This window comes from Hakea prostrata, chromosome 2 (assembly GCF_041222555.1).
Source record: "Hakea prostrata isolate BN-2017 chromosome 2, UWA_Hpros_2, whole genome shotgun sequence".
Classification (NCBI taxonomy): Eukaryota; Viridiplantae; Streptophyta; class Magnoliopsida; order Proteales; family Proteaceae; genus Hakea; species Hakea prostrata.
In genome coordinates this window covers 18,780,305-18,834,729 of record NC_142601.1, presented here as the reverse complement: position 1 = coordinate 18,834,729, position 54,425 = coordinate 18,780,305, and the positions used below count along the sequence as shown (strand labels likewise).

Below are 54,425 nucleotides of genomic sequence, written 5' to 3'. Positions count from 1 at the left end.
TGTCACCATGGGTCTCCATATCCTCACCTGTAGAGATGTCATATGGCTCAGTAGGTGTCGTATGCTCCAGAATGATGGAATCCTCATAACCTACAACTGAATCTAAGAAACTATATCTTCAAGGAATGAGTTCCACATAACTCAGTGAGGTCAACGAGATCACATATCACACATTCAATACATGTACCATACATGAAAATATAAATGTAAATGAAATGGAGTAATGAATATGTGCAAGTATGCCCCTATACTCAAACAAGTGCTAGTCTTTATGGCGAACACACATTAAGTCGTAACACCAGGCTTGTCATATCCACCTAGCCGATATCCATTCACCTGGATACCCCGGGAAGTGATTCACAACCCAACAGATCAGGTCTCAGACAATCATCAACCATTCCACACAATAGTTCAATCATGAGCGATAATAAATCAATGTCATAATTATTAACCGAGTAATATATCAAGTAACAAGGATCTCAAAAGGATCTGATAACCAAATCAGAGTGCGGAAGTGATGACAAAACTAAAGTAATCAAACTAAAACGAAGAAGCTAAATCAAAATTCTATATCTTCTAATGTTTCACCTTCTTCTCCAAATGTTTGTACTCTTGCAACTTAGGATCAATATCCAACACATAGTGCCATCGGTGAATGAGGTGTCTCCTATCATTGTTGATCGGAGCCATAATAGTGCTCCATACTAGTATTGGGATTGTGCCACGAGCCACTATCAATTCCCATTGCTTCCTCAGTAGTATAATAAATGGGAAATATCTCCGAACTGGAGCTCAAGATCTCTTGTTCACTTGCATAAACAACATATTCCCTGAAGGGTGAGCTCAAAACAACTTAGCGAGTAGTTCACAAACAAATAACCAATATCACAGTCCAAATCAATACATCATATAGCATAACATGACATGAAGTGGAATGCAACAATGCAACTGTACTTTTAAGGGATGCTAGCCTCTAATAGTGGACACACATTTAGATAGAATACCAGCCTCCACTCGGTAGGTCTCGTCACTCTGATCTCTCACGGGTTGGTTACCGATCTTGAGATCTCAGGTAAAGGGTCGATGCATCCTTCTCGGACTATCACCATGGTTGGAGTTTAGGTCACCACTCTTTCACCACACCATTGGCATGAGTACTAGCATGTGTCAAGGATATACCTAGTCCAATGCAAGTCATCTACTTAGTCACATCATTCTAGGTCTAGATACATCTCCTCATGCTTCTCACCTTCTTGATTCAGTATCCTTTCCTATCTAGAGTCAATGTTTCCTTCTCGGACTACGCCTTTCCCTAACCCATTTGGTCATCCACATATAATGGGTGGGAAGTTCTCGTGTCCCCTCATGCTTGTCACCTTCTTGGGCGCCCACAAGCCCAAGCCTATTATATGTAACCCTACCAATGAATGACCCCCAAGGCAATGTTGTGTCCCCTTATGCTTCTCTCAGTCTTGGGTGCCCACCAACCAAATATCATTGCCACTGGTCACTTGGCATCAATACTCGGCTGATAGGCTGATGATATGATGGGGTACCTAACCATACTCTTCTAGACTTCCTAGTAATGGCAACCAATAATTGTGAAAAGTGCTAGGGCATCAGTGGATTGTGTCTCATACCACCTTTGCTGATGTCCCAAACTAGAAACACCCAAATAGGTATTCCCCAATCCACAATCACAACATACATTCACTTTCCACAAAGTAGTAGTAAAAGGTTTAATCGCATTCCCAATTCATAAATCGATTTAAGTCCATAATGTCACATGTTGATCCATACATCAATATCAATAACAAACGACTTATATTTTGTAATTTCAAAACATAAATATCATTCCTAAATCCTAAAATAATAGCATGTGTAATAATAAACAAGTTTCATATCAACTAAGTAAGTAACAATGGTTATGTGCAAGTGAACGTCCTCACTTTGCATATGATTTGTAACTTTAAAAAGTAAGTCAAGGAGTATGTTCACGCTTCCCAAAAAGTCTTATTAACACGTTGGTTCAAAGTTAGAAATTACCCTAGAGGTTTGACATTGAAAAAAGAAAGAAAAGACCAACACAACAATGTATGGTTGGTTGGAATGGTTGCTTGGGGCAACCAAAGCTGGCAACCAGAGCAGGCTTGGTCACCCTCGGACAGTTTGACTTAGATCGTCAGAAGGCTTTCCGATTGGGTTCTAAACTACTCCAAAAATACTTTAAACAATTCTGAAATAATGCAAGAACATAATATATCATAGTTTAGACATCAAACAAAGCAAAAAGTGTCACACCCCACCCACCGATATTGGTCCAGCTCAACAACCCGTGGGTGTGATCCACAGTCACAAAATCCACGGTTTATCCATCAATGATAAATAACACACATAATAATAGTCAAGAGCCAGAATAATCCAAAAAATTAAATAAAAAGGAATTACATGAGTCCAAAACTTGAAAGGAAAGAATCAAAGAAAAAGGATAAAGTAATCATGACTAAAAAATGGAGTTTCAGTGGAAGCAAAAATAATATAAGTTCAATTGTTTCTTTGTTCTTTTTCATAGGCGGCAGTCTTCTCTTCTAGCTTCTCGATAAAGGAGTCATCCAACCCATCATTCATTGACCTCTCAAAATGGTGAGCCACCGGAATCCTCCAGCCATCAATGGGGGCTGTAAGCACACTCCAAGCATCTGCAGGTGGCTTCGTGGTGTACATCACTACTTCCCACTAGCGCCTCCAAAGTTTCTTCACAGGAGTTATCCTAGTCTTGCGAAAGTTCTCCCGATCCAAATTTGCCATCTACTTAGTTTAACAATAATCCACAAAAGGATGAGTCCTAACAAACTCAGTAAGGAGACACATGCATCTCATATACATGTCAACATCATATAATGGTAAACAACATATATAAAGGATGATATGCAAATGTATGGATGCAGCTAGCAACTAACTATGCAAGTCTCTAATATGGCAGACATACTTTAAGATAATACACCAGCCCTCCTCTGGGTAAGTCTAGTCACTCTGATCCCTCATGGATGGTTACCTCTATTGGGATCCTGAGCAAGGGGTTCAATCCTCATCAATCAACCATGGTGGGGTTTAGGTCCACACTCTCTCACCACGACCATTGGTATGACTTGTGAGTACTGGCATATGCTGGGGTTTATAATCCAATGCAAGGTCATACAGGGACATACTACATGTAGTCCAGATACTTCCCCTATGGCACCAACCAACTCGGTTCCGTATCCTTTTCTACCTATGAATGAGAATCCTCACGGACCGACTACTTTTGTTGGACTCCATTCCCTAATCCTATGGTCATCCACATATTGTTGGGGCAGATCTCTCATGTCCCCTCACGACTCCCAGCCGATGCCCATGAGCCCAACCCTAACATATGCAACCCTACTAATGCATTATCAATAATGGGCCACTGTGTCTCTGCAGACTGGTTACCACTGTAGGATGACACAGAGTCATGTCACTACTATCATGGGTCATTTGGCTTCAATACTCCTACCAAAAGGGTAGTGGCATGTGTGGGTGCCTAGCCATGCAATCTAGACCTCCTAAGTATGTCATCCAACAACCATGATAGTGCTTGGGGCATCAAGAAACAGTGTCCCATAATATAACCCTTGATAGCCCAAGCAATGGATACCTAATAGGGATACCCTCAATCATAGTCACAACGCATCATCAGTCCTTATCACAAAAATAGTCATTCAACATCATATAGTAATTGAAGTGCATCTAATCATTATTCACAGTATATAACTTACCATAAATCATTTAAACATATTGTTACAACAAGTTACAAGAATACTAATGCATTCAAAGTTATAGCAACTCATCATAGATCATGTCAATATATGTAGGAATTTAACCTTACCTGACAAAGTTAAAGAAACTATTAAAGTGCACTTAAACCTCACACACAACAAGTCCAGAGAGCTTCAGTGATCACCTATAATAGGGTTATGAAGTTACATTTAAAACAGAGGTCAAAACAGAGCAACAATTAGATTGACAGGGTTTGTGTGACCTAGCCGGTCGCTTATGGCGGTTGGTTGGGCCAATCAGCCGCCCTGAGCAACTGCCCCTCTTTCAGACAAAAAAAACTCAAGTCTAAAATTCTGACTTTTGTTCTCCCAATTTTATTTCGATTTTGGGATGATCTAAATCCGAATTTCATCCTTAACAAGCTTAAAAGTCATACTTAATCCAAAACCATGAAGACGAATGGTTTAGAAGAATCACATCATCTCCTTCGATTCAATCAACCCTTGATTCGGATATAATGATCCATTTTCGGGTATGATCTAATTGTGATCATTGATGGAATGATATTAACTGTCACAATTCACCATCCACAGAATTATGGGAGAAAGACAACACCCTATTACAGAGGTGAAGTAGTAAGAAAGAGTGTGAGATCATCTTACCTCCAACTAATTTGCAAAATGGACCATGGATCGAAGCTTCTCCGTGAATCAATCATTCTTCACCTTTGAACACTCTCCGTGAATCAATCGTTCTTCACCTTTGAACACATGTTCTCTGCCTTCTAATTGTCCATAGTAACCTCCACGAATATAATAATACGAAAATAAGTCGTGGTTGGTTATTTATAAAGGGCCTGAGCAAAGTAGGGTTTAATTCTCGTAAGCAGACCTGGCCGGTCGCTTGGGGCAGTTGGTTGGGTCAATCAACCACCTTATGCAACCGCCCCCTAGTAATTTTCAAAACCTGGGAGCTTTGCTCATCCAGTTGATCCCCAACACTAACCTAACCCAAACCAACATTTGGGGGGTACTCTTACCTTGATCCCAAACATCTTCAAACTCAACTTGACTCCGACTAATGATCCACTTTCCTAGTCCATCAAAGTTTCTATTGGACCTCCTTTGGGTTCCCAGTATGGCAAGTTCTTCGTCGGCGGAATCCAGATCAATGGGCTCAGGATATGGATCATGGACTTCAATCCGGATAGTCCACAGTTTATTTCGGTTAGAACTTAGGTACTCGGACCTATAATACGGATCCCAGGTTAGAATTACAGGGATTGTTACAAAAAGAATGAAAACCTAACGAATCCTATAATAGGTCTTCTTTGAAATCAATCTTGAAGATTCATGGATAAGTCAGAGTGAATGGGGATTCACTCTAGAGTAAAGAGGTAGAAGAATTAGGTTGGTATAGTAACTAGAAGCCTTCAACTAGGTTTAGACAGTAGGAGAAATCAATCCTAAAAGAGAATTAGAACTAAGAAGATGTGTACTAACCTTTAAGAAAGCAAATCGTCGTTCGGAAACTTTATCTGATGCTCTCCACACTGTCTTTCACCTTCGCGGAGTGTTCTCTAATGACTTCAGATCATAATGACACGTTTTAAAATGAAAACACATTAATTAGGGCTTCAAAAATCAAGTTCCCAAAATTGTCCTTTTTACACAGAATCAGGTTGGTCGCCGGGGCAACCAGGGCCAAGCAACCAACCCTTGGAACTTTTTTTCTTGGAGCATAATCAAGGCCCAGAGAGCCTATGCTCTACCCTAGTTCCTATTCTAGATTACAAAAAGGTCTTAGCTGATCTTTGGGACCTTTCACACGTGTCATTAACTAATACTTGATCTGTCACACCCCACCTGCAAGAATCGGTCCCACCCGACAACCCGTGGGTGCGATCCGTCACAGGATCCACGGTTTTATCATCAATAACAATAAATGCAAGTAATTATAATCAAGAGCAAGAGTAAGTTCAATTAATTAAATAGAAAGGTTACAGGAGTCCAAATACTCCAAAGGAAGGAATCCAAGAAAAGAATCCAAGGAACAAAGTTCCAAAATTTATTGAGTTCTGCGGAAGCAATAATTAAACTAAAACAATTTTATTCAAGTAATTTTATCTTGGGCTATAGCCTTTGCTTCAGTTCTAGCAATGACGGGAGCTATCCAGCTTTGCTCCAAAGGCTTCTCAAAATGCTAAGCGATTTGTCTCCTTCTGCCATCAATGGGTGCTATAAGTGCACTCCATGCATCTGCAGGAGGCTTCATGACATACATCTCTGTCTCCCACTGACGGTGCCACATTCTCTTCATAAGAGTTGCTCTAGTCATACGGAACCTCTCCTGATTCAATAAACTCATGTGTATAATATAATGTAACATACAAAGAAAAGGAATGAGTTCTAACGAACTTAGTAAGGAAAACACATCTCACATACATATTGACAGTGTATCAAGGTAAGCACATGTATAAGAATGATATGCAAGTATATGGATGTAGCTAAAATCTAATTATGCAAGTCTCTAGATGGTATGCTTTAAGGTATAACACCAGCCCTCCTCTAGGTAGGTCTAGTCACTCTGATCCCTCACGGACTGGTTACCTCTGTTGGGATCTCGGATGAAGGGGATCAGTCCTCGTCAATCAACCATGGCTGGGGTTTAGGTCCACACTCTCTAACCACAACCATTAGAATGCGTACTGGCGCATGTCGGGGTTTTCTAATCCAATGCAAGGCATACAATAACATACTACGTGTAGTCCAGATACTTCTCCTATGGCACCAACCAACTTGGTTCAATATCCTTCTCTACCTAGGAATGAGAACCCTCACGGACTGGCTATCGCGATTGGACTCCATTCTCTAACCCTATGGTCTCTACATATGTTGGGGCAGATGCTCTCATGACCCCTCATGACTCCCGGCAGCTCCTTGGATGTCCATGAGCCCAAATCCTAACATATGTAACCCTACCATTACATGATCAACAATGGACCACTGAATCTCCGCACGGACTAGTTACCGCTGTAGGATGAAACAGAGTCACGTCACTATTATCACGGGTCATTCAGCTTCAATTCCCCTACTGAAAGGGTAGTCGCATGTATGGATATCTAGCCATGCAATCTAGACTCCTAAGGTATGTCATCCAGCAATCATGATAGTGTTGGCAACATAAGTAAGCATGCGTCTCATACCACAGCCTTCTGATATCCCAAGCAATGGATACCCAAATGGATACCCTTCTATCATAATTACATCACATCACCAACCACTATAACATAATCATTCATTCTATATCACAAAGTAATGCAATTCATATAAACATCATTTACAGCATACATTCGACTACTAATCATTGATTTATACAACTACAACAAGTTATAAGAGCAATGATACATGTAAGAATTAAACAATTCATCATAAAGCATATCATTGCAAGTAGAAAACTTATTAAAATGCAAGTAGACTTCACCCACAATAGTTTTAGAGAACCTCATAGATCACCTGAATATATAGTTGCAAAAATACGTTGAAGACATGAGTCAAATCAGAGCAAAGACCAACTTCAGAGAGCTACTATGACCCAATCAGTCGCTTGGGGTGGTTGGTTGGACAAGCGACCACCATAAGTGACCGCCCTTGTTCCAGATTGCTTCTAAGTTCAAAATTCCGACTTTTGGTCTCCCAATTTTATTCCAATTGCAGGAAGATTTAAATCCAAATTTCATCCTTAAGGAGCCTACAACACAAGCACGAAATAGAACTCAAGAATTCTAATAATTCAATATTCAAATCATCTCCTTCGATTAGATCTATCCTTTATTTGAATGCAAGGATTCGTTTTCGGACATGATCTAACCAAGATCACAGATGGGGAAGAGAATCATCACATAAAAACTCACAACCAATCTAGGAAGGATGAATCTACACTATCCTAAGAGATAAGGAAAGGATATAGAGAGTGTGAGATCACCCTAGCTTCGATTGATGCACTAAACTGTCAAAGGATTGAATCTTCTTTGCAAACCACGCTTCTCTCACCTTTTAGCATGTGTTCTTTGCCTCCTAACCATCCACAACAGCAATCCCGAATAAAATAATGAGTAACACGGTCGGGGTTTGCTATATATATGAGATTGGGGGCAAATTAGGGTAAAAATCCCGCAAGCATACCTGACAGTTGCTTGGGGCAGTTGATTGGCCAATCAACTGTCTTAAGCAACTGCCCCGTAGTACTTTTCAGTACTTGGGTGCTTTGCTCAATGGGTTGATCCCCAACTCAAACCGAACCCTATACAACATGTGGGGGAGTTCTTACCTTGATTCCGGACATCTTCAAACACACCTTGACTCCGATTGGTGATCCACTTTCCTAGTAAGTTAGGTTCTTCATTAGCAGAATCCAGATCCATGGACTCAGGATATGGATTATGGACTTCAATCCGGATACTCCACAACTTATTCAGGCTGGACCTTCGGGTTATCGAACCTACAATACGAATCCTGGGTTAGAATTAGGGGGGTTGTTACATGATCCATCTACCACATCCGTCATCGTCCGAGTTAGATCTCCTTCCAAACTGTGACATAACTCCCAACTCAGCATCATCTCCATCCACTTCCATTGCTTCAAACTACAATCCCATGGTCTCTACCTAGATGGCCCACAGTTGCCTTCTACTCGCACTCCAGGTTTTCAGACCTACTATATGGATTTTTGGGTTAGGATTGTGGGGGATTTCACAAGCCTCCTCTGGGAAGGTCCCATCACTTTGATCCCTCGCAGAATGTTACCTCTGTTAGAATCCTACAGTAAAAGGGGTTCAGTCACATCAAACCATAGTTGGGGATTCATCCACCACTCTCTCACTACACCATTGATAATGAGTATTAGTGCATGTCATGGATAAGCCTAGCTTAATGCAAGGTCATCTAACTCCATGTGGTCTGGATACCTTCCCTCATGCCTAGTGCCCTGTTGGTCCACGTATCGTTCACACCTAGGAATGTTATTTCTGAACAACCAACCCTCTATTGGATTAACATTCATAACCCTATGGTTGTCCACATATGCTTTGGTGGACGCTATATAGTCACACAACTTCAATACCATGCTAAATCGGTGGTAGCATACATATAGGGTAAGCTAGCCAATGCATCTAGACACCAAAAAATAAAGCACATAAATATCTAAATGAATGCAAAGGCGCTAGGGGCAATGGATCGCACCCACAACCTCAGATCAACATTCATGTAATGCATCACCACCCAGTTCCCAACATATCACATTCACAATTATAATTGAAATGAAATGAATATTGAATATCATAAACAAATGAAATCATATTACCTCCCATGCATGCATGTCCTATTATATCAGTCTTAAGAACACACACAACAATCATAATAGCATGAGATGGAATTTGAACCAAATATGTAATCACATAGTGATGTATCCTTCACCTATCAATGACAAAAATGTCTCCAAGAATCTAAGAAGATCCACAAAATCAAAGTGCTAACAAGCTACACAAACCCTAGAAAAATGTAGGTTGAATTAGGTTTAAGTTGGAGACAAAACCAGGCATCAACAAGACCAAAAAGCACACACCTAACTAGAGGCAGTTGGTCGAGGCTCTCCAGGACCAGTTGATTTCCCCTGGTCGACCACACCTTGGGCTATGAATCAAGTTGGCCTCTACAAACTCATTTCAAAACTCCAAGTTTTGGGGGCTTCAATGTGACAATATTTATGCCTTAGAAACACCCTCAAAATGCCAACAAAGTCTCAACACAAAAACCCCAAAATTGGTTAATAGAGTGTTGCTGCGGGCATCTCTTGAGATGATCAATCGATCTCAAATGGGAGAAAAAAATACCAATGACCACTTAATGGGTTGGTAGACATGCTAGAAAACCTCAACAAACATTCAATAGCATATAAGTCTTTCAACTACCAACATTCATCACCATCAATGCCAATAGCCATCTTATATCTCAAAAGAAAGATGAAAGAGGGTTTTCTTACCTCCACATGCGATCATCATTGCTATCTGTGCTTCAGCACACTCAAATCCCCAAGGATTTGATCCAGAACCAAGCTCCCCACTCTACTTGAGCTCTCAGCCTCCAACAATGATAAAAAAATTCATGTAAAAGGCAAAGAAATTATACAATAGAGTTTTAAAACTCAAAATTCTGAAAATGCCCGATTGCATCCAAGATACTGTCCTTATAACTTCTTTGTCTAAATGCGGTTTTTGTCAGGCTTTGGTCGGGTAACCCCCCTGAACATGGTTGACTCAATGACAACATTTAGCTTCGCATTGAGGGTCTTCCAACCACGATTTTTGTGCATGCCAAAATTGCTTTTATCTAGGTTGGCTTTCTCTCTCCTTCCAAAATCATTTTTGGCGACAGGGCCTCTCCTTTATTATCCATGTCCATGGGTTCAACTTTTGGACCCAGAGCCTTGACTCGGATGGCCACAACTATTTTGTACTTTCACTTCAGGTTCTTGGACTTGAAACAAAGGCTTATCGGGTGAGGATTCTAAGGGATTTCACAAATAGGGAATTGAGGTTAGGGCAACTCATGGTCTGGATTTCCATTTCTATTATAATTTATGTTTACGTTATAAGTTTTGTGAGCAAAGGAAGATGGAAGAGTGATGAGTAGTGTGAGTTGTCGAGTGCGATGTTACTTGTGGGGTTCCCAAAGCAAGGTCCGAGTCTGTGAAGGGCCATAAGTAACAAAAAACATACTATTTGTGGCATACCAAGGGACTTTCCAAAGCAAGGCCAAATTTTTTAGGGGCATCCAAAGTTCTAATAATAGAGTTGTTGGGGTGCTAACCCAAAGCAAGGGCATAATCTGTGAGGTTTAGTGTCCTCTAACTTAGAATAGCACGAAGAGTGGATGACCCATGCATGGCTAGGTAATTCACATGTCACGACTCTTCCCAACCGCAACAAAAGTGTTGGGTAACTTGTGATGGTTGCACGATGGGTTTTAGGGAGAGAGCGTTTAATCGAATTGTTGGACGGAACTACACAATTTACCATCATTAAAATTCCCTAAATAAATATAACTCATATGTGTTACTATCTTGGCGTATTGTCTTTGATTATATGCTATGATTTGAATGTAGGGTATGGCAGCACATCGATGATCCAAAGGGAGTCTTGTGTCAAGTAGTGTCAGGTCACACATAAGAACTTAGCTCATCTAGGAGGGGTGTGATAGAGGCAATAGGCCAAGGAGATCTTAGCTTTGAACCTTTGTCCTTTCATACTTTACTCCCCCTTGCACCAAGGAGATCTTAGCTTTGAACCTTTGTCCTTTCATACTTTACTCCCCCCTTGCACCAAGGAGATCTTAGCTTTGAACCTTTGTCCTTTCATACTTTACTCCCTCCCCCGCACCTATGAGCCTCTAGTCAAAAGATAAATTTATTGGATTGTCCATCAATCCGGCAAAAAAATTTGATATATCTCAGTCGAGCAATTTGAGTTGAAACTTGCATTTGTTAGATCATTATTCTACAAAATTTAACACCCGACCTACATAATCGTAGAAGAATATAACTACTGTTCAGTGATACATACCATTTTACTAGAAACAAGAATGATACATACTAATTGGGTTCAATACTTCAATCTCACTGTTTATTTGTAAACCAATCAATCCTACTGTTTTTTTTTTTTGGGTTAAAGGACCAACCAATTCCAATGTCATCTAGTTTTAAAAGTGGAGGGTGTGTTTTGTGTCTTTGCTATAGTTTCCCATGGAAATGGAGGGTGTTCGTTAGCCATGTAAAAAAATTTAATATTTTTTTATTATCGTCAAATCAATTATAACGACTAGGAACCCCAAGGAGAAGGGAGAAAGTGTAGAATGATGGAGTCTCAAATTAATGACCTCATTAGACTTACTGCCTCTACATAAGAGATTACCAAATTGATTTCTCATTCCATGCATGGTTTCAAATACCACTTGAACAGGGGCGGACCCAGAATGCAATATTCGGGGGGAGGGGGGCAAAAAATGAAAGCCAAATAACCTTCCCCCTTTTTTTTTTTGGTAATGACAAATAACCTTCCCGTTGGGGAAGCATTAATGTTTTTTTAGCACACATATTGTGTAAGTCCTTATAAGATTTATTTGTAGTCTCACCTCTAAATTATTTTATTATATTAAAGAATAGACTCACATATTTTGTGAAGCCCACACATACTTGAAAAAAAATGGTAAATTATTGATAATGATATTTTTTTCAACAAAATATAAGTAAAATTAAAACAACAATATAAAAAATATATATTCACAAGATTTCAATCCTAAAATGTTAGATGTAAGCCAAAATTTTCTTTGGTAGGAGATGTAAACCACAATTTTTTTTTATGAAAGGAATGCATACCAATGGTAGTTAGTTACCTACTAACTATGGACATTTTATTCACAATACAAAATCAAATAACAAAAATTGCATAAGAAATAAATAAACATAGAATATAAAATCAAAAAAAAAAAAAAAAAAAAGAGAACGATAAATAAATTGAGAAAGAGAAAGAGCACCTAATTGTGGAGGAGATTTTTTTCAAATTTTCTTAACCTACGCTTATAGCTTATAGAAAGGGAAAAGAATAAATACGAAAAAAAAGATGAGAGAGGAGATAGGAGATAGAAATTGGAAGAGATTAAATAGGAATTGAAGAGTTACTCTCTAACTAGGAATGACATTTTGGGTTTTGGCAAAAAAAAAAAAAAAAAAGACATTTTGATTTTTGAATACCTAATAAGATTTTTTTTTCAAAAATTTCTTTTAATCCACGATTATAGAAATAGAATAGAATAAATAGGTAGAAAAAATGAGAGAAAAGAGAGAGGAGAATAAATAAGGATTGAAAAATTAGTTTTTAATTAGAAATGACATTTATATTCATTATTTTTACTTTAAAATTTGTTCTCAATATTGAGGGTTAAATAGTGACATTTCACTAATAAGAAGAGAAAAAAACTGAAAAAATTAACAAACTTAAGGCAATTCTTAAAAAAAAATTTTTAAAAATCTGGAGGTCATGGCCCCCTCGGCCCCTTAAGGTCCGCCCCTGCACTCGAACCGGTTCCATTTGTTAACAAAAACAATTCATATAAATTTTCGTTTTGGTTAGGGCTCTGTCTAAAATTGACTTCCCAATCGACAAAAAAAAAAGAAAAAAAGAGAAGGATTGTTACGCACGAAACATGTCGGCACAGTCCCATGCGTGAGTCAAGGAATCTGTAACGGTAGATTCCAATCGAAGGGTACTGATCAGTGGTCAATATAAAAAAACCGAAATCATTTAGTAACATATCGAATCATTTAGTAACATATCGATTTCGGCCGATCAGCGTGACGCACGCCCACATGTAAATATGTAACAAGAACCATACAGTTTTTCGCCGAAGAGAGTCTATAAATACCTTTCATCTAGGGTTTAGCTTTCTTTTCCATTCATAAACGTCAAGGAAACCCTAGAGCAGCTGAAGATTTCGCCATGGGGAGAAGTAAGATTTTCTTTTGCCTTAGCTTCTTCTTCTCTATGTTAATTCTTCTTCTTTCTATTTGTCTCCTTGGTGAGCATGCGATGAGATGCGAGGCCTTTGTTGATTTATACAGTCATAGACGTATAGATTGATTTTTTCTTTCGCTCATGGCTTGATGTGTTTCAACTTTTATTGATTTAACAAACTGTTGCTCAATAGGAGGGTTAATGGCCGAGATCTGTATGCTTTATGAATTTTTGGACGCATAGTTTCATTAAAGGTTTTATCTTTCTTTTTCCTACTGTATCTGTTGTTTTTTGGTTTAATCTAGCAAAAGGATTTATTTGTTTGTTTGGTTTGTTTCGTTTTGTCAAATGGGGCTTGATGGCTTATCAGTTACATACATGGTTTTCTGGGTAAAACCTCCCCCAGCCCCTCTCAGATAGGAGCTCTGTAAGATATTTGGTCGGATGGGGTTGGAACTCTCCATTTAATAAGATTCTTTTCTGCAAATAGTTAGTGAGGTTGTGTAATAGCGACAAAGGTGGTTTTCTAATGCAGAGAAAAGGAAAATTAGAATGAATTTTTTTGCGGCTGATTTCCGTGATAACATTTGTTCAAGTCGGCATTATTACGTTTAATATTTGATTTATGACGCACATGGCCTTCAATATGCGTCCTCCTGTTCTGGCATGGTAGGTGTTTTATTTGGCTGCGGGATTCATAAAATGGCGAGATATTCATGCAAAGTCTTATAATTTAATTACATGAGTTTGTAATGATGGTGTTGATGAGTTGGTCCAATTGTTCACGAGTCTAATATTCCAGAATGTGATGATGGTGAGGTTTCAGAGTTAGAAGTAACACCTTAGTAGGAAATAGGTTGCAGTTCATGTTATGGGGGATACTGCATATTCAAGTTTATCAAGCTTTAAATTATTCCTCTAAAAGAATGTGACAAGATGGACAAATGATTGACTTGCTAGTTGAATGGTGCATACTTTACTATGTGTAAGCTGCTAACTTTTAGCTGTTGAAATGAGTTCAATATATTTTCTTAGGTGAATATCAATTCATGTACTTCCAAATTGTATCTGCAGGCAAAATGGGGGCAAAGTTAGTTTATCAATAAAATACTTCTGCATGAGTATGTGCCTAGTTTAATCAGCAGATATGGTGAAATATAGTTGCTGTCTGTGGACAGAATTGATTGAACTACTTGCAAGGGTTTATAACCTAGTTTGGAACAAGAATATTTATTAATTTCAGTTTGTAGCAGAAGCTATTCAAGAAAAAGAAGAATTTATTTACTCTGTCAAGGAAATAGTTATCTCAACTACTGAACCCCTCATCCATCTATTCGTTCATTATCATTTCTGGAGATCCACTCTAGATGTTTTTATATCCAGATTGGTGGCTTGCCTAAAAATGTAACTTGTACGATTTATCTTGATCGATGCGCATATGATGTGTCTGGTTAATCAATGACATGGGACAATGCTATAAGTTATATCATTATTTCAATCATTTTATCAATGTACAAAATTTATTCAGCAGTTATCAAATCTTCATCTAAAATTTGTTTGCTGCTCATTTCTGTCAATATTATGATTAATCTAAACTAGGATCCAATGCTCTCTATTCCTCTTGCTTCTGTTGTTTGATATGGCCATTCGAGTAGTGATATTCTTAGAGCAGCATCTTTGCCAACTTGTCATATAAGTCCATTTCTTTATGAGTATCATTTGATGTGTGGTTGACAAACTTGCTGTTGCAAACACAGGACCTGCAAGGTGCTATCGACAAATCAAGAACAAGCCTTATCCAAAATCACGGTATTGCCGTGGTGTTCCTGATCCTAAGATTAGGATTTATGATGTCGGTATGAAGAAGAAAGGAGTGGATGAATTCCCTTTCTGTGTCCATTTGGTGAGTTGGGAGAAGGAGAATGTCTCAAGTGAGGCTCTTGAGGCTGCTCGGATTGCTTGCAATAAATATATGACAAAATTTGCAGGCAAGGATGCTTTCCATTTGAGGGTTAGGGTCCATCCTTTCCATGTTCTGAGGATCAACAAGATGCTTTCATGTGCTGGAGCTGATAGGCTCCAGACTGGTATGAGGGGTGCCTTTGGTAAGCCACAAGGAACTTGTGCACGAGTTAGCATTGGTCAGGTTCTCCTATCTGTCCGCTGCAAGGATAGCAACAGCACTCATGCGCAAGAGGCCCTTCGCCGTGCCAAGTTCAAGTTCCCTGGTCGCCAAAAGATTATTGTCAGCAGGAAGTGGTATGTCTATTTTGTGTTTCTTCTTGCATATTATTTGAATTTAACAAGGATCTTGAAGTCCAGACTGGTCATGCATTGTCCATGCAATGGTGGGAAGGTTATTACACATTGAGTTATACTTCTTCAATATATTCTGGTGCCCCCAGCATTAGTTTACATTCCTCCATGTATTTGGGTGCTTTTGATTCTTGATGGTATATACTACATCTAGTTCCCTATATTGCTTCCGTGAATTCAGTTAATATAAAAAATCCTGATGAAATACTATATACCTGTTTGTTTGGGTGTGAAGTTTAAAATTTTCGCTTGTGTAAAAACATTTAGTTTGGTGAGAAGTTCTATTCAATGATAAAACGAACATTGGTAAATTCTTGGACAAAATTGATTTTACAGAACATGAAATTTCTTTACGTAAAGTTTTACAAGGAGCCTCTAGGAATTTTACAAGAATTGCCAGTTTGCAACTGAAGCATTTATGTAAATATGGAAGGATAATCCTTTCAAAGTTGAGTCCAGCCCTATAATTATATACTGGTGCTGACTAAAGTTCATTTGATCTAGTTGATTGATAACTTTCGATAAGCCATTCCTCGCTGACAATTTTTTTTCACTGACCCTGTTTACTCCATATTTTTTCAGGGGATTTACCAAGTACAATCGTACTGATTATCTGAAGTGGAAGTCAGAGAACAGAATCATGCCTGATGGTGTCAATGCCAAGGTCTGTATTATACTTGTTTGCTTGGTTATTCCTTGTTTTAATATTAATTGATTATTTTGTTCCACATTTTTGTGGTGTTATAATGTATTCCAATCAAGAAAATTCTTGAATTCACTTGTAAATTGAAGAATGCTTACAGAGTTTTCCTTGGAATGTGATGCAGCTGCTTGGTTGCCATGGACCTTTGGCACGACGCAATCCTGGGAGAGCATTTTTGGATGCTGTTTGAGATATTTTCCTTGTTTTTTAAGTTCAGTGGGACATCCAAATCAGAACTTCGTTCAGTTTATTCGTTTTTCTGTTGGGTTTTTAGGTTGTTGCAGTGTATCTTTGTGGGTTACACAAAGTCTGAATCATGATGTAGTAGAAATTTCTTGAGATTTTGTTTTTCAATGCAATTATAAAACTTGGTATAATTATTAATGCATGATTCCTGGAAAGGCTTCAATTTGGATTCGAGGGATACACATTGTTCGATGTTTCTTTACAATTCAGTTTATGTTCTTGGTTATAGGGATATGCCATCGCAGGGTACAAATACTGCATTCTGCTCCTCTACTCCATTAGGTCTTGTGCAGTTGATTCTGTTAAATCTCTGGAATATGCCATTCCGGTGGTTGTCGATCTGTATCTGTAACAATTTTTATGAATAACCATGCAGTAATTGCTGGTTTTTTTCTTCCTGGGTTAGAAAGTAGTTGGATTTTCCTTCTAAATGTTATAGTTGAGGGACTGAACTTCTATTGTTTCTCTGCTGAAGGTTCGAAAAATGCACGGAGGTTGAGATGCCATCTCAATTTTTTTTCTTCCAGATTACACACTTTAGAATACTCAGGTACCTGGATGGTTTGTCCCCAACAGACTAAAGCCAGTCAGTCCCAAGAGTTCCTGAGTAAGGTTCAGTACTAGATAATAAGGCCAAGGTTCAATTTGCTTGCAGCAGCAGCAGCAGCTCCACAGTTTTCTTAGTTGAAAAACTGAATCTGAACTCACGAGGTTCGCCATCTGCCTCTTATGTTGCCTTTTGCCGGCAATCCTGCAATCACAATAACATTATCAGAATTAGGCGACAGTTTAACCTAATTCACCTGATTCAACCAAAACATTATGGCATGCAGTAACTTATTGGGGTCAGGAGGCGAGCTCCCAAACACAGTTGAATTACACACATTCCAAAGATAGTAACAAGATGTTGAAAAACATGAAACAAGTTGGGATGCCTTCTCAATTGAGGGAAAGAAGATGAATGACGAAACATAGGACAACACATGTTTGATCTACTAGTGTCGCTGATACTCAATGGATGACCCTAAATTTGCAGAGGTAAAATTTATGCGAAGGGAGGTAATCACTGCTGCAAAAGGAGGCACGGCACCTATACAACCATTGCGATGCATTCTAAAAGCTCAGGGTTGTGTTCGATGGAAGTTACAACATAGAATAGCTAACTTCCCATAGATCTTAATGGGTTCAGAACTTTGATTTAAGTCTTCAACTCCATTTATTGATAAAATAGCATTGAAAAAAGGAAAAAACATGCACCAGCCGGGAATCGAACCCGGGTCTGTACCGTGGCAGGGTACTATTCTACCACTAGACCACTGGTGCTCCATGTTAACAACCGGAACCAAATTTAACTTAATTCAATAACATTTACAACTTCCAAATTGACATTTTTGTACGTAAATATCTAGAATTTTTTTGTATCAATTCTTTTTTTCTGTTTTTTTCTGTTTATTTTTGGTCAAAAATAAAAAATAATTTGGTAGCTTTTGTTCAAAATAGATCCAGGAAAAGAATGTCAAGAATGGAGAGATTCAAGGTTTTTCAGTAGGAAATCCAAATCGAATAAGACATTGAGTGAAGAGAAAGAAGATTCAGCTTGCTTAGTTCCATTTTTATCCTATAAATCCAGAGAGGAGAAGCTACTATGCAGTCATGTAAGACGAGAAGCTAGGGAGGGAGAAGAGAGATGAGAGAGAAGAAAAAGAAGTTAGAAAGAAACCTGTGATGCGAGAATGCCTTCAACAGAGAACTGAAGGCTTGTCTAAGAATGAAATTCATTATGAAGTTCTGTGCAGGAGGAATCATTTAGCCGTAAAAATTGTTGACTTTTCTGGTAAATGCGAATGCTTTCGTATAATTTTCGATCAGTAATATTTGTTTAACCAGTTCTCTATGCCAAAACAAATAGAACCATAATGAAACAAGGAAAAGGGACCGAGTCCCAGACATTTTAAGGACTACAAATCTTTTAAATTTGGAGGACCAGCCAGAATCTGTTCACCCAAAAGGGAAAAAAGAAGACAAATTGAGAGTAATAGGAATAAACAGCCCCTCCCTCTCTTCTTCTGACTAGATAGGCATAGATCAGAGTTGGATCAACTAGTGGACTCTCTCAGTCAAAAATTCCATTTTCTGCAGCTTCTCATCTGTTATGTTGATTTTCATCTTCGGTAGTTGCTGTCCCAGCACTTGCCAGATTGGGATCCACCAAACTGGCAGCAATGGCAGCTTTAAAATCCTCATCTTCCATGTCATACAAAGCTTCTTCCTCTTCCCTGAATTGCAGATCAGGACCCAAGTTTTGTTGGGACAAGTTGGTTCTTTGATGATCAGGTTGTGTTGCATTGCAAGATTTAGTGATCCTCTGGGCTTCTTCAGGTGAAAGCCACTGTCCAAAACCAACGGAAGCTTCGGACAATGAGATTGGACACTCCTTAGGGAAGTTGCCCCTCACCAGGAAAATGCTCCAACCAGAACCTTTTAGAGAGTCAAGATAAGCAGAAAGATAGAACTTAGAGAGGTGCTCGGGAGCAGCTTTGAGACTGTCAAAGTTATACCAATCTCCATTCACTTTCCTGATGCAAAACCAATGATCCTGCAGGTGACAGATGAATGCAATTTCTAGCTCTGGGTCGATTTGGGCAGGCTCAGCTACAGGACAATCGAGAGGGATGACTTGCAGGTCCCACACTTCCAAAGCCTTCTGTAGAACCTGGAAACAAAAAACATCCTAATTAAGTTTGGAGGAAAACAAAAGGTGGAAAAAAAACTGGACAGTAATTTAATTTAATTTAGCCGGAAGGCAGGTTATCTGCAGAATACAACAACAAAACAACAAATTAAGCCTCATCCCCACTCAATTTATCCATCTAAATACTAGCTTACCACCATCCTAGCAACTTACACAATTGCTTACATCCACTTTAACATAACAAGGACAATACTCAAGTATAAAGGAAAAGAGAAAAATGCATATCGTCCTTGGTCACGTATACTGCCAATGTTTAATAGTCTATGTTCTGTATAATTTAATAAGTGGACATCAACGTGATTAATAGGAGAAAGGCACATTAACAATTTAACATCTCTCTCATTCGCAAAAACGGGATCCCAATTTCTCGTTATCTTAGTTTAAATTGTTGAACAGATGCTGACTTATTTTAGTCAATTTAATATCATAAACAACAACAACCACCACCACCAATAAGCCTTTCTCCCAGCTAAATGGTGTCAGGTACATAGATTCTTGCCTTACAATCAGCTCTGTTTGAGGCCATACTAAATAAAAGGCCTAATCTATGACCACTTCTCTTAAGGTTATCTTAGGTTTGCCCTTAATTCTTCTACTTCCTTCAATCTAGATGAAACCACTTCTCCATATAGGGGCATTTAAGGGCCTCCGCTGAACATGGCCATGCCATCTCAATCAACTTTCTTGCAATTCATCATTTACAATAGCTACTCCAAAACCAGGTCTAATATGATCATTCCTTAGCTTATCCTTCCTAGTTTTGCCACTCATCCATCTTAGCATCGTCATTTCTATTACACTCTATATGATGCTTCTTAATAGTCCAACACTTTGCGCTGTATATCATAGTTGGTCGTACAATAGTCCTATAACATTTTTCTTTGAGCTATAAAGAAATACGTCGATCACACAAGACCATAGACGTACCTCTCCACTCCATCCACCCTATTTTAATTCTTTGGGAAACATCATCCTCTATATCTCTTTGTGTGTGTGTGTGTTTATTTTTTATTTTTATTTTTAATAATTAATTAATTTACTTATTATTATTATTGTTTTTTTTTTATTTTTTTATCTATGATTGAGAAAAGGTACTTAAAATAATTGCTTTGAGGAATCTCCTTTTTGCCATGTTTCACCACCTCATCGTCTGTCCGATCATGACCAAAGTTACACACTAGATATCCCGTCTTCAATCTACTCAGTTTAAAGCCTTTTAATCCTAAAGCTGCTCTCCATGATTCTAACTTGGGCCTACCTAATTGTATGTCATCTATCAAAATAATATCATCACCAAAAGACATACATCAAAGAACCTCATCTTGAATGTCTTCGGTTAGAGCATCCATTCTAAGTGCAAATAAAATGGGCTTAAAGCTGATCCTCGACGTAGCCGAAAGTAATTGGGAAGTCACCATCTTATCCCCTCCACCGTTCTTATGCTTGTTACTAAACCCTCATACATTATTTATAAGTGTCCACATATTTACTTGCAACATTTCTTTTCTCTTGTACTTGCTAAATTAACACTCTAAAGACTTTATCATAAGTGTTTTTGAGGTCAACAAAATCCATACGAAGATTTTCCTATATTCTCTATACCGTTCCATAAGTCTCCGAAGGTAAATAACTTCCATTGTAGATCTTCCCGACATAAAATTTGGTTATCCATAATAGTGGTTTCTCCATTACCAAAATAAAAATAAAAATAGTGGTTTCTCCATTACCAAAATAAAAATAAAAATAGTGGTTTCTCGTCTCAGACAGGTTTCAATTACTCTCCCATTATTTCACAGTATGACTGATCCGTTTTATGCCTCTATAGTTACAATTTTGAATATCTCCTTTATTTTTGTAAATTGGGACCATAATGTTTCTCCTTTATTCATCTGGTATTTATCTTGTGCTCATAATCTTATTAAACAACTTGGTCAGCCAAACTAGCCCATAGGTTCCTAACCTCTTCCACAGTTCCACAATTCTTTTGGGATTTCATCAGGACCTTGTGCCTTGCCTACTGTCATTCTACTTAAAGCTTCTTTTACTTTAGACGTCGAAATTCTCTATACGTATGTTTGAAAATGGATGCAATAGCGAATGGTGTAATTGACCGCATAGTTTATTTAGTGTGTTAGAGAAATAGACTTCCCAACTCTTCTTGATGTCCTCATCACGTACCAGTACTTTACCATCTTGACTTTTAATAAGTACAATATGGTCTAGATCTCTACTCTTGCTATCCCTTATTTTAGCTACCTTATAAATAGTTTTCCCCTTTTCTTTGCGCCTAGCTTATTATATAAATCTTCATGTTTCTTCTCCCTTGCTTTGCCACAATTACCTTATTATATAAATCTACATACTTCTTCTCCTTTGCTTTGCCACAATTTTCTTAGTTTCATTTCTTGCCAACTTATACCTTTGCAAATCCTTTGGATCTTTAGTCCTTTGCTATATCTTGAAGCTAGGTTTCTTATTCTTAATTATTGCTTGAACCTTGTCATCCCACCACAAAGTCTCCCTATAGGAATGGTGCTCTCCTTTTGATTCACCTATATGACATCTTTAACCACCTTCCTCATGCACATAGCCATCTTATTCCACATTGTGTTAGTGTCCCCCTTAAATTCCCACATCCTTATCTGACTACTTCATTAGGTGAAAGATTTCAAGTAATTTGCTTTTTAAGTTTCACCACCTTATCCTAGAATGGATAAATTCACATCTTTTATGAGTTTGTGGAGTGAAACATACATCTAAGACCAGTAATCTATGCTAAGCGGTTAAGCTTTCCCTTGCTCTCACCTTATAATCCTCACACAACAATCTATCCAACCTTCTACTTAGGAAGAAATCTACTTGGATTCTACAATGTCCACTTTTGAAGGTAACTAAATGTTCCTCTCTTTTTGAGTGTTTATGATAGATAAATCAAAAGCAACTATAAAATCTAAAGTTGAGATCCCTTCCTCCAAAACAATATCCTTTATGTACACTTTCAGAGCCTCTTTGATCTTTCCCAATACGTTCATTTAGATCACACCCCCTATGATTATCTTTTCTCCCTGATAAATTCCTTGTATTAATCCATCCATGTTTTCCTAAAATTGTAACTATAGACTTTCATCCAATCCTACTTGAGGTGCTTACACTAATTATACCATAAAGATTTTTTTTTGATGTATTAGTTATTACAAATATTGCCTGGAATTGTACTCAGCTTTTGTTGCTTTGTTGGCGTGTATGTATATATCCACCATATTTAGGGACTTAACTGGTTTATTAACTCATATGAAGGTTTGTCAAGGTGCATTGTGACTAAGTGGTAATGATTTTGTGTCTAGAAACAGCCTCTTTGTGAAAGCAAGGGCAAGACTGCATACATTAAGACCCTTCCATGACCTCCCTAGTAACGGGAGCCTCAAGCACTTGGTTAACTTTTTATCTGATCTCAAATTACACATACTTGTGTTCTGTTCTTGCCAGTTTGGTTGAATTGGTAGGAACACGATTGTGTAGCCAAACCCTTTTAGTCACATGAGGTTTTCTTAAGTTAAGGCAACTATCCTCCCTGCCGAAGAATTCAACAGCCTCTACTTCACATGCTGAGGACATCTCAAACATTATAAAACAAGGAAGAATAAAACTCAGAACCAAGCCTAGTCCTCACAATTCCCGGTTTGGATAGAAATATCATTTTATATATCAAAATAAATGAAATATGTTACTAAATTTTTGGTTTTTACCGATGTTTTACTGTAATAAAATCAACATTTTTAAGATTTGAGGAAAAATCCTAACATCTAAAAGTTGAAAATTGTACCCACCAACAAAAATCCAGTTTTTGTCTTGAAATATAGGGTTAAGTTTTTATCCATTTGGAATCTTATTTTTTAAAATTATTTTAATTGGATCAAAATACATGGTATTTGCTTCGTTATGAATTATATGAAGTAAACAACATAAAGTATATTATTTCAATTACTTAAACGATCTTAGGCATGAGTAAGTGTCGGCCGTAGTTTCAAGCCAGGTTTCCTCAAGTTTTGATTGGGATAAGTGAATTTACACCACTGTCCAGGTAGAAACTTGTGAAATATGGACTGTTAAGAGTCAAAACATGCAAATTTTCTAAGTGACAGCCCATCTCGTCTAGGAGTCTTGTGAAAATGAGATTTAGTTCCCTTTAGGCAGAGGGAGGGTGCCCTTCAAGGTACTTTGAGGGAGCAAATAACTCTATGTGCTCAACATCTTCAGATGCATCCATGGGATCATCCACAAACAGAAAAATAGCACAAGGGACAGAAATAATCAGTTTAGGTTCTGTACCAAACCAACTCTTAGAAATATGACCAGTCTGGATCTAAGTGAAACTAGTATGGTAATAATCAATTACTGTAAGTTTTGTCTGCTTCCAATGGTCAGGTTGAAAGATATGGAGGTGGACTAGAAACTCAAGGTTTATTGGTGAAATATGGTGAACATAGATATAATGATGGTCTGAATGAATGAGGAAAGTGAGATTAAAGGGGAAAAAGGAGGATTCAATTAACTAAACTTTCAGTTAGACACCTGGTTTGATAGAAGGAGCAGCAACAACCTTCTAACAAGAGAACAAAGGAGCAGGCTAGGTGGATTAACTCTTGATGGAAAGGCTCCTTAAGAATTAGGTGTTTAGCTTTCAACTGCAAGGTCCTCACCCTTATTATCACTCAAGCAAGAGACAATGGAATAAACTCAAAGCAAAGCTTCATTAATCAGTTTCTAAAAATTTGCGTATGTATTTATAGAGTGCTAATACTTGCTCTCCAAGTTACATGGAATATAGAAACTACTAGCCTTTGCTGAGGTAGCTATTAATCTCATCAATAACAAAAATAGAAACTAACAAAAGTAAGAATTAAAAACTAGGCTTTATCAATCAGCCACATGTTTAATACTAAAATAGAAACTAATTTTTAGAAACTTAGGAAACTAAAGTAATAACTAAATAAAATCTTTTCAATCTTCTAAAGCTGCAGATGCAAGTGGGTCCCATCAAAACTTCTAATAACACTCTCATCAAGATCCAAAGACAGGGCTGAGACACTGTTCATGTTACTGTTCACGTGAACAGTGTTTTGGTTCTTCTAGAAGCCAAACTTTGCAACCAATTAGTCCACTGGCCCAAGGGTTGGCTCAAAAGTGAACCAGCCCTATTCTTCCTAAATCTTCAGTTATATTTCTTGCCAAACAGCTTGGCCTGCATGACCAGTCTGGATCTTTGTTTCTTCTTCCCTACAGCAGCAGTAGAATCCCTCCCCTGTTAGGTCCCTAATCCCCACCCCCTGGCCTTCCCTTTCCTTCCTAATTGGATTGCAAGTCACTCCTCTCCCCATCGGCCCATCCCTACCCCTAATTCCATCTAAAGCCTAAACCCTACACTTCAAAAAATTCTGCACTTCATCTTCTTCATTAAAATTTCTGCAATTCATCTTCAACCTCTAGACCTAAACCCTAGTTCAACCTAAACACTCACACCACACTTTAAAACCATTAGAACTAAATCTGAAATTACAAAACCACCACAAAAGCCCCCTTCTTACCCTAACCAAAACACTAAAATGCTTTTATTAAACCCCACTTGTTAAAATCAGATCAGGAATCAGCATCACAGCAAGGTTTCCAGTTCTAAAACCCTCTCCTCTCTTACCCTAGACCTGGCTGAACCTTCCTAGATCCCTATCAAACCCTTGAGAACCCTAAAACCCACCAGAAACATCCTAGAATATCAGTTCTCTTTGTTGGAAGATTCTGAGCATCCCTTAATTCTAGGGAAAACAACATACAACCCTAACCCTAAAATTGGGTTTACATCATTTGGTAGGTTTTTGGAAAATAGGGTTTTCAAAAACAAATATAGAAAAGGAGAAAGAAGGGGGATGGAGGTGGAGATGGATGGGTCTCCTTACCAATTGATGGTCTACTCTTTTTCAACCTGTATGGCAGATAACATTTGAAAGTTGATCCCATTGCCAAATTCAAGGGTTGGATATAACTCACCAACTCCAACCAAACAGATCGTGTCCCAAACACCAGAAACATGCCAACATGGAAGTGACTCATTGAGCTTCTGTCTAGATGTTACTCACTAGACAAGATCTCACAATGGAGAAGAAGGTAGCAGCACCAGTTGTACTCAGCAAAAATGAAGGGTCTCTAGTGAAATCAAGCTGAGGTTCCTCTACAGCTGCAGGTTCAGCCTGCCTCCAGATTAGTCCATCACCTTCTCAACACAGAACAAGGCCTCTTATTCCAAGTAATCGGCAGCCAGCACACACCCATCCCTCCTTTTTATCTCTTTTATTTTCTACTTGGATCCCAACCCCATTCAAGCCCTTCTCCATACCCATACCCATCCATTCATATCTGAACATCCCAGCATCATCACAGATCCATCAGCTAAGATACATATCAGCCCCGGATCCCCATTCCACCCCTTTGTCCCATCCAAATCCCTACTGATGTCCTAATTCCCAAAACCCAAACTCTAAGTCCAAAGTTTGAAAGGACATAATCCAGCAGCCATTCATCAAAGTTTTCCTAAACTTAGAGGGCTTATTCTAGGTTATTAACCCTACCCTCAATCCTTGTTTTAACACCAACAGAACACTCTGACAGCTTATTCATCTCAATATCTTGGGTAATTGGTCCTCATTCAATTAAGGCTACACCAATCCAACTCCAAGATTATCCTAAGGAAAATAAGCCCAAATGATCTGCAACCGTTACATCACCAAAAAAAGGCTTCTTTTAATAGAAATAAGCATAGGGTTGAGTTCGGGTTGGGCCTTGGCACAATGGTCAGTGTACAACAGTTGTAGACTGATGTCAAGGCATCGAAACAGCCTCTTAGCAAACAATGCTGCGTAGGAAATTGCCCCCCCCCCCAAAAAAAAAAAAAAAAAAAAAAAAAACTCTGCTTGTGCAGAAGCCTTTGACACTGGGTTCACCCTTTTTTCAAGGATAGGGTTGAGTTAATACCTGCTGGGTTTAATTCCACGAGTTTCCTATGTAATAGACCACCTTTATTGGTAATTAGGTTGCAATAGGGAATTAATTATTTATGTTTCCACACCTGGTACTTATTATATGTTTTGAACTGAACTGGTTTGGCTGGCCTGAACCATGGTTTCAATTCAAGACTTCTACTTAAGAATATTCTCTTTTTGGCCAAGGGAATACTCATTGTGAGTTTTAATTCATTCTCTTTTGAGTCTATTTCGAATTTCTTATTTTTCAACCTATTCCTTCTTTTATATGCAAGGCTTCTTCTTTTTGTTTTTATTTTTTATGTGTTCAAATCAAGGTGCACTATCTCGCTGAGATATCGCCTTTCGCTGGTTACCGAAACCAGCAAATCGGCGAAATCTCGCCAAGATTTTGCCGATTTATATGAAAATTTTCGTTTAGAAATGAAAAGACCTCAATACCTCATTAATGGGTTTACACTCTACAGCTCCACATAAGGCTAGAATTTGCTTCAAATTTCAACATCATCCCTCTTCATTTAATGCTCTTCATTTAATGCTCCACCATCCCCCTTCATTTAATCTCTACCACGTGGTCGTCCTATCTGTTTGTTTTCCTTTTTTTTTTTTCATATATATTTTAAAAACAACGCATTTGGCTTTGATTCTTGCCATTCTTCTACAACTAAACCAGCAGAAGTAGAAAAGCCGGTTGCTGCGGCAGCTCCGGCAGAGGTTGAGACCCCTGCAACAACTGTAGAGGAAACACCAAAAGCAGGTCGTCGCAGAGAAGGTAGAGGCAGCAGAGGAGAAACCCGCAGAGGAAGTCGACACCACAGTAGCAGAAGCACTCGAGGAGCCAAAGGCAGAGGACCCTGCTGCAGTAGAACAGGCAGCGGCTGTTGAAGAAGAAGCCGCACCACCTGCTGCCGCAGCTGAGGAAAAGGTAGAGGAACCCACGACCACCACCGTTGAAGAACCAAAAGCTGAGGTAGCCAAGACAGAAACCAAAGCCGAAAAAGACACCAAGGTTGAAGAAGAGAAGGCTGTTGCTGCTCAGCAGAAACAGATTAATTTGCTTTGATATAGTGTTGGGGTTTGTTTGATTTACTGGTTATCGGCAACGTTTGTGGCGATATTTGCTGTATTTCACTAGTTTGCTAGGATATCGCCAGAAAATCGGCGATTTCCGGCAATTTTTGGAAAATCTCGCTTTCGCCTGCCATTTCGGTTCGCTGTCAACCGAGATGACCGAAATTCGGCGATAAAATGTTCCATGGTTGAAATCTAATTGGTGAATAGGATTATTATTTTGAGCATTGCTTAGCCTTGTGAGAGTTATTCAGCTTTCCCATCGCCTCCATCAAATTCTTTAACCTTCCTCAACCTGTCCTACTCAATTCCTCGAAGATCTCCTACAAGTTCAATACCAAGATTTATTCATGATTCTCCAATCAGCAGAGCTGCTACAAGAGAACCCAAATCAACAAGTGAGTCTTATACAACCAACCATCTCTGCCAAGCAGAATCCAAATTCAAGAAGTGAATCATATACACCCATTTACCCCCCCCCCACCCGTCAAAAAAAAAGAAGATATTTTAAATCGCATACCAAAACAATATTCTCCCAAACCTCAAAAACACTCAACCAATTCGTCCCAAACATCTCTTGAATTTTTTCCCAAATTCCCAAAACCTTCTCACACCTACCCAACTATCGCAACCCTAACTTCCCATTTATCCTCAGAAAACTTCTCAAGACCCAAATCCCTATATCATCAATCAATCATCCAAACATCAAAAAATCTTCAGCAATAGCCTTCCCAACTCTCACTTGTCCTATCCCAACCATTCAAACCTTAGCTCTTATCAACTTTACCTTTAGTTTTGACCAAAGAACCCTAATTTGACATATTTGAGCTTATCGATACACCCAAATCCTGAATATTGGCTCCTTGTTGGTCTCTTCCCAACCTAGGACCACATCATCAAGTAGCCAAGAAAATGCAGTAGTTACCATGAGGATCAACTCTCCCATGTTGATGATGGTTCCAAGCATAGCATACACCCCCCACAGAGCTTCAGATGCACAATACAAGTGATAGACTTGTAAGCAGCTCGAAGGAGCAGCAAGAGTTCAAAACCTGAGCAGGCATCCAATAAATGAGGTAGGCCATCATGAGGCAGCTCCCTCCAATAGAGGGAAGGAATGTCCATCTGAAAAATCAAGGAATGGGCAACCTCCAATAATTGCCAATTCTTGTCTAACAGTGATGCTATTTCAAGCTGTGATGTCCATATAGTCTGTTTGGTGAATGATTCCATTTTTGCCAAATATTTTTCAAATGCTCTAATAACATATTCTCTTTCATTATCTGACCTAAGAATTTCGATATTGGCATCCAACGCCAGAAAACACCACTCTTTTGATGTAAAAATAAGTCCATGCGATCCAAGGGTGGTAATCCATAAAAGTAACAAATCGTCGGTATCCAATAATAGAAATAAAACTAGTAGGGGCCCACACATCAAAATGAATTAAATAAAAAGGTTCTAAACTAATATCTTGAGGAGGATACACAAATTGGATTTTGCTTTGCTATAAAAGAGCATCATAAAAGAAAAGGCCAGGCTTACATTTTCTACATAAAAAATGTTGGAAGAGATGCCAATACTAGTTTGATAGTAACAGGATAAGTTTGTACTTTAAATCAGGAAATGTATCACACAAACATCATATTGAACTATGTCCTGTGAAGTGCATGCAACTCAATTACATGCTGTTTGAACTCCAATCCAACATCCATTATAGAAAGTTCAATATTCACCATAAAAAAATCAATGTGTGTTAATCAACTTAATTTTTTCCTTCTTTTGTGTAAGGATTTTATCTGATGGAACAATGGGTGTCATTTGGAATGATATGGGAATATATTCATATCTGTTTGATTGTTATAGTTGCTCTGAGATTAATACTCAGGTATATTTACCAGTTTTAGGTACGGAGGTTCAAAGGAGAAGAAATAAAAGAGTGACAAAAAGAATTGGAATAGAGTGAAAGAAATGAATGGTTATGTCAAGCGTATTATGTGATAGATTTATTCACACAAAAGGAAAAATTTTATAAAACAGCTATATGACCAACAATTACGAATGGAGCTAAATGTTAGATACGGATAAATAACATATAAACCAAAAATAGTGTGGTTGAAATAATGATGTTGAGATGGAAAAGTGGTAAAAGTAGACAAAATAAAAAAAAGGATATGCTACGAGCAATTCGTTTTAGGGGCGTGGATATTAGCCAACAGAGGCCTGTGCATGCTCCAAGTATGAAGAGGAGCTAACAGAGCCGGGGGTTAAGTCTAAAATGGCTCTAAGATAAGCAGTAAGGAAATAAATAAATAGCTTAGGTCTTAAGGCAATACATGTACGGTTTTGAATAGAGTTGACTGAAAGGAAGTATCATTGTAGCTGGCTACACTTTGTTGGGATAAAGATGAGTTTAATTAAATTGACTACAGTTGCTACATTATTAAATTGACTAAAGTTGCTACATTATGAAATTCAAGATTCCTCCTGAAAGCATACCTCACACAACCAGATTAGGCACACTACCCCTACATTATCCTTCATATTTCATTCTAGCAAAACGACCCCTGCAACTCAAATTCATGCAACGCAGATGGGTTCAAAAGTATCAACAAACTTAAGAACTTGATTAATAGTTTATACTTTATAGCCAGGATGATCATATTTCTTCTATAGCTTTTGAAATGCTAATTTCGGTTACTCTGACCGTTTAAATAATGAATAGCAAGAATTTCAGAATATTTTTCAAACAAAAATTATAAAATCGTCCAGATCAAATAAAATAAATTTGAACAAGTTCGTTGTAGACACATCCGCCGCCCCTGGCTGACATGTAAAAGACAAAGTTCCTTTCTGTCTTTGAAGGATAACCAATTTACCTAATGGCCCAAACTCAAGTCCGATAGCCCGCTGCCCAGAAAAATTCCTTGAGAAATGAATTTCAAGTGCAGACACTAAAACCATCGTCATAATCAACTATTAAATTTATATTAAAACTTGTTGCAACCCTAAAACAAGTTGGAAGATAAATTTTATAGTGAGGACGGAGAAACATTCCTTACCCAATCCCTAAAATTTCAAACAAACGAGACATATGGAGTTACACAACAAAAGCAAACCTGGATGCTGAAGTCGCCATCCATGGAAACATTGTGAGACTCCTCTGAATCGAATCGAAGGAAATCGTCAGAGACAGCACCACCTTCAAGCATCATCTGCCGTTCCTTACGATCGAGATCGGAGGCGAGAGCTGCCAAATCAAACTCGGAGAAGAAGGGACCCTGCAACACCGTGTTGACACAATGTACAGCGCAAAGCTTCGATTCCTGAACTTCATGATATAATAATCCACCATTGCTCAGACCTTCCATTGCTCCTCCGTGCTTCAATCGATGAATCAATTGAATAAAGTAACGGAAAGATATTTGTCATGCCGATTGTAGTCTTTGTTACGAGTCTTCCTTACAGCAATACAGGAGAAAGGATTGACATGTAACAGCGAACACGATCGAAACCGAGAAAGCACGTGTGAAAAATAAAAGAACGCGTGGAACAGAAATGAAGAACATCGGTAGGGATACATTATTTATTTTTCTTATATATATATATTTTTTTTGGGGTCAATTGGTAGGGATACATTATCATTTCTTCCACCACTAATATTCACTGGGGGACAAAATTTCGAACAACAAACGGGTGGGCCGAACGAAATTCGCTGCTGTTCTACTTTCTACTCCCTTTACACGGTTGCGGAAACGATCAGCTTCACAGTTCGTACCCAAAAAAAAAAAGATCAGCTTCACAGTTAACAAAATGGAATCCGAAAAAAAAAATATATATGTACATATATGTACATATATATTTTTTTATTTACTTTTTTTTTTGGTAAGCTGAAATTATATTTTAAAGACTTATACACATGTGATAAGTGAAAAATAATAATCAGCCAGGTTGAACCGTGGTTGGTTGGATAGCTCTAGTCGGGACAGGTTCCAAGGGTTAACCCGTTGGTGACTTGCATACTAAGGAACTCGACGGTTAAGGAAATAGACGTGATCCCGTCGAATTTGGCACGCAGCGATCGTGTTGATAAGAAAAAAAATATAAAATTAAAAATAACCGGGTCGAACTGCAGTCGGCTTACCTTTTGGTCGGGACCAATTCAAGAATCAAATCAAGGGGTATTGCAAGCGTGGAGGAACTTGAACGGTTATAGAAGGAGACATGATCCATTTATACTCGGGGTAGGCAAGCGTGTTCTATATGGAAACCATAGCCAACTCACATTTAAGGGAGAAAAACCCAATGATCAGACGACTACCAGCAAAAGTGATGAATGATCAGACGACAAAAATAAGAGGTAAATCCTATATAAAGCTAAGCACAACGTGAGAAGAAGGTATTTGAATTGTTTCCCTCTATTATTGTTTTTCAATTAAGCTCTGCAACTAGCTATAGCTCTGTGGTGGTTCACTAATTGACTTAACCTTCGGAAGTGGCATCTCGACCGCTGAGTTGGCACACATCTGACAATTGTTTTGCAAGAACTCGAGAGTGGAACAATTTTTGGACGCATCATTTTGCGCCATCTATGGGAAATGGTTCAAAAAGTCATGGTAGACACTAGATCAACACTCTAGAGAAATCAAAACTAGGGTCATCCACTTCCTTTGGGTGAAAATCTTGCTCCTCCAGAGGGGAATCCGTCTCGCGAGGACGATCAACACGAGGAGGAAGAAGTGATTGGAGGTGGGCGTTTGAATGACCAAACTGGGGAGATCCAAATGATCTTAATCATTCAAAAGTAGATGAATCAAATGCATGTTCAGTTCCTTGAAATGCAGGCCTTGCTTCGAACGATGGCTAAACAATTGGGGGCTCCAAGGAACCCAAACCCTTAAGCTGCTTTTGTTTGCAAAGGTGGGGTGGGAAAAAAAAACATGTGGGTCCCATGTGTAGTGGGGTGAGGGAGAAGGAAAGGAAAGGAAAGGGTTTGTGAAAAAGTGATAGTGGTGGGTTCCATTTTTTTACTTTTCCCAACTTTTTTCACAAAGTCCCACTAAATATATGGGGTTTTAAAATGGCTTGGGGTGGAAAAGTTAGGTTGCCACATCAGCAAACAAGTTTCCTTGATTCAAGGAAATTTGTCTCCCACTTTACCACCTCAAGCAACCAAACAATCTACCATTTTGGGATTTAAGGGAAAACTAAGAAATCTACACTTTTTTCAAGAATTTTCCCACCCCTTTTTTCTCACCCCACCTTTATTCCAGCAAACAAACCTAGCCTTATGATCATGAAGAGGTGAGAAGGCAGACTCGAAGAACTAAAAGGAGGAATTCCCCAATAAGAAGGTGTTCACCACGAAGAAAAAAGAACTTGACCAAAGGCCAGAATTTTTGACAACCGCTAGAAAGAAACTTGATGCAAGAAGAAGCAAAAGGTGAAATATCAGGAATACGAAGAACTGGAGAGTTGCCCATGAGAGATGATCCTGGAATTTGTGATATATCACAAGGAAACTAAACAAGGACTTTAACTTGGATCGAGAGAGGGGTGCGGACACATTCAACCACATCCTAATGTTCGAGATAGAGATAGCATACAAACACCTAATACTAGAGCCATTTAGATCAATCGAAAACTGTCAAATAAAAATTAGAAACTGGGCCAGCTCATCAAGGGTAAGAAGAAAGACGACATATACTCGATCATTAGAAAAACCCCGTTCGTTGAAGCAATTGCGAGGTATAAATTCCCCCATAATTTCAGGCTCCCAACTTTCTCCTTATTTGATGGATTTGAAGACCCGGGTGACCCATATCAATTATTATCAGTAAATGATGGCAGTAGCCGAGAATTCAGATGAGATCTTGTGCAAGGTATTCAGGTCCTCACTACGGGAATAGCCCAAAAGTGGTTCTCGAACCTACCATCGTGAAAGATAGTTGATTTCAATGAGCTCACCCAAAAATTCATCGGTCGGTTCCAAAGTGGAATACATACTAAGAAGACCGAGGAGACTCTTTTCACTATTAAACAAGCAAAGAACAAGTTTATTAGGGATTACTTGCAGAGATTCAACAAGGTGACAATGGAGATCGAGAATCTCGGTGAGCAGGTGGCAAAAATAGGCCTTTTACAGGACTTTCAAACAGGCATCTCCTAGAATTGCTATTGCAGGACATGTTGACCACGCATGCCGAACTCGTTCAGAGGTGCCAAAAGCAGGTAGAGGTCATAGAAATTCTTAATGCCAGATAAGGGGGAGGCGAGTACTGCAATTAAGGAGCAGAAAGCTCTCGAGAAATGCCAAGGTTTGAGTGGACAAAACAATGATCGTGGAAACAAGGGACGACCGAGTTGGAGGTAACGTTCACCCTACCATGCCGAGTACACCCCCTGAATGCTCGATGATCGGAGATTCTTATGCAGATTAAGGATCGAGATATATTAAGATGGCTGCCCAAATGGTATCTAAACATGAAGAAAGAAACATGAACAAGTGTTGCCAATTCCACAGGGATTATGGGCATTACATTGATGAATGCGGACATCTGAAGGCAGACATTGAGAGATCAATATCTTAAGGGCATTGGCAAGTTATGTGAAGTGTAGAGAAGACAATCGGGAAAGCAAAATAACCGGTGAAAAAAGGAGAGAATGATCGGGAAGCAGAGATTGCAGGCCCAAAGCTTCCAATTCAAAGAAAGGAAAAGAGATCGTTGGGGCAAACTGATCCCGATTCTCACGATATTTAGGGGTTTAGCCTGAATTCCTCGAGGAAGTTGAAGGCAAAGTCAAAATTCATGGGGTCGAGAGATGTCATAAAGAAAAGAAAAAGACCAAACTCCTAGGAAACGATTGTGTTCAATAAGGAAGATGAAAGAGGAATATGTACCCCTCATGATGATGTGATCATGATAAAAGTGGAAATTAGTCGTCGGGAGGTACACCGTGTGCTAGTGGACACGGGATCATTAGCAAACCTCTTATCTTATGAGGTGTATCAAAAGTTGAAGATGGAAGAAGACTTGATGAAGCCAACGCCAACTCACTTGTATGATTTCGTAGGGTTCTCAATTGTGGCCGAGGGATTGGTACAACTGGATCTAACGGTCCGAACTTTCCCCAAGGAGATGACTATTCAAGTAAATTTCTTGGTTGTTCGTGAATTGCCTGCTTACAACGTCATCCTTAGAAGACCATCCCTAACTAAGTTAGGAGCAGTAGTGTCAACCAAACACATGAAAATCAAGTTCTCGAATAGCAGTGGAGTTGGAGAGGTAACTTCCGATCAGAAAACCTCTCGACAATGTTATATTTCTTACTTGAAAGATAAGGCTGGACCGAGGAAGGCCACTGCCATGCTGATCGAGGTTTTTGATGATCGAGATGAAGAGGCTATGCAAAGACCTAAATGTGTGGAGAAGTTGGAAAGAATCTAGTTGGATCCTTCCAAAGAAGAAAATGGACCTTTATCTGGTCGGAACAACCATAAGACTTCAAGGAGGAGCTGAAAGAGTTCCTTCAAGAAAACATAGATGTATTTGCATGGTCAGCAACAGATATGCTAGGGATAGATTGCAGCATAGTAGAGCATAAACTATGGCTCGACCTGAAGGCTAAGCCAATCATTCAAAGGAGAAGCAACTTCTCAATCAAGAAGCATGAGTCAATACGAACCGAGGTAGAAAAGCTAAAAGGTTTTGGATTTATTGAACCGATTGAATGCCCAACTTGGTTGGCTAAAGTCGTGATGGTCAAGAAGGCTAATGATAAATGGCGAATGTGTACTGACTACACTGACTTGAACAAAGTGTGTCCGAAGGATTGTTATCCTTTGCCTTGAATTAATATACTCATTGATGCAATGATTGGATATGAGACCTTGAGTTTCATGGATGCATACTTGGGATACAACCAAATTTTGATGAACCAAGAAGACGAGAAGTTTATAGCGTTCATGATCGATTGAGAAAGCTTCTACTACAAGGTCATGCCGTTCGGGCTAAAAAATGCAGGAGCTACATATTAGAGAACAATAAACAAAATCTTCAAAGATTTAATCGAGAGAAACATGGAGGCCTATGTAGACAACATGCTCATGAAAAGCCTTCAACACTTGAGTCATGTTTCAAACCTAGCAGAAGTTTTCTATGTGTTATGGAAATATCAGATGAAGCTAAACCTGTAAAAGTGTGTATTTGGTCCTTGAGAAAATTCTTGGTATTTATGGCTTCTCAAAGAGGGATTGAAGCAAATCCAATTAAGATTCAAGCATTGATCAATATGGAGCCACCAAAAACCATTCGGGACATGTAGTGCTTGACAGGACGAGTGGCAACTTTAAGCAGTTTCATAGCACAGTTGGGAGAGCAATGCTAATTGTTCTTTAAAGCGTTAAAAGATCTGTCACATCCTCCCAGCCGGTACCCTAACTGACATACCCGAGAGTGTGATCCACAGCCCCGAAGATCAGGTATCGAGTAATCAACCTCCCACATAAACAATAACATAATCATGAACAATAATAATCGATGTGCATCAGATAAACCAAAGATCCAAATAAGGAAAGAATACACCATGTATATGATCAAAGTACCAAAGATAATCAAAATGTCTAAATCAATAAGTAAAGTGAGGCGGAATCCCACTCTACAACTAGCGGAAAAGTAGTTCTAAAAGAAAAGGAACAAGACAAAATCTAATCCCAATAGCAGGTACAATAGGTAACTAAATTGTTCTCAATCTTATAGACAACGTCTCTATAAGTATAAATCTCAAAAATGGCACAAGGGCGCTTCCACTCTATGGTCGGACTAAGCATCATACGGAGCATAACCACCCGCAGAATCTTCAGTGTAATTGTCGTAACCGCAATCACCTTCTTGGAGATATGCCTCTTCTCCTTGTGCTTCTTCATACGAGCAGTCATGATACTTTGAACCTGTAGAGTAATCTAACAAAACATTGTACAAAAGGAATGAGTTTCAAAGAAACTCAGTAAGGCAGTTAAACCGTAATAACATAAATGGCAGGATTTCAAAACCAACATAAATGCAATATGGTATGAAACAAACAATGAATGTATGAATCTAACTCTATGTATGTTGGTCTCTATTGGCAGACATGCTTTAAGTCATAGCACCATACTTCTTTGGGAAAGTCTCATCATAAAACGCCTTTTGGTAGTGGGTCCGGCATCCCTCGGGACATTCTATGGCTGGGGGTTAAGTCACCGCTCTCTCACATCACCATTGGTCTAAGTACTGGCGCATGTCAGGGTCAAGCCTAGCCAAATGCAAGTTTCCTACTAAGTTACATCAAGTCAGATCCAGATACGTCCATTCCTCGCCCCTGGCGATCCTTTCTGGTATCCTTCACACTAGAGTCCTCATAGTCCCTGACTACGGACTCATCAACCTTATAGGTCATCCACATATGGTAAACGGGAAGCTCTCACGTTCCCTCACGGGTTGGTTACCGGTCTTGAGCGCCCGTGAGCCCAAGTCTATCCATATGCAATCCTACCTATAAATGACCCCCACAATGTGATTCCTGTCCTCTCACAGGTTGGTTACCGGTCTTGAGTGCCCATGAATCCCCATTGCTACCATGGGTCGTTCGGTCTTAATACCCTTCCGATTAGGGTCTGACATAACGGGACATCCTAGCCAAACACTACTAGACAGTCCTAAATATGTCATCCAACAGTTTAGGAAGGTGTCCAAAGGGCATCTCCGGAAACATCCCATAATATTCCCGTAGTAGTCCTAAGACAGAAGTGTCAAGAGGACACCTCCCCTTTCCAAACCATACTTAAGCATACACAAGCATCAATCCATAACCTCACATATATGGTAACTTCATATATGGAAAGAAATCAACAATAACATTCAACTTGTATAAAACTGGTAAGTAAATCATACATCAGTCTATTTAATATAAACAAGTAATGCTACGATATCAAGACAAGACAACAAGTAGTATAACATTGTAAGAATCTAATTAAGGAAATAAACTAACAAGATTCAAATATAGAAACTAAGATATACAATTTATGTTGTTAAGGAAGTAACCATCCTTACCTTTTATAACTTGCAAAGGAATCTTAAGAATTCAAGTAAGACCTTGACAAACTTGAGAAGAAAGTCCTAGACAAGTGTATACAACATATTAGGAAAGATCCCTAAGAGAAAAGATATCAAAACATCCAAAACAGACCAAATCTGGAGTTGCTGTACTCATTGGTCGATTGGATTGGTCTCTCGTCTCTCGATCGACCAACGAGACAAGTGGCCTACAAAATCAGAGTTTTAAGAATAAAGAACCGAATTTGGTGGTTCAAAAGGGTACTAAACAAGGGGTAAACTACATTGGTAGTATCCTAACATAAAGAGGACTTCAAAACACTAATCGAATCAAGTTTTAGAGTTACAAATTAGGAAATAAAAGTTACCATAATTAGATTAATCATGGTTCTTGAAGAATTAAAAATACAAATCATAGACAAGAACAATAGGAGGATGAATCATTGATTTTGATAAAGATATCATAGAAGGCATACATAGATCTTCAAGAAATAGATCTAAGAACATGAATCTAAATAAGGAAACAAAACTTACCATAGATGTATCAGTCATGATACTTGAAGAAAGCATGGTATGATAGAGGAGAAACAACTAGAGATTGATAGATCATGGATCATGTAAGGAAAACACAGCGATTGTCTACTAATATGATCAGTAAAATAGATCTAAGAAGATCAGAATTTAAATCAAAGACAAACGAAGACAAGATCATGATTTAGATCATGATTCCTTCAAAAGCTTGCAATGATCATGATTACGGACATTGCTTTAGCCATTAATCCTTAGGAAGATCATGAGAGATAAGTTCAGAGATGTTTGCAACAGAGAATGCAGCATCTCCTCTATTGTCTCAACTCAAAAAGGAAAGAAAACAAGGATGAAGAAGAAGAAGAGAGTGTAAACATACCTTTTTGTATAAGAACACGAGTTTTGACGAAGATTCGTCAAGATAAACACCAAGAGCGCAAGGGAGTGACTTGCAAAGGTCTTTGGTTCGTTCCAAAGAGTTTGGAGGCAGAAAATACGAAGTAGACTCAAGATTGGACTTAAATAGAGCAAGCAAGACCTAATTACCAAAGACAGAACCCATTGGTCGATTGGATTGGTCGACTGGTCTAGTCGACCAATGAGTCGATCAATTAGTTCAGCAAGTTCAAAACAGGGAATTGAAGGCTCAGATCAAATCCAAACATAAAGGGGTTTTGCACACACACCAAGTGACTTACCTAATAGGTAGAAATGCCTTCAAACCATGATAGAGAACACTCCAAGTCCATCAACTAATCCGATCTTCATCAAGATTCAGTTTCCATAAATAGAACATTGACATCAACACTCATGGATTCAAAGCCAGACACCAAGTCCTCCACTGGGATGGCCCAAAGCTGACTTCTTGCCTTACTTCGAGTTGTCGGTCCTACAAACAACAAGGTTTTTCCGGGTCAAGGTTAGGGTTGGTTTTCACATCTGAGGGGCAGCAAAGAAGCATGATGGAAAGTGGAATGCCAAAAAGTGTTCAAGAACCTTAAAGAGATGCTGGGAAGACCACCATTGCTATCCTGACTAGAGAAAGGTGAAACATTACACTTATACTTAGCATCTTCGGCTTTGGTAGTAAATGTCATCCTGGTTTGAGAACAAGAAAAGAAGCATTGGCCAATATACTACATAAGTCACGTACTTCTTGATGCGGAGACTAGGTATTCGGAGATCGAAAAACAAGCTTTGGCTTTAATGATGGAAGCAAGGAAATTGAGGCCCTACTTCCAAGCCCACCCGATCGAGGTATTAACTACTTTCCCTTTAAAAAAAGTGCTTCATAAGCCAGATCTTTCAGGGAGAATGGTAGCATGGTCGGTAGATCTTAGCAAGTACCGGTGGATTTTAAGCCCTGAACGAAAGCACATGCCTTGGCTGATTTTGTGGTGGAAACCACGGCTCCCATGGAAGAGATAACCAAAAAATATACCTCGATGATGTGGGATATCTTTGTAGATGGTTTGAGTAACAAATAGGTAGGGGGAGCTGGAGTTCTATTAAAGAGTCTTGGAGGATTCCTCTTTTGGTAAGCCTTAAAATTCGGTTTTGAAGCAAGCAACAACGAAGCCGAGTACGAAGCTTTTTTGGCTAGACTCAGGTTGGCAAAAGCACTCGCCATTCTAAAGGTAACCATTTATAGTGATTCTAAGTTTGTAGTCAATCAAGTTCAAGGGGAGTTCGGGATTAAAGATCCCCAATTGTTAAAGTATCACGAAATGATACAAGTACTAAAGAAGCAATTCAAAGAAGTTTGAGTTTTTCAAATCCCGAGGAAGGAGAATGAAATGGCAGATGAGCTGTCTAGATTGGCAAATGTGAAGGTAAAAACTCTTGAACCTCCGGCGTGTACATTGAAGAGCTGAACTTCCCAAGTATGAGAGAGACAAAAGTGATGTATGTGGAAGATGAAAGTTGTTGGATGGAGCCAATCATCGAATACCTTCAAGACGATCGGTTGCATGATGACCCAAGGGAAGCATGTCTTGTTAGAATTCGAGCTGAAAGGTTCACCATCTATAATGAAAGATTGTATTGCAAATCTTTTGCAGGACTATTGCTAAGATGCCTAGGACATGAGGGATCGAAGAGCGCACTAGCGAAGTTAATGAGGGTATGTGTGGATCCCATATGGGAGGACGAGCATTGGCATATAAGGTACTCAGGCTCTAGTTATATTGGCCGAAGATGCATGAGGACGCGTTGAAGTATGTACAACATTGCAAAAATTGCCAAGTACATTTGATCATATAAAAAAGACTTACAATGGTTATGACATCCATCTTGGACCCAATCCTGTTTGCTATGTGGGGGATTAACATAATGGGAAGATTCACGGAGGCCTCAGGGAGGAAGGGAGTACTTATTTATACCCATCTACTACTTCACCAAGTGGGTTGAAGCAATCCCGCTCGCCACAATTACTAAGAAGAGGATCGAGAAGTTTGTGCTGGAATCAATAATACACTGATTTGGCATTTCGAAGATTATTGTTACCGATCATGGGACACAGTTTGACAACCCACAATTCACTCAGGTTTGTGGAACTTACATGATCAAGCATTGAATGTCCTCTATAGCATACCCCCAAAGCAACGGGCTAGTTGAGGTGACCAATCGAACCCTGCTAGATGGAATCAAGAAGAGATTGGAAGCAAATAAGGCCTTATGGGTTGAAGAACTCCCAAATGTGCTTTGGGCTTATAGAACTACAGTTCGAACGCCAACAGGGGAGACACCATTCAAATTGACCTACGGGTCAGAGGCTTTGGCTCTAGTAGAAGTGATGGCGGGGACACTTAGAGAGAAAGAATTTGAAGAGAAGGAAAATGCGGAGGGTCTATTTGACACTATGAAATCCAGCCCAAACCCTAACCTGGACACCCTATTTGTTTTGGATGAAGAAAAGCTTGTTTGATGTTTGACCTTGAAGTTGGACCTTGAATATAGTGTTGTTATCCTTGGAAGGTCCTAGGAAGTCAAATCAGACCTCTCCCTTAGTGTAGATCCAAAGACCCGAAGTAAAGGAAGAAGACTTTGTGGGCCATCTCAGTGGAAGACATGGTGTTTGACCCAAAACCCATGGAGATTGATGATGGAGTTCCCTTTTGGAAAACTTATCTGTTTTGGAGTTGAACTGCATCTTGATGATGAAGAGCTTGGTTGATGGACTTGAGGCCTAGTTGGACATGTTTTGGAAGGTCCCTCTGTCACGCCCGCCCAGCCGGTACCCTATCTGGCATACCCGAGAGTGTGATCCACAGCCCGAAGATCAGGTATCGAGTGATCAACCTCCCACATAAACAATAACATAATCATGAACAATCATAACATGAGTGCGGAAGATAAATCATAGATCCAATAAAGAAAGAATGAATCATAAATGAGTCAGAATACTAAATATAATCAGAGTATCAAACAGATGAGTAAAGTGAGGCAAAAATCCCACTTTACAACCAGCGGAAAAGTAGCTCTAAAAGAATAAACTAGACAAAATCTAATCCCAATAACAAGTACATTGGGTAACTAAATTGTTCTCCACTTTATAGACAACATCCTTGTAAGTGTAAATCTCATAAATAGCACAAGGACGCTTCCACTCAATGGTCGGACTAAGCATCGTACGGAGCATAACCACCCGCGGAATCTTCGAGTAATTGTGGTAACCGCAATCACCTTCCCCGAGATATGCCTCTTCGCCTTGCGCTTCTTCATAGGGACCGTCATAGTACTCAAGACTGCAGGATAGTCTAACAACATTGTACAATAAAGGAATGAGTTTCAAAGAAACTCAAGAAGGCGCTTAAAATCCATAATAACATAAATGGCAGGATTCCGTAACAAACATAAATGCAATATGATATGAGACAAGCAATGAATGAATGAATCTAACTCTATGTATGCTGGTCTCTATTGGCAGACATGCTTTAAGTCATAGCACCGTACCTCTTTAGGAAAGTCCACTCACATCCTCAACCATTTAAGATATCTTGGATTCTCTCACGGATCATTTCACCGGTCTTGAGCAGCCGATTGGTAATGGGTCCTTCATCCCTCGTGACAAACCTTGGCAAGGGGTTAAGTCAACACACTCTCTCACAACCATTTGGTATAAGTATCGGCGCATGTCGTGGTAAAACCTAGCCAAATGCAAGTCTTCTACTTAGTTACATCAAGTCGATCCGAGATACGTCCATTCCTCGTCCCCGACGATCCTTTCCGGTATCCTTCACACTAGAGTCGGCGTATCCTATGGCACCGACCAACTCGGACTACGGACTCATCAACCCTATTGATCATCCACATATGGTAAACGGGAAGCTCTCACGTCCTCTCACGGGTTGGTTACCGGTCTTAAGCGCCCGTGAGCCCAAGTCTAACCATATGCAACCCTACCAATAAATGGCCCCCACAATGTGATTCCCTGTCCTCTCACGGGTTGGTTACCGGTCTTGAGCGCCCATGAATCCCCATTGCTACCACGGGTCGTTCGGTCTCAATACCCCTCCGATTAGGGTCCGACATAACAGGACATCCTAGCCAAACACTACTAGACAATCCTAGATATGTCATCCAACAGATTTAGGAAGGTGTCCGAGAGGGCATCTCCGGAAACATCCCATAATATTCCCGTAGTAGTCCAAGGACAGAAGTGTCAAAAGGACACCTCTCCTTTCCAAACCATACTTAAGCATACACATGCATCAATTCATATCATCACATATATGGTAACTTCATATATGGAAAGAAATCGTAATTACAATCACTTGTATAACATTGGTAAGTAAATCATACATGAATCAATTTAATATGAATAAGTAATGCTACTGAAATCAAAGTTATGCAACAGTAGTATATCATTGTAAGAATCTAATTTAGGAAACATATTAATGATATTCAAATATAGAAACTAGATTCATGCTATCTATGTAATTAAGGAAATAACCATCCTTACCTTTTATAACTCGCAAGGAATCCTAAGAAATCAAGTAAGATCTTGGCAAACTTGAGAAGAAGGTCCTAAACAAGTATATACAACATATTAGGAAAGATCCCTAACTGAAAAAGATATCAAAACATCCGAAAGCGGGACCAAATGCTGAGTTGCTTGTACTCATTGGTCGAGTGGATTGGTCGAGTGGTCCAGTCGACCAATCGATCGACCAATGCAACATGAAAGCCTATAAAATCGAGTTTTAAGATATGAAATCCGAATTTGGTGGTTCAAAAGGGTACTAATCAAGGGGTAGACTACATCGGTAGTATTCTAACAAATAGGGGACCTCAAAACACCAATCAAATCAAGATATCAAGATCCAAATTAGGAAACAAAAAGTTACCATAATTAACTCAACCATGGATCTTGATGAATTTGAAATAGAAAACAAAGACAAGAACAATAGGAGGATGAATCATTGCTTTCGGTAATGAAAACATGAAAACATACATAGATCTTCATGGAATAAGGCTTAGAAGCATAAATCTAAATAAGGAAATAAAACCTACCATATATGTAACTATGCATCATGAAGAACACATAGTATGGTAGAAGAGAACAACTAGAAATCTATAGATTATGGATCATGGAAAGAAAACACAAGAATTAACTACTAACATGATCAACATAGAAGATCCAAAGAGATCGGAATTCAGATTAGAAGTTTAACAGAGATTAAATCATGGTTTGATCATGATTCCTTCAAAAGCTTGCAATGATCATGGTTAAGATCATTGTTCTAGCCTCAAATCCTTAGGATGATCATGAGAACATGTTCAGAGATGTTTGCAACAGAGAATGCAGCATCTCTTCTACTGTCTCAACTCAAAAAGGAAAGAAAAACAAAGATGGAGGAGAAGAAGAGAGAGCAGACATACCTTTTGATGCAAAAAGAAGAGTTTCGACGAAGATCCGTCAAGAAAACACCAAGGATGCAAGAGAGATGACTTGCAGAGGTCTTTGGTTCGTTCCGGAGGGTTTGGAGGCAGCAAATACGAAGTGGACTCGAGATTGGACTTAAATAGAGCAAGAACAACCTAATTGCCAAAGACAAGACTCATTGGTCGAGTGGATTGGTCGATCGGCCCCATCGACCAATCAGTCGACCAATGCTTGACAAAGAAGACCAAAACAGGGAATTGAAGGTCCAGATCAAATCCAATCCTAAAGGGGTTTTGCACACAAGTCAAGTGACTTACCTAATAGGTAGAAATGCCTTCAAACCAAGATAGAGAGCACTCCAAGTCCATCAACTAATTAGATCTTCATCAGGATTCAGTTTCCATAAATAGAACCTCATCCTCAACTTTCATGGATTCAAAGCCAGACACCAAGTCCTCTACTGGGATGGCCCAAAGCTGACTTCTTACTTTACTTCGGGTCATCGGACCTACAAATAACAAGGTTTCCGGGTCAAGGTTAGGGCTGGGTTTTACACCCTCTATGCTAGGTAAGTTGCTTGTTAAGTTGGGAGAAGCCATCGAAAATCTTGATGTTTGGAGCTACAAACCTCTATTTTTGGGAAAGCTGCCCAGGCAGGGGCAGTTTGGTAAAACTCTATTTTTTAAGGGTTTTGAAGCTCTATTTATTGGAATTTCGTGGTGATCAGCCCCATTATGTTCCTAAGCCTTTGGAGAATGTGGGAAGGACCTTAAAACCTCCTCTCAAAGCCAAGGAAGGTCCCCAAGCATCCGTTAGAGTTTCTCCGTCGAATCTTCTTCTGCAAGGTTAGTAATTGATCTGTTTCTTCTCTGATCTATTCTCTCTACTATTTCTTCTAGTGCCTTCTATTCCCTTTGATAGGAGGGTGATCTTAAGTCATTCCCATGATTGATCCTTCTATCCCTGCTGTTCTAGAGTGGATCTCCATACACTCTATAACCTCGTGAATTCTCCAAATGATGATTTCGAAGGGAAATCAAGTGTGATCTTCATGATTTGTTGACCCTTCTAATTTTTTCTGATTTCAAAGCATGTTAGATTTACTCCTTTTTTTATTCCTACAAAAGACTTATTGTTATTTGTTCCCCATAATTTTTGGGTGAATCTCTTTTCCCTTTTCTCTTTGTGAATCTACTATTGGTTGATTTTGAAGGGAAATTTTAGGGTAACCTTCAATAAAGGGTATCCAATTGAGAACCTTGATTTTCTCTCATTGTTAGACCCTACCCAATTCTTATTCTTGATTTTGAAATATTATTCTCTCTTTCCCTAGAGTGAATCCTCATTCTCTCTAGTCTCTCCATGGGATATATGGATTGTTTGCAGTAAAACCCTAATTTCATGGTTCAATCAGGACTCTATCTTTTTTACCATGTTTGATGCTTATACCTTCTTAGATAGTCTTAGTGTGTTTTTGGGGAACTCCCCTTCGAATTTTGGAGTAATCGAACTTCAAACGAAGAAGTTATGACCGATTTAGGGTTTGCTGTCACGTACTGTTCACTTGGTCGACTGGGCCAAGCTGCCAACCAATCGACCCACAGAGTCAGTAACCTCAATTTTGCTTTGTTTTGCTTCTGTTTTGTCTCCGATCATTAGGGTTTGTTCCTTATGTTCAATACTGTTTGTTTATGGTTATTTTGGTGATCTTAGACTTGCCCATTGATCTCTTTCTTGAAGTTTACGAAGTCGAATTCAAGGTGAGTACTCCACTCACAATATGCATATTTACATACCTTATTATGATGTGATTCAAATGTATGATTCAACTACTGTTGTTTTACTATCTTTACATTATATTACTTCTACAATTACAGTAGGTTATTCATATTGTGATTTACATACTGGATTCAATTATGAATGAGGTGAATATGATTTGGACTTGATTGTGATATTTATGAAAGCATGATGTGATGTGAATGCCTAGGTTGTGATTTGGGGATGGGGAATGCCCTTTTGTCGTTTCTATCATTGGACATTAGTGGAGGTGGTATGGGACGCATTCCTATGGTGCCCCTTGGCGCTTTCCCTGATTACTTGGGTGACATACCTAGGGCATGTCTAGAAGTGTTTGGCTAGGAAACCCTTGTCATATCTGACCCTATCGAAAGGGGAATTGAGACCGACCTGTGGCAGCAATGGGGTTTTGTGGAGCAGTAACCAACCTGTGAGAGGACATGACTCACATTGTGGGGGCCATTCATTGGTAGGGTTGCATGTGGTAGACTTGGGCTCGTGGGCGCTTGAGATTGCAGGAAGCATGAGAGGACATAAGAGCTTCCCGTTTACTATGTGTGGATGACCAATACGGTTAAGAGTCTGCGTAGTCGGGAAGGAGACAGTGACTCTAGTTGGGAAGGTACCAGAAAGGATCGCGGGAAGCGAGGAATGGATGTATCTAACCCTAAGTAGATGTGACTCAATAGATGACTTGCATTGGGTTAAGATTATCCATGTACACGCACCAATACTCAGGCCAAATGGTGATGTGAGAGAGTGTTGACCTAAACCCCAGCCAAGGATGTCTGAGAAGGTTTCAGGACCCATTTACCAAACGGAGAACCCAAGATGCCGGGAAGGCTGAGGGAGAGTGATTTGAGATCCACCCAGAGGAGTATGGTGCTATGACTTAAAGCTGTCTGCCAATAGAGACCAGCATACATAGAGTTAGAAGCATATTTGCATTGTCTGTTTCATATCATATTGCATTCTGTATGATTTGCTATCATATGTTATTATGTTATTATGGAATGAATTGCCTTGCTGAGTTCGTTTGGACTCACTCCTTTTTGCAACATCTTTGTTAGACTTATTTGCAGGAACTGATGATTATGATGGTCAATACTATGAAGACCAAGCTGATGACTCATATGGTACCCAAGGTACTGGCTATGGTGACTACGGCGGTGAAGACTACCAGTACGAGACTAGAGCTTATCAGGATTAGTCCGACTCTAGCGCTTGTGTGCCAGCGATGGGACATAATCTCTTTTACTTATGGTTATGTTTTATATAGATTCGAGGAGACTTTAGTTTAGATTTTGATTACTTCTTTTTCTTTTCCATTTCGTTTTGGGAACTGATTGTAATCTTTCTTTTGCTTTTGATCTACTTTTCTGCTGCTACTGTAGAGTAATTTTCCGCTACACTCAACATTTGATTTATTCTATTGGTATCATTTTCTGCACTCTAATTGTATTCTTTGAATCTTATCTTGATCTCTTGATTAATATAATTAACTTTGATTTAATCTTGTTCTCGATTATATTATTGTAAATGTGGGAGGTTGATTTCCTCGATATTGATCTTTGGGGTTGTGGATCACACACTCGGGTATGCCATATAGGGTTCCGACTGGGTGGATGTGATAGACACCTTGGAGTTCCTAGGTGAGGTTCGAGCAAAGGCAACAACCCGAATACAATAGCACCACAGAAGTGTATCAACTTATTACAATGCCAAAGTAAAGCATCGACAATATCATTTGGGAGACCTTGTTTTAACAAACACTGCAACTTCAGACCCTAGACACCAAAGGAAATTGGACCCTTTATGGGAAGGAACTTATATGATAGTCAAGCCAGTAGGATTGGACACTTACTGGTTAAAGAATCCAACAGCTGGGCGAGAGTTGGACCGATCGTGGAATGCAATAAATCTGAAGAAATTTTATCCTTGATTGTTTAATTTTATGTATTCACGATCGAGATTTTGCAAAAATGATTTGAACCTGGTTGTCAATGAAGTTATAAATTTTAGAACCGTATCTTTTTTGAATGGGGAGCATGTGTGATAGAAAGAATTCAAAAGGCTTCGATAATGACCGACTAAGACCTTCTAACAAAAAGGCTTCAGTAATGCCCGACTAAGACCTTCTAACAAAAAGGCTTCAGTAATGCCTGACTAAGACCTTCTAATACTTCGAAAAATTTTCAGAATTTTTCTAAGGAAAGGCTTTGGAAAATGTTCAACTAAGACCTTTGTTTGTGAAATTAAAAGTAACTGCAAGCGCACGGTATCGTGTAGCTAACGGGTCAATATCAAGGAGATATGCCACTTTAGAATTAACTTCTTAATGATAATGCGAGAGTGCAATGATTGAAATTTGTTAATTACTTAATTAAACTAAATGAATGGTCCTAATCCATACATCTAATGCGATTGAATTGAAACGAAAGTAAAGCAAACATAATCAACGCATAATTAATAAAGGTAGAAAAAAATGTGAATAATAAATAAATAAAAATAAAAGGGAAGTGATCCGAGTGTCAGCTCTGGATCTAGGGAAGGGGAGTATAATTATAATGAGTTTGATCGTGGACCCTTTCCCGTAGCTTACAGTCCACCGATCGGGGGAACGGATATTAGAGAAAAAGAAATTGCAGAAAAAAAATAAATTAAAGCAATAAAAGGAAAGGGAAACTTTAACTAAAGAGAGGCACGAATATAGGCATATCTGATCAAGGACCCAGGGGAAGGGAAAACAATAAATTAATGCTAAAAGTAAATTGCAGAAAGTAAATTGCAAAAAGTAAATAATAGAATAATAAAAGGAAACCTTAACCAAAGAGAGGCACGACTGTAGGTATCTCTGATCAAGGACCCAGGGGAAGGGAGAACAATAAATTAATGCTGAAAGTAAATCCTAAATTAAGAATATGGAGGGGTAGATAGAAGCGGGAATGGAGGGAGGAGAGAAAATTATTGAAAAATGTTACTTACTTGCGAATTGAACAAACGATTCGAATCTCAACCAACCCTAACAACCAGATCTAGATCTAGAATGATCTAGATCTGCAATTGCTAGACCCAGAGAAAAATGAATCTTAAAACTTGAAACTTGAACTTGAATTGCATTACATAGAAAAATTAAACCTAAACATTCAATCTAGAAATTTAAATCTCACAAATGCAAGCAAAGAAAACTAGAGAAAGCCTAAATAAACTGAAGAGAGAAGAAAGAGTGCTTTTACTAAGCTCTAAAACATGTTTCCCTTTAATTGCGTATGCTCTCCTTTTATAGAGTTTACATGAGATATGAATCTTGACAGAAACCAAACTCAGGGTTCATATCTGACTCAGCCAATTAGGGTTTTGACGTACTAATCGGACCAACTTAGAGAAATCAGATGCACAATTCCACCGTTGGATTTGATTTTTAAGAAGTCGTGAAGCTCTCCTCCAAATATTAGCACGATCGGACACCACATGACCATTCGATGAAGGGCTTGATCGAAACTGGATAGAGACATTCAAAAACGGGATTTTTGCCTCTTCCTTCTCTAAATATAATTCTTTTTACTCTTTTTCTTTCTTTAATCAAATTACAAATATGAAATAAGATATTGAGGTATGCAAGGACTCTTTCCTCCATTTGGACTCTCTCAATAATATCTCTGTAGATTTGATTGATAATTTATAATCTCAGCCTTAGATCAAATTTGCCTTCTTTATCTCTTAAATATTTCGGAGTTGGCCCATAATCACGTCTCTAGCCCATAATGCTCCAGATCAGGCCCATTTTCGCATTTGAGAATTTGAATGTACCTCTTGACGTGTAAAATTTGCATGATTCATACCCAAAACTCCAAATATTTGCTTAAATATTGAAAAGTCCTAAAATCTGCAAAAACAACATAAAACCCAAGGTACTCCACTCTAAGTGTGTAAAATGCATGCTTTATGCCCAAAGATTTCACACATAAATGTGCTCATCAACCTTCTAACACTCGAAAGAATTTTCAGAATTTTTCTTAGGAAAGGCTTCGGTAAGCCCAACTAAGACCTTTTAAACACTTAGAAAACTCTAAGAAAAGGTTTAGGTAACACCCGACTAAAACCCTATTGTGTTTAATAAAGTACTAAGGCCAAAAACTTAGATTCAACTAAGTTAGTCAGATTAATTTGTTAAACAGAACAAACAAAAATAGCAAGTACGAAAGCAAGCTTGAATTCATATGAAGGCCAGAGGGGGCCAACCCTTACAAAAAAAAAAAGGAAGGCGAGAGAAACAAGTTTAGTACCGAGCGTAGTCGGTAAAAGTTACAAAGAAGAAAGAAAAAGAAAGTTATGATTCTGGTGCTGGTATTGGTTCGGGTTGAGCAAGGGCTTGATCTTTGTCGGGGAGGTCTAGGGCCTGGAGTTCGGCATTTTCATTTTCTTGTATGACCTTTGGCTCGGGAGAAGCTAGAGGGGAGTCACTGGGATAGCTCTTGATATTCGGATGAAGGAGGAAATCAACCTAGTGAAGGGTCCACTCAGGAACTCCCAGGTGTAACTCTTCAAAGACCTCAGCATGACATACTTATTGATGAGGTTTGGTATTGAAAGAAGGGTCTTGTGACAAGATGGACTTCCACACCTCGTTCTGACCATCACGATATACCATCGCGTTGTAGTTAATCATCAACTAGCTGAAAGGTTTGTTGTTCATAAACTTACGAACACAGGCCTTCCGAGCTTCTACTGAGATGTGTTTGGGTTCAGAGGGTGCTGCCCAATCTATCTCACATCCTTCTCCTTTACCAAGCTCTACACCTTAGCATCAGACTCTTTCAGGGCTCTCTGGAGTCTCTCCACCTCCCAATGCAACTCTCCTATTCTTCCTATGGCTACTGCCATCTCTTCAGTAGCCCTCCTCAACTTTGAGTTCTCCTCCCGAAGTCGAGAGATCTCAGCTTCCTTAGTCTTAACATCCTCTCTCTGATGCTTTGATCGAACGCTAAGACGTCCGATTCAAAGTACAGCTTTCATCTTCCGGTGGAAGTTGTCTACAAGCACCCTGCACAGAGACAAAGATCAACGATTGAGATTGAAATTTATAACAGTTATACGAATAGCAAAACGAAAGGGGAAGAAGCTTACTTGGCTGAGGAGTTGACAAATTCCTCATCGGCGGTAGAGCCAAGGATTTTACTATCAGTAGGCATTTAAGCAAATGTCCCCCAATCCAGTGTTAAGTTTGAGTCCCTGGAAACAAGGTCAATAACTATCAACTTCCAGGGAGGTATGTAGACATCTCCCTTCTCTGTTCGCCCCTTTTCTGAGGCTACATCATCGAGCAAATCATGCCTCCTCTTTGTCAACATGACATTGTCATAAGTAGACTCCTCCTTGTCGATCAGCGCTTTACTCCTCTAAGCAAGGTCCCAACGGACCTTCAACACCCCCTTAGGGGCCTGTTGATGGGCCTTCGGGACAAAACCCTCTGCCTTGGGTTATTTCCTCTTTGATCAAGCTACCCTATCCTCAGCAGCTTCGAGGGCTTGATTGGCAAGAGCCTCGACAAGCTTTGGAATTGTACTTGGGGGCACTGCACAAACATGAACGGGAAAAACGTTTGTACAACAAAAAAGAAAAAAGCAAACCAAAACAGGATAGAAGGCTTAGGGGCTCACCAGGGGCAAGACCCCACCATCAAAGAACATCCTCATATTCCATGGCATGTCCATAGATCTCCTAATGCACACGCATGGATTTAATCATTTGGATGGCGCTGTCCTCATCGGGAGAAATAGGAAGGGGAGGATTGACTTAGGTGTAAGAACTCTAGTTATTAGGAAGTTTAGGTCCTCGGGAGGCGCCCGACAGAATAGAAACCGATGGCACCATCTATAACAACCCCCGTATTTCTAACCCTGGATATTGCAGGTCCAAGAACCCGAAGGTCTAGCCGGGTAAATTTGTGGAGTGTCCGGATAGAAGTCCATGATCCATACCTTAAACCCATGGATCTGGGTCCTCTTGTTGAAGAGCCTGCCTTGCTTGGTAGTTGGACCTCTGGAAGGCAAGTGATATCTGGAGATGTCCGGAATGAAGGTAAACCTCCCCCATGTGTTCATTAGGGTTAGGTTGCACTTGGACTTCAACCCCCTGAGCAAAGCACCCTTGTATAGCAATATACTAGGGGGCGGTTGCTAGTGGCGGTTGATTGGACCAAGCGACCGCCTAGTCCTGGTTGCGGGGTTTTGCCTTATTTTGCCCCTAGACTTCTATAAATAGCAACCCTTGTCTATTTTATGAATATTATATTCAGGATTGGTGTTTTTGGTGGTTAGGCGGCAATGGAGACGTGCTGGAAGGTGATCTGAAGTGATGTTAGTGTCTTGGAAGCTTTCTTGTCTTTTCTAGCTAATCTGGTTGAGGTAAGTGATTCCTTGTTCACTCATACTCTACCTTTGGCCATGATTAAAGTAGAATTTTTTTCCTCTTTGGTTGTTCATGATCCTCTTATTACAGTACCTACCTTTTTAATGCTCTTGATGAGATCAGGTCCGAAAACGAAACCCTGCTTTCGTGAAAAGGACTGATCTAATCAAGGTGAGGATTCTGGGTAGCCAATTTGGTGTCAATTGTTAGGTTTCATATTACCCTTGGTTGTGGGAGTGTTAGGTTTGAAATTCAGACTATGATCATTCAAAAATAGGATGGAAATCGAATGATCGAAGCCTTGAGTTTCGGATTTTGGAAACTCACTGTTTTTGGGGCGGTCACTAGTGGCGGTCGCTCAGCCTAAGCGACCGGCCCAAGCGATCGACTGATTTCCAGTGAGCAAGTAACTTTTGGATTTTGTCCAATTTGATTCATTTGACTTACATATTATTGTAACCTTGTTTATAGGTGTCCTCTGTTTCCAATAAAAGTCTTATAATTGTTTCTGGTTTGCAATCTAGAGGATTTCTACTTATTTATAGGTAAGGACATACAACCTCATCTTTATAAAATGACTTGAACATGCTAGTCCAGTGTCTTTCAATACTGTACTTTCATTTTATATACTACTGTAACCATGAATATCATGCTGATCTTATTATATGCTTGCTGTTTATATTGTCTTTACATATGCTTTATCAATCATGAATGTGGTATGATGATGATGATGAATGATAGTTTGTGGTTCTGATGGAAAGGGTATTCCATTGGGATATCTTAGCTTGGGATATCAGAGGGCTGTGGTATGGGATACATGCTCGCTGATGTCTCCAGCACTGTCATAACTACTGGATGACATACCTAGGTAGAGTCTAGAGTTGCTTGGCTAGGTACCCCACATACTACTACCCTTTCGGTAGGGGAATTGAAGCCGAATGACCCATGACGACGGTGATGTGACTCTGTTTCATCCTACAACGGTAACCAGTCCGTGCGGAGACTCAGTGGTCCACTGTTGGTCATACAATGGTAGGGTTGCATATGTTAGGGTTGGGCTCATGGACGTCCAAGGAGTGGACCGGGTGTCATGAGGAGTTATGAGAGCATTCCACCCCAACAATATGTGGATGACCACTGTCACACCCCGCCTGTCGGGCCCGGTTACCCGCCCGACAACCCGTGGGTGCGATCCATCACAGGATCCATGGTTTTAGTCTATCAATAATAATAAATACAAATACATGTAATCAAGAGCAAGAATAGTGCAATAATTAATAAAAAGGTTACAGGAGTCCAAATACTCCAATAAATGTCCAAGAACGAACGAAAGAAGGAAGATCAAGAATCAAAAGTAGTATCGAGTTCAGCGGAAGCAAAAAGAATAACTAAATAATCTTCATCTTCAAGAGGCTTCATGCTCTGCAAGTTCATGTACCACTGTCTGTCTCACATCAGCTTCATACGAGAAAGCTCTTTCATATGAATCATCTCCAACTTCCGACATTGTGCAACCATCTGTACAGTTTATATAATACATACAATGAAAGGAATGAGTTCCAACGAACTCAGTAAGGAACAAGCAATTCTCATATATATGTCAATACAATCCACGAATGCACAGATGAAATGATATGGATGGTATGCAGAAATATGAATGCTACTAAGATCTAACTATGCAAGTCTCTAACAACTGACATGCTTTAAGATATACACCAGTCCTCCTTTGGGTAAGTCTCATCACTCTGATCCGGCAAGGACTGGTTACCTTTGTAGGGATCCTGGGCAAAGGGGTAAGTCCACACTTGGCTCTCAAAACCGTGGCTGGGGGTTAAGTCAACACTCTCTCACCACGACCATTGGCAATGAGTACTGGCGGATGTCGGGGTTTCTAATCCAATGCAAGGTCATAATGGTAACATACTATATGGAGTCCAGATACTCCCCTATGGCACCAACCAACTCGGTTCAGTATCCTTCGCAACCTAGGAGTGAGAATCCTCACGGACTGGATACCTCTGTTGGACTCCACTCCTTAACCCTATGGTCATCCACATATTATTGGGGCGGATGCTCTCATGACTCCTCGCGACACCCGGTCCGCTCCTTGGACGTCCATGAGCCCAACCCTAACATATGCAACCCTACCATTACATGATCAATAGTGGACCACTGAGTCTCCGCACGGACTGGTTACCGCCGTTGGATGAAACATAGTCACGTCAC

General features: G+C 39.3%; 2 protein-coding genes and 1 non-coding gene across 3 annotated transcripts; 1 reads left to right on the top strand and 2 right to left on the bottom strand.

The window, feature by feature from the left end:
* The first annotated feature begins 13,268 nt into the window (after positions 1 to 13,268).
* Positions 13,269 to 16,806, top strand: LOC149023952 (large ribosomal subunit protein uL16). Its single transcript, XM_089144379.1, has 4 exons — positions 13,269 to 13,358; positions 15,121 to 15,622; positions 16,262 to 16,343; positions 16,507 to 16,806. Exons 1-4 carry the CDS (start codon positions 13,349 to 13,351, stop codon positions 16,570 to 16,572), a joined length of 660 nt encoding a protein of 219 aa, XP_089000505.1. The 5' UTR covers positions 13,269 to 13,348; the 3' UTR covers positions 16,573 to 16,806.
* Positions 16,807 to 17,880: 1,074 nt separating this feature from the next.
* Positions 17,881 to 17,951, bottom strand: TRNAG-GCC (transfer RNA glycine (anticodon GCC)). Its single transcript has one exon. It is a non-coding gene; the product is annotated as a tRNA-Gly (tRNA).
* Positions 17,952 to 18,302: 351 nt separating this feature from the next.
* Positions 18,303 to 31,040, bottom strand: LOC149023950 (ataxin-3 homolog). Its single transcript, XM_089144378.1, has 2 exons — positions 30,602 to 31,040; positions 18,303 to 19,341 (listed from the first exon to the last, which is right to left on the bottom strand). Exons 1-2 carry the CDS (start codon positions 30,851 to 30,853, stop codon positions 18,772 to 18,774), a joined length of 822 nt encoding a protein of 273 aa, XP_089000504.1. The 5' UTR covers positions 30,854 to 31,040; the 3' UTR covers positions 18,303 to 18,771.
* Between the last annotated feature and the right edge of the window lie 23,385 nt (positions 31,041 to 54,425).

Coding starts and splice junctions, on each gene's coding strand:
- LOC149023952 (XM_089144379.1), top strand. Junction 15,623..16,261: donor ATTATTGTCAGCAGGAAGTG/GTATGTCTATTT, acceptor ATATTTTTTCAG/GGGATTTACCAAGTACAATC. Junction 16,344..16,506: donor CTGATGGTGTCAATGCCAAG/GTCTGTATTATA, acceptor AATGTGATGCAG/CTGCTTGGTTGCCATGGACC.
- LOC149023950 (XM_089144378.1), bottom strand. CDS start 30,853: ATGGAAGGTCTGAGCAATGGTGGATTATTATATCATGAAGTTCAGGAA. Junction 19,342..30,601: donor ATGGCGACTTCAGCATCCAG/GTTTGCTTTTGT, acceptor TTTTGTTTCCAG/GTTCTACAGAAGGCTTTGGA.